This window comes from Cynocephalus volans, chromosome 12, assembly GCF_027409185.1.
Source record: "Cynocephalus volans isolate mCynVol1 chromosome 12, mCynVol1.pri, whole genome shotgun sequence".
Classification (NCBI taxonomy): domain Eukaryota; kingdom Metazoa; phylum Chordata; class Mammalia; order Dermoptera; family Cynocephalidae; genus Cynocephalus; species Cynocephalus volans.
This window is the reverse complement of record NC_084471.1, coordinates 106,069,624-106,140,497: the sequence shown is the minus strand read 5'-3', so window position 1 is coordinate 106,140,497 and position 70,874 is coordinate 106,069,624. Positions and strand designations below refer to the sequence as shown.

General features: G+C 40.0%; 3 protein-coding genes across 11 annotated transcripts; 2 read left to right on the top strand and 1 right to left on the bottom strand.

Moving 5' to 3' along the window:
* The first annotated feature begins 11,183 nt into the window (after nt 1-11,183).
* Nucleotides 11,184-30,484, top strand: PHC1 (polyhomeotic homolog 1). Of its 6 annotated transcripts, none has more exons than XM_063075293.1 (15): nt 11,184-11,318; nt 14,127-14,284; nt 15,331-15,492; nt 16,230-16,310; nt 16,835-16,984; nt 17,598-17,729; nt 22,333-22,825; nt 24,215-25,011; nt 25,527-25,674; nt 25,923-26,134; nt 26,706-26,820; nt 27,604-27,712; nt 27,928-28,078; nt 28,485-28,716; nt 29,485-30,484. In XM_063075293.1, exons 2-15 carry the CDS (start codon nt 14,171-14,173, stop codon nt 29,637-29,639), a joined length of 3,051 nt encoding a protein of 1,016 aa, XP_062931363.1. In that variant the 5' UTR covers nt 11,184-11,318; nt 14,127-14,170; the 3' UTR covers nt 29,640-30,484. The 6 variants fall into 6 exon arrangements, with proteins under 6 accessions (XP_062931363.1, XP_062931362.1, XP_062931367.1 ...); XM_063075292.1 differs by having other exon boundaries at nt 17,574-17,729; XM_063075296.1 differs by having other exon boundaries at nt 11,185-11,318; nt 15,331-15,441.
* A 189-nt stretch (nt 30,485-30,673) lies between these two features.
* Nucleotides 30,674-39,913, bottom strand: M6PR (mannose-6-phosphate receptor, cation dependent). 2 transcript variants are annotated; one of them, XM_063075361.1, is made up of 8 exons: nt 39,657-39,913; nt 38,994-39,167; nt 36,001-36,177; nt 35,024-35,190; nt 33,717-33,826; nt 33,322-33,452; nt 32,633-32,759; nt 30,674-32,168 (listed from the first exon to the last, which is right to left on the bottom strand). In XM_063075361.1, exons 3-8 carry the CDS (start codon nt 36,174-36,176, stop codon nt 32,046-32,048), a joined length of 834 nt encoding a protein of 277 aa, XP_062931431.1. In that variant the 5' UTR covers nt 36,177; nt 38,994-39,167; nt 39,657-39,913; the 3' UTR covers nt 30,674-32,045. The 2 variants fall into 2 exon arrangements, with proteins under 2 accessions (XP_062931431.1, XP_062931430.1); XM_063075360.1 differs by lacking the exon at nt 38,994-39,167.
* Nucleotides 39,914-40,246: 333 nt separating this feature from the next.
* KLRG1 (killer cell lectin like receptor G1) lies at nt 40,247-67,539 on the top strand. 3 transcript variants are annotated; one of them, XM_063076079.1, is made up of 5 exons: nt 40,247-40,357; nt 58,322-58,426; nt 60,194-60,363; nt 66,336-66,436; nt 66,809-67,539. In XM_063076079.1, exons 2-5 carry the CDS (start codon nt 58,390-58,392, stop codon nt 66,918-66,920), a joined length of 420 nt encoding a protein of 139 aa, XP_062932149.1. In that variant the 5' UTR covers nt 40,247-40,357; nt 58,322-58,389; the 3' UTR covers nt 66,921-67,539. The 3 variants fall into 3 exon arrangements, with proteins under 3 accessions (XP_062932149.1, XP_062932150.1, XP_062932148.1); XM_063076080.1 differs by lacking the exon at nt 40,247-40,357 and adding an exon at nt 53,882-53,955; XM_063076078.1 differs by lacking the exon at nt 40,247-40,357 and adding an exon at nt 55,726-55,807.
* Nucleotides 67,540-70,874: the final 3,335 nt, after the last annotated feature.

The window sequence follows — 70,874 nt, the reverse complement described above, 5'->3', positions numbered from 1 at the left end:
TTCACAAATTCTGAAGAACATACAATAGCAACAAACTAAAAAGATACATGGTCCACATGTGCACTAACTACACCCACACACAACTTGCTTACAAGGAATGTGCTGCACCACCCCCAACTGGACCTGAGGTGAGGGGGCCTGACTAAACTATTCTATTTTCCTCACAATGACTCAGGCTGGTGAAACAGCCCGGGTCTAGAACACTGCTGGCCATGACAGAGGAAAAGAAAGTCTGCTGAATTACACACTACCTCTCAAAACTTCTGCCCACCTTATAACCCCAAGTTAATGGGTTCAGATCCCTGCACTGGCCAGCCACAAAAAAAAGAAAGAAAAAAATTCTGCCCAGGAACAATCCATTTCATTGGTCAAAATGAGTCAAATGTCTACACTAAAAATGTGTAGGGAAGTACAATTTACCAGGTGCCTAGGAGAAATGGTAGAAAGTTTGTGAGCAGCCCTAACCTAAGAAGAACCCAAATCTATCTTTTTATCATTTTTGTCTATCTGATAAAATAAATATTATCTGATATCTATTTTGTCACTTTTATCTGTTTATAAGTATTCGTTTTCTTACTCTTCCTATATGTACAGTACGTTCCCTGCAAAGAGAGACAACCCCCAAATCCTATCCAGTTATGGAATCAAGGTCAAAGTCCAGAATGTCTGGGTGATATGTGATAGCTCCTATAGTAAGGAATGATGCACGATAGTGTTTATACTATGTCCGGACGTGGCTGCTTTTGATCTGGACTCTTACGAAACAAAAAGACAAGTTGTGTGTCCTCCCTCCCCCACCAACATACAGAGGTGGAATAGGAACAGGAAAACACTCCCATTAGAAAAGGGACTCAGTTGGTTACAGCACAGCCTCGTAACATGAAGGTCAAGGGTTTGGTGTCCTGTACTACCCAGCTGCCAAAAAAATAAAGAGAGAGAGAGAAATACGCAGTACTCTGTAGCAACTCTAGACAAATGATCAGAGGGGGTCTTAAACTGGGTCTAAGGAATTTCCTAACTAGGCCTCAATTTGTTCCCCAGGAAGGGCTCACCATTCATGTGCTCTGTGACTAGGGCTCCACCCTTGGGGAGAGCTTCCTTGGCCACATCTGAAGAGGGTTGTAGGGGAGGAAAACAAACCTTTTCCTTCTACCCCCCTAGGTTCTTCAGTTGGGTCCCTGAAAATCAGATTGACAAAAGATGACTTAATAAGCATGCAAATTGTATTTGTTGTTATTAAGTTTTATGTGGCATGGCGAGGGAGGTCTATACAAAAGAGAAAAATCCCCAAAGAAGCAGATGCGCTTGGATCAGAGGCTTTTATACTGTTTAGACAAAGGACAATGAATCTGTAGGGAAATGACAAGACAAAATAAAGGGTGTTCTGGAGTTTCTAGGAGGTGGTAAATTGTGGGAAGGTAAATATACAGGGAACACTAATGGCAGATAAGGACTAGTTAGTAAGGTTTGTTCATGTAGATTCTTCTTACGCCGTCTCCATCTCTGGTGATAAGGCTGTTCTTCTCTTTGTGGTATGGGAGGAGGGGGCACCTTCACAAGGAGAATACATGCTTTGTTTTCAGGTGGATTGGGGAGGAAAGGAAGCTTTTCCTATGCTTGCTTCTTCTCAATCGCCTTTAGCTCAAAATAATGCGTATGCCAGAGTGGCATATTTTGGGGTGGCATGCTGATTCTCTGCAGGGCATTGGACTACTGAGCAGCTTTTGCAACTTGCTCATTACCTGTAGAAGATTAAGAGCCCAAGGTCATTTTTCAGTCTCAGATAGTAACAGATTTCTTTCTTTCTTTTTTTTTTTTGATTGGAACATAATTGATTATATATATTTGCGGGATAGAGCATTGACCATTAGTATTTGTGTGCTATATGTGATGATCAAATCAGAATAGCTGGCATATTCATCATTATAAAATGTACTCATTCTTTGTGTTCATTAACCAGTTTTCCCTAATTCAGGTTCACAGTTTAATGAAAATTTAGTCAGCTTCTTATCCATTTTATTCTTGTCAGCTATGTGTCTATAGCTACACCTATAATTCTTTCTTTCAGGACTTACCTCTTTCCCAATTTAATTGTGGGTACTTTAAGCCTATTAAGCTTTGGTGGAAGAGCCACGCCATTTTATCTAACTGAAAAGATGGGCTGGGCAATACATTAATGCATTCTGAGGTTGTAACAAGTAGTGCAACTACCATAACTCGATTTGATCTCTGCCACAGAGCTGAGGTCTAATTAGACTTTATTACTCAAAAGCTTCTCCATGCAGTTGCCTCTTCCAATCCTACAAGTCTCCGAACTGCTGAACTCTCTCTATTCCCTTTTGCTCTGGATTAAAAACTGGCTAGTTTTTGCTGAGGTCATCTCTGTCTTGCAGTACCTTGTCAAATTCAGTCAAATGAAGTAGTCAATACATGCTATTGATATTGTATTTTCTAACTTTTTCTAGAGCTGTAAGATCACCAGGCACATTATCTGCCTTTCAAGTTATTATTTTTTCCAAGCCTTTTGGTCTCTGGTATGTTTTTTCATCACCTCTGACAGGTTTTTAAGCTAAAGCTCACTTCTTTCTCAGTTTAACTGTGGGTAGTTTAGGCCTCTTCAGCTTTGCTGGAAGAGCTATACCCTAAGCCGTTTTATGAAAGGATTTGCTGGGCATTTAATGAGAGTAGCACCAGATATGTAGTACCAATGAGTCAGGGCTGGTCAGTTCAAATTATTAAAATAACATCAAAGCTTAGTGCTTAAAGTAAAAACGTTGTGTTTTTCATTGTACATTTTCACTGAGGATTGGCTAGGGGCTTTGACCCATGTTGTCTTCATTCCAGGACCCGAGGTGGACTGAACGGCTGCTATAGGGAATATAGCTGTATGTTGTGGCAGAAGAAAAGAAAAAACAAGGAGCAGTATACGCCGGCTCCGGAGGCTTCTGCCCAGAAGTGATGCGTGCCACGTCCACTCACATTTCATTGGCCAGAACAAGTCACACGGCCACGCCTAACTTCAACTGGGTGGGAAAGTACACATCCACCATGTGCCCAGTAGAAGAGAGATCTGGAACACGTGTCACAAGCCTTAAAGACTGACTCAACATACTAAAAACAGTAAGAGATTTAGAATTTGATGATGAGAGTTTTAGTCCCGGTTCTAATATTTCTGTTACCGTGGATGAGATGGTAGCATATCTTTTTTGATAACCTCACCTGTAAAAATAAGGAAAACACTCTGTACTGGCTAGCTGCCAAAAAAAAAAAAAAATGAAAAAAATGAAAACGAGGAAAACAATCCTTCATTCGATGAATGCTTGAGAGGATTCAGTAAGACATCACATGTGAAATCACTTAGCCCACTGTCAGTTTCCTTCTTTTCCTCTGTTCACTACTCAGAGATAATGTATCGTGTGGCTTTAGTACTTCCAGTAAAGAAAAATTTGTCTGTGTTGGTTGGCTGCTGCAATTTACATTAGCACTTTTCTTTTACCCTGCCATATTATGATCTTTTCTGAGAACAGGGGCAATGTTTTATAGTCCTTCTGTATCTCTCACATTGCCTAGCAGTCTTGCAAACTCATTGTGTGCTAAAAATAAATGTTGATTATTTTCTTCTGAAAAGTGTCTTGTTCCTAAGGGACTGGGTTAATGCTCAACTGAAGTTTTTAATACATTTTAAGTTCTCCTGGAACCTCTAACTTTTGTTTTACAGCCTTTCCAAGTGATTATTGTATTTTCTTCTCAGAATTTCATGGTGACACAGGGTAGATATTACACTCATTTTAAAGTTAAAGAATAGAAATCAGGGGGGTGTTTTATGAGTTCAACCAACAGTGCACATGGCAGATACTGGTGAAATTTTTGCATAAACAATCTTAGGAGTTTAACCCAAGAAACCACTGCCATGATTTGGGCCGTGGGTACCAAGGGAGGAGAAGGGCCAGTAAGCTGGGAATGTGCTACTTATTCACGGTGGTTCCTGTCTGGATCTGGCTCATCTCTAAGGTCTTCCAGGAGCACAGATCGGAAGACAGACTTTGAGTATGCTCTCGATAGCAACCTCCAAATCTGGAGCACCCACTGTAATGATGACTTCTCAGGATCAATGTGAGGATTAAATGATAAAAATTAAAATTCACCTAGCATACTCAATTGATATAAATGACTGTTGAGGTTGTCATTTGACCAGTTTGATGTTAAGAGATATGATTCTTAAAGATGTTTCCTTTGATTCTTTCATATTCTGAGAAAACCTGTTCAGAGCATTATATATATATTTCTTTCGTAGGAAGGACAACTCTTTTGGAGACGAGAGGGAGACACTGAGATCCTTGAGTAGGTATAGCCTTCTTATAAAGTCCTTATCCTAATCTACCTTATGTTGTGGTGGTTTATTAATAATAACAATAATAATAATCATTATTTATTGAATGCTTACTAAGGAAAATCAATGGGCTAATAAATTCTGTACATTACTGACTGAATTCTCATGACAACTCTGAAAGGTATGTATCATCGCCCTCGTTTTACAAATAAGGAAAACGATACCCACAGATGTTGTGTTACATGCCCAAGACCACATAAGTGGCAGAACTAGTAAGCGGCAGAATCAGGATCCAAACCCAGATCTCAAAGTTCATGCTCTTTACCACTGCACCAGACTCAAACGATGCATATACCTGACTTTGTTTCCTACTCATATTAAATTCCTTGAGGGGAATGAGTATTTTCTTAGTATGTTCATAGTTCCTTGCACAATATTGTACCTTGAACAAAGTAAGTAATTAAATCATGGTAAATATTTTTTAACTCTCTCTAGGGTGTCGTGTTTGTGTAAAGAATTCTAGATTCAGGTATGTAAAGACGGCCTTCAATGTATTTTTGTTGACTATTGAATAAGTGAATGAATTAGCTATAGGGTATGATCTACAGACAGGAATCAAGGATGACTCCAAGGTTTTTTGCCTGGGTGACTGGGATTGCCATTGTCTATGACAGGGACGTCTGAGGGAGAAGCAGTCTTGCTGAAGGTGTTGATAATCTAGTGTAGTAAAAAAAGAACATTTAGGCAGAGTGCTCTAATGGGAAGGTCTATTCTCACTGACGTTGGCAACTCAAACAGTTTCTTCAGTAAAGATTTATAGTTGTCACAGAAATTATCTGAAAATTGGAAATAGAAAGTTACTAGGTGTTCTTTGAGTTCAGTACTGGGCTTTGCTGGAGCTCAGAAAATGATACTCCAAAATGTAACACTTTGGACTTCAAACTGCAGCACCTGGGGAACAGCACGTGCAGGGAAGGGCTTTCTCCGAGGTTCCCATGTCTGCTTTAAAGGGCGGATCCTCCAGGAGATGTTCAGTTGTTGTGAATCACTTCCCCTGGTATTTCTTCAACCCCAGGGGAGACTGAGGCATATCCCAGGAAAAAAGACTAGACTCGACACCACACCCAGAGTCCAGATGAACTTTGTTCCAGACTTTTGTCTGTTCTTTGGGCCCATTCATCTGACCCCCAAATCTCTTACTCCTCCTCTCAGTTGTCTCCACCCCGCACATCGCTCTCCCTTGTGAAGACAGTATGGAAGCCTCTGGTTTACACTGGGCTACTGGGCACTCACTTTTCCTTTGTGAGACCCCCCCCCACTGCATGAAATACATTTGCATGCCTTTGCTCCTGTTCGTCTGTCTACTGCCAGTTCATTTTCATAGATTCAAATGAATTAAACCTTTAGAAGGTGGAGAGAAAGTTGCCTTTGCACCCACAGCTTGCACCTGTGATTGATTTCCTATTGACTTGGTTATTTTGCATCTCTGAAGAGGCAGAGATGAGCTCATAGATGCAAACAGCTCCTGCATATGCATATGGTGGCAAAGATAATCCTGAAGGTTACAGTTCATGGTCTTGTAGGACATTAACCAATTTTGTATTCAACTTAGCAATCTTACTCTTAACATGTTATGATTCTACCTTTTGGAAGATTATACTGTAGGGGCTCAGAAAATGATACCACAAAGTATGGCCTTTGAACTCAAAAAATTATGCTGAGTACTTTGAAGTAAAGGAGACTGGAAGGCCTCAGAAGCTGCCTCAGAGGCAAAGTCTCTCACTGATTTCCTCCTGCCCTCCTGTCTCCTGTCCCTTTTCTCCCCTGAAGCAAGTCATAGAAAACAGAATTCCTCTTCCCCAAGGTGGGTCAATGAAACTAGAACCCCTCTCCCCCAAAGCAAGCCATAGAACCTAGAAATATTACTCTAACCTTTCCTTGCTTTTCTGTGTAGAAGCTGGCCATAAAGAAATTCTCCGACCTACCTTGTCTGATTATAGGTCATAAGGCCCTCATTTCAGAGGGGCCCTGCCCCACACCTGGGAGGAAGGAATGCTGCACAGAGAGGCCAAGAAGAATCTGAACAGACAGGCCTTGCTGGGTTCCCCCCTCAGTTTATTACCATTAGATCACATTTCTAAATGGCTGTTCATTCTTCACTGAATCTAAGCATAAAAATAGCTTTCCCTGGGTCGTTAGGTCTTCATTTCTAAAGAAGTCATGTGAAACTTTAATTAAATTTGTTATGCTTTTCTCTTGTTAACCTGTCTTTTGTTATGGGAGTGTCAGCCCCAAGCCCTTTGATGAGTGAGAAAAGGTGTCACACTTTTCTGCCCCTAGAAGACTCTAATTTTGTTTTACAGAACTCAAAGGCCACCACTCAAAATGATTCTTGAGCACTTACTCACTGATTAGACCAAGTTTGTGATACAACAGACTTCCCTGTTGCTAGCAAAGAAAGAACTAATGCGGTTTAGCTGCCGCTTTTTGAAATATTGGTAAATGAAGGGGTTCAGACACGCCAACCCAAAATATGCTGCATTGGCATATTTTAAGCTTAAGTCACTTAAGAAACAGCAGATGTGTAATAGGATGAACAGAAGTGACTCTATTTTGTTAAACTTCTAAATTAAAAAGTTTTATTTTTTATTACTCTTGTAACCTGAACTGCATAGCTTGCAGTGGGACATTAGAATACAATGATTCTTGTTCACATGATTGCTAGAACGCAATGAATTTTGCTTACACTGTACGCAGAATAATTATAGAAGAAATTATTAACCCAGGTGGCCATTCTTTACCAGCGTACTACCTAGATCCTTTTGAGGTTAACAGGAATTGAATCCCCGTGACTTGACTTCATGGGGGACGGTCACCATGAATCAGCTCCCACCCAAGAAGTTCTTTGATGTTTATCTGCAATTTTATGATTACGCCTGCACGTCCCTGCTTAGATCTCCACGAATCAGCCCCCTACCACCTGTCCCTATAAAACCCTTTGGCAAGTCTGGGAAAAGCAGAGACGGTCTTTGAGACATGAGTCCCCCATTTCCCCAGGCTGCCGGCTTCCTGATTAAAGGCTACCTTTCCTTATACCAACACTTGTCTCTCAATTGTTGGCTATGGAACGGCGAGCAAATGGACTTTTGGGGTTTCAGTAACAGATGCCGGTAGGGATCTCTGATTCCCCCTTTCTACCTAAATGTAGGTCATACATTTTCCCATTTGAAAGGTTGCCTTCCCTGTACCAGGAAGAGAAGAACATACTTATCACCAGAGAGTGGGAGTTGACACTGGAATAGACTTGTACAAATTTACAACAATAACCCTTATCTTCCATTATCTTCCATTAACACAGCATAGATTAGCCTCAACTCCCCCACATATTTCCTAGTCACTGTCCCACAATTTACTGCTCCTAGACCAAGCCCTTTTGTCCTGTCACATCCCTGCAATTTATCATTTTTGTGTAAAAAGGTACATCAGCTTTTGGGCCTAACTGCTTCTTTGGGTCTTCATTTTTTTCTGAAGACTCCCAGGTACATGTAAAAAAATTAAATTTGTATGGTTAGATCTTGGTGCTGATAACACCAAGGTCAGGGGTTCGGATCCCCTTACCAGCCAGAGGCCAAAAAGAAAAAAAAAAGGTGAGTTAAGTCTTGGATGATTTTAAAGTTCTTTTTTTGCCTTAGATATCTATAAATCAATTCTCTTAATCTTCATTTCATTTTCTTCCCACTAGAACTTAAACTGGCATATAGGATTGTGGCGAGATGGGGGTGGGATGTGTATGGTGGTTCACATCTGAAATTGGTGGTAGTTAGAGAAGGTTATAATTTTCTTTTTTTCCCTACTTCGTTGTACCCATATATGCATAGAAATATGCTTACACATTCTTACTTGATTATACTTATAGACAGACACATTCCAATGATACTAACACTTCTAGGGTAAGGACCATCTCTTCCTTTACAATTTATTTCACAATGCTGGGTTAGAGGAGAAGCTTGAAGAATGTTTATTCAACATTCAGTTGATGTGCAATATTATATTAGCTTACCTTCTATTCTATTTGCTTTATTTGCTGCCAAATAGCTGATTTCCTTTCAAGTTTGACAAGTTTGCAGGAGGGCTTCGATTTTTACACCAGATTGAATGCATTTCCTTTTCCCCTGTTTAGGCTAATGGCCTTCAGTGTTATGCAGAGTAAAGAAATTATCTAGCTTCCATTCAGAAGAACTATTTGTTTTGAAAAAGAAAAGACAACTTCCAGCAGAATCATTAAATAAAAATGAGAAAGTTTAGCAAAAATTCAAAAAAAGAAAAAAAAAAAAGTCAGTTGAGGATTCTCTAGGGAACACAGAATGTTTTGCTTTGTTTAGACTGAGATAAGCTTTTTAAATCAAGTTGATTTAGTGTACGAAAAATGATTTCCTATAAAGGTTTTCATATAACTTCACTCTGCTATTGATACATTTCTTTTTTATCCTATTTTTTGGGGAAGGGGGTAGCTGGCCAGTACAGGGATCGAACCCCGGACCTTTGTGTTTATTTTCTTTTATTTTTGGGAGGAAATTTTTTAAGACTTATGATCCTGGAAGACTGGTCTGTCTTGGAGAGAAAAAAACTTAAAAAGAATACTGTGAAGTATGAGGTACACACCTTCACATATGAAAATTAAACTACTGGCCCATAATCTATATGGCATGTTTGTGATAGATTATTCCCCAGGCTAAATTTATATCAAGCACTCCACAAAAATGATACATCACTATCTTCTCCCCTAACATCATCTAGTAGATGATGTAGGAGTTGGTGATCCAAGAAGTACAAAAAAATCTTTAGAGGTGGAATGTAAATTATATGCAATAGTAGTGATTCCCCTCCACGCTTTTTTTCTTTGTCGCTTTTAATTTTTTCTTGTTTCTTCTCTACTTCTGATGGGACTAAAATGAGAAATTCCTATGTACCTCTAGATTCTCAAGTTCTATACGTTATTGGAAAAACGAGTGTGTACCCTCTGGCACCTGGATTCCTTATTTTTGGAATTACAGGCCTTCTTTAGACAGTAATAATTCTCCCATGGAACCCGTGGAAGCACATAAGTAATGTTTCTTGGCCTGAATGTTGCATAATCTGAAAATTATCTATATTTGTTCACTGGTGCTAGGAAATTCAGCTTAGGTTCAATATGCATTTCTAAGCCTCTGCAAGAAAGCTTTAAACTTTGACATGCCAAAAATCTAGGTTTCAAGTGACTAATGCTTCACCTAGTTTTAACCACTGGTGCTCCTTGCCAGAATCTTTTCAGTTCATCCTCAGCCAATGCTTGTCATCTAGGGCCTGGCAACATACCGTTCTACCTCCCCACACCCCAGGTCTTTGCTCTTCTAGGCCTTTGGCTGCCCTCTGGCTTCTTTCCTCACATACTTGCCTGACTGGTTCCTAGAAGCCTGGCAGAGATTTTTGTGACATAAACCTGGCTACCACAAGTAAAGAGCTGGGAGTTCAAACAGTCCTCTCTCAATGCAAGTCTAAATGGATCTAATTTATAAACAAAGAGAACAACTTTTATGTCTTCTCTAAATACAACTCATGCGTGGTCCTGTAAAGGACAGGATGAAAAGTGAGATGACAAAAAATAACTGGCTAGAAGAGAGGTTAGGAAAAGACTATTATTATGGCAACAGAAAAAAACATCAGTCCTAGTTATTAGTCCACAAGGCGCCCCCGGCCCCTTTTGCAAAGGATGATGAAGACGTTATCTTTGTTTTGGGCACTGATATCATGCAAGCTTCCCACCAGTGGCTGGCACACAGCAGGAACTCTATAAATGTATATTTGTGGAACGTTGGAAGGCTGAATTAAAAACTGATAAACCGATATCATAAGTAAAATGCCCAAGGCTCCCCCAGCAGATGCTCAGGGTTCCCAGAACAGCCCTATTGTTCTACACCTCTTTATACCCCTGCCTTTCCCCTTGTTTCCGTCGTTCTTTTACACACGTATTTCAATCTAAGGAGAAAACACAAGACACAAAAATCCCAGAAGTTAGACTTAAATGCTATTCAAAGCAAGCTACGTTAGCTCGCTGCTTTTAAAAGGACGTCGGCTGCCCCTGGTCCCCGCGTCTGGGCAGCACTTTCCCGCCTTCCTGGAGCTGAGGTGCGGGACTAAACAACAGTCCGCCCTTTCCCTCGATCTTGTCTCTCCTCGCCCCTGCTCTACCCGCTTCCCAGTGTGTCGTTTCTCTAGGGTGGCTGCTCCTCTTCCTCCCGCTCTGCCTGTTGGTCCCTTTGATCCTTTCTTTCCATCCCTTATTCCCAGAAGCTCCAGAAAACACCTTCTTTCCCCTTTCACGTCACTTCCCTCCCTTGTCGCATCTGCCTCTCCTCTCCGAGAGGTGAGCTCCCCACTAGAGGACAGCACTCTCCTAGTGTCGTCGCTGCAACCGGCCAGCAGAGCTCGGAGAGAAGGAAGGGGAGAAAAAGAGGAGAAAGAGCGAGCGAGAGAGAGAAAAAACCCGGGCCCTGAAGCACGGAGGCCCGGCAGCGGCGTCGTCATGGCAACGGGCGCCGGCAGGAAGCGAGGGACGCGCGGAGGGAGGGCGGGGGAGGGACGGGGAGGGGTCCGGCTGCCCCGGAAGCACCTCCCCGCCGGCCCCCTCCTCCGGCCCGGCCCGCAGCCCCCGGCCCGAGGCCCCCACCCTCTCGGCCGGGCAGGAAGTGACAGGCCCGGAGCGAGCCCCGGAGGCCTGGCACAGGCGCGGCCGGGCCCGCACCCGGAGCGGCGGGAGGGGCGGGGAGCCGCGGCCGCGCCGGCGCCTCCCACCCCGCCCTCGGCGCCCCCGCCCCTCCAGGAAGGGGAGGAGGCGAGGGGAGCCCGCCGCGGAGGCCGAGCGACCCCCCGCCCAGCCCGGCGAGCGGGGACCCCGGCCCATGAGGCGGACGCCCCCCGGGAGGACGCGGGTGCAGAGCCGCGCGCGAAGGTAACCGGGCGGCCGCGGGCCGGGAGGGCGGCACCTCGGGGGGCTTGGCTGCGCGGGGATGTTTCTGCAGCCACCTCGCCTGTGGGACGCCCCAGGTACCTCCCCCGGCGGCTTCCCTGCCTGCCCCTAGCGCTTAGCTCTGCGGTCCTGCGGCTCTGCCCGTCCGAGTCTTCCTGCTGCTCATCGCGCTGTGCCCGGTGCCGTCTGTCCGTCACCCCGGTCGCTTCTGACTGCCCCTTTCTCACTCATTTTGGCTTCTCCGGCTTCGGTCCTCCCATCCGAGCATGCTGTCCGGTTACCTCCCCGCTCTTCACGGTCCGCTGGCTTCCCTAGCCTCCAGTTGCGTGACTTCTGCTGTCTCCCTGCCGTCACGGTGCACATTTCCCTGCTCACTTGGGTCACTTCGCTCCCGGCGCACCGCTGTATCTGTCCCCGTCCCCCGGTGTATTTCATTTCTCTTGGTAGCATCGTTTTCCTCAGGACTGCATGTAGAACAAGGACCCCTGGGCGCCTGCTACCCCTGTTCTCCAGATTCCTTCCATTTCTTTGGCACAGTCTTCCCTGAAACACCCCCCTCTCCCGCCCCCTGCTCCATGCCCCATCCTTTCTAGCAGACACAGTTTTCTGCAGGGAGATTGACTTCCTCCAACTCTTGATCCGGTAGGCCCAGTACCAGGTGCACATCGACGTCCTTTTCTAGCTCCCTTGCGTACCGCCTGTGCACCTCCCCAGTCCAACCCATACACACCCAGGTGCTACCGTTCAGGATGGCCATGGCTTAGCTACTCCGGAGGATCTCTATGGATCAGCTTTTCTTTCTCTTCCAGTTTAATTCCAAAAATGTCAATTTATTGTGCCTCCCTAACTGTTTGTCTTCATTTTCTTTATTTAATCTTGCAGTCACATCATCGATCGCAAATGAATAGATTTATGTACCTGGGATCCAGGAATCCTGGTTTTTATGATAATAGCCTGTGATTTTATTGAAAGACTTTAAGTTTGGTCTCTTTCTAGCTCTATCTCTGTTTCGCAGTCTGAAAAAAATATTGATAAGACTAACATTTTTGGGTATATGAGAGGTCATACAGTTTATGAGCATTTTCATGTATGAATGTATGAATTACTATTCCTTCATAGCTAGTAAAGAGATCTCATGTCTCTGAGTCCAGTGAACTTAAGTCCAGTAATTTATGCAACTATGCGTGCTGCCTCTAATCCTTACCCACTTTTTTTCTTCACATGCTGATAATGAGGATTCATGGGTCTGTATTTGTTTAGTGCTTTGATATTTTGGCAAAAGACTGGGGAGAAGGTAGACTAGGTTGAAGCTGATATGATTTCTCCTATGTACTTTTTGGGTAATATCCATGTTTGCAGTGACATTTGCTATGCCTGAATGAAACCGAAGAGATGGTTAGAGTTCTTGGGGGATAATGATGTGATCAGATGATGCTGGGAATAGAATAAGAAACCTCAACTTTATGTCCAAGACCAAAGAGTTTGATTTTACTTACCTTGCTTGCTTGCTTGTTTCCGGTGCAATTCCTAAGGTAAATCCATTCACCCTAATAAAACTGTCGACAGCCCTTAACAGAATTCTAGTTCAGTGTTTACATTCCTAAACCAAGTACTGCTTTGACCTGATATTTCTAGTGGCCCATTGCCTCAAACATAGAGAATATAGTATATAGGTTTAACAAAAGAGAAAAGAAAATAAGAATGAGCAAAAAGACTTTATTGTCAGTGTTGTTTTAGAGGAATATTTCTTCTTGACTCTCCTCTGTCTCTTTGCTTGGTTCTTGGCAAAGTTTTCATATGTGTCTTCTTGCAGATTTTAGTGTGGTCCCCAGAGGTTAAATTGTGACACGTTAGTAGACCAAAAAGTTGAATCTTTTTTTCTTGGAGATTTTTATTGTTTATTATGTTTCATACCTGAGAATCATTTGTTAAAATGATAATATTACGTTCAGTTTGAAGCCTTCTTTGCAAATGGGGAAACTGAGGTAATAGGATAGAAAGTGACATGCCTCAGGTGTTGTTTGTTATTAGTAGCCTGAGCTGGAACCACCCAGCTATTTGGGCTATCTGGGCTGTAGGCTAGCTCTTCTGCCTCCTGGTTTAATGACCTTCTATGACCCATTTAACATAAGATGCAGATAATGGGTACTCATACTGAATAACACTGCCTTAATCACAGATTTTTTAGTTTGAAGAAACATGTGTTAGTATAAAGATTTGATACTCATTAGAGCTACTTCTCTAACCTCAGAAAACCTTATTTCCACAATTGTAAAATGGGGATAATAATATTTACCTTATAGCACTGTGAGAGAGAATACAGGTGAAGTGCCTAGCCCAGTGAGAGGAGGCAACTAGTAGCTTCTCAGTGCATGGTGACCATTGTTGAGATGATAATGATGCAGATGGAGATAAAAGTAAGGTAACAGCAGATTTTAAATGGGAAGGTTTTAAACTGTTAAAAAGTACCATGGGACTGTAAAGTGGCCTTACTATTTATTGTAAGATACTGTCTTACATTTTATTTAATGACAGTCATGAGGGAATATGAAAAGGCTGTTTCTTTTGAGACACTGCTTAGCTTCAAAAGGGGGTGGTGTGGGGAAGATATGGTTGTAAGCATGTATTGGAGATTTGGGACTTCTAAGGTCAGAGAAAAATCATGGTTTATGGAAGAAGAGGAAGATTCTTAGATAATTTATAGACTTATTGTGGTCTTGGAAAATAAACAATGAAGTTAACAGTTTGGGATCAGGGTATCAATTTTAATCCTTTACTGCTTCCATCTAGGTCTTGAGTCAGAGCACCAGCCTTGGGGACCCTGGACCACTATCATGGAGACTGAGAGTGAGCAGAACTCCAATTCCACCAATGGGAGTTCCAGCTCAGGGGGCAGCTCTCGGCCCCAGATAGCTCAAATGTCACTGTATGAACGACAAGCAGTGCAGGTGAGGCTCACCTCTGAGGGGCTGTGATCTGTGAGTACAGGCTTGTAGTAGGTAACGATACTGGGAGATAATTGTCCTCAGTTCCTTTGCAGCAAATTGGGGAGAGTTGGATTAGGTGATAACTAAGGTCCCGTCCAGCTCTGAGAATCTTAGGAGTTTACAGAGGTTTGGGCAAGCAGAGAATGAAATTTAGTCTTTCAACTAGGGACTTTTTAATAGCAGTGTATTCCATCTAGCTAGATTCTAACTAACCATTTCTCGATAGATTGTTGGTTTTGAATCTTTGGCCTGTCTTGTAAATCATCTTGAGTAATGGAAGTAATGGACCTCTTCAGAGATTTATCTTTAGACGAATAGCAAATTCCATGTTTTTAAAATTCTGTGAGGGAATGAGGCCTTTTACTTAACAAAATATTTTGATTACTAGAATAACTGTGCCTAAGACCAGTTCTAATTACTAAAGAATAAGAATACAGTAAAATCCAGTTAACACTAAAACTGAACTACCAGTATAATTTTATAAATATCCGTTATGTTATACTGTAGATATTCAAAAATACCAATTAGTTGAAAATTTTACCCAGTAGAATCTTTCAGAAGTCACTATTCTTTTTTAAAAATAATTTCCCCTTAGGGCTCTATTGCCTTTACTATATACCTGAAATACAGTCTCATTTTCTTCTTTTCTTTACAACATCTAATCAATATCCCACTTATTTTCAACCTATCTAGTCCTTGCATTATCATGTATTTTCAGGTCCCACTTTGGGAAATAGAGTTCATGTGAACTACACTGCTTTACTTTTCTTTATATGTGATAGTAGACCAAGAGTTAATTGCTTCTCCAGTATTTAGAGGACTATATAGATTTACTGGTTCTAAGATGAAAATGGACAAGTCAGATGTTGATGATTTAGCCCAGTCTTCCATCTCCCTTGCTTTCTCTCCTTCCCATGGCTCCCTTTCACCAGATTACAGAGATTCATATAGAATAGGAGTTAGGAGTGGTGCATTCTAAATGTTTTGTCCTCTCTTTCTTCTCCCAGGCTCTGCAGGCACTGCAGCGGCAGCCCAATGCAGCTCAGTATTTCCACCAGTTCATGCTCCAGCAGCAGCTCAGTAATGCCCAGCTGCATAGCCTGGCTGCCGTCCAGCAGGTGAGAGGTCAGCAGCCAGCTGGCCCGAGAGGGAGGGGACAGGCACTACAGGTGGGTAGGGGACACTTTTGGGGCATATTGCATTCTGCACTAAGCCAGGCTGGGGACAGAGTCTCCTCTGCTTCCTGTTCTCCTGTAGGGGTTGCAATAAGAACTGTAGGAGAATCACCTTTTAGAGGTAGAATGGCCGTGTTCTAGACCTGTGCTGTCCAGTGTGGTAGTCTAGCCGCAGGTAGCTACTTAGTGCTTGAAATGTGGCTAGTCCAAATTTTTAGAGTTTGAAGACATGATGTGAAAAAAAGGATGTAAAATGTCTCGGTAATTTTTTTTATATTAATTACATGCTGAAACAATAATATTTTAGATATTTTGAGTTAAATAAATTATTAAGGCTAACTTCTGTTTCTTTTTAGTTTTCTTTAATGTGCATACTAGAAAATTGTATGTGTGGCTCACATTATATCTGTATTGGATAGCTCTGGACTAGACTTACCAGTGGATTATGATGTGACCTGACCAAAGATGCTTCTTCCATGTAAAAGAAAGTAGGAGCAGGAGGGTAGTTGCCTGTCTGTTCCAGGAGGGTTATGTGAGGGTTATTGGATTAACATATGTGGTAATGGGAGGTTTATTAGCATAGCGAATATACTTTTCCTCATTTAGAGCAGAATATCTGTGTTCGTACCTGAAATCCTTATATGTTTTGTGCCTGTGATTTATTACTGGAATATGGAGAGTCTTTTCCGTCATTGTCTCTGCTGTTTCTTGTTTCCATTCACCTTTAATAGGCCACAATTGCTGCCAGTCGGCAGGCCAGCTCTCCAAACACCAGCACTACACAGCAGCAGACTACCACCACCCAGGCCTCAGTGAGTATTGCCTCTCCCACGGAGACCCCTGGCTCTTCGTCTCTGGGTTAATCTACTTTGCGCAGCTGATCTGAGAGTGCTCACTGAACCATCAGTGGATATTTCTGTTCTTATGTAGAGAATGGTAGTGAAAGGGAAAGTAACCAACTTGGATCTACATAGGAGTCTTTAGTGAGGGTCTAAGAAACGAGGAAGAAATCCTTGAGAAGAAGAGGAGATAACAAAGGAAAGACTAATTTCTGGACCCTTCAATGAGAAGTAAAATCTGTTCCATTTCATTCTTTTGCCTTCTCAACTGTTAACGCCAGTGATTAGGGCCTGTTCACCCCCCCCCCCCCCCCCACATTGGTAATATCCCAAAGTAGCCAGGATGACAGTTTTGGATAGGAAGTTATGTATTTCCCCCTGACTCCGTGAAAGTGAGGTATTCCGTTCTGGACTGTGTCACTCTAAATTTGTCAGTCATGTACATTTCCTTTTACCTCTTCCAAATCCTTAGTCCTGGTTCCTTTCTTATCACACAGATCAATCTGGCCACCACGTCGGCTGCCCAGCTCATCAGCCGATCCCAGAGTGTGAGCTCTCCCAGTGCTACCACCTTGACGCAATCTGTGCTACTGGGCAACACCACCTCTCCACCCCTCAACCAGTCTCAGGCCCAGATGTATCTACGGGTAAGCCACACACACAGTCACCGTTGTCCCATGGGCATAATTGTTCTGTCCCTGGGAAGGACGTGAGTGGAAGCTATTTTATTTAACCATGGTTGCCCTGATATTTTGAGAGAAACTTATCTACTTCCTGTGCCTCACCCTAGAAGTTATGCTCAGTGTTCACAGGTAGCCTGCAGGTTACATTGAGATTTTAAGCTAGAAGATGTTGGCCATAACATTTGGCCAAAACAGTGTTGCATACAGTCTGACCTTTAAACCTATTGCTCAAGCACACAAATTCCAAGTGTCATCTCTCAGCCTGTCTACTTACTGTATATAGATACTTGTTCTAAAATTCTCATCTCAAGTTCTTTGATGTTCGACTATTTGTTATCAATCTGTAGTTGTCTACGCCTTCTAGGTTTTCTTCTGGATGATCCATTGCATATGGAGAGTAAGAGGCTCCTGGGTTGGTGTGGAAAGGGGCAGGCAGGGCTTAGCTGTTCAGTATCTTCTGTTTATTTTGTCTTGTGGTCCTTCCCTTCCATTTCTTCTGTCTCTTCTTTTCCTCTTGTCTTCTTGCTCTTCCTCTTTCTCCTCTCCTTGCCAGCCACAGCTGGGAAACCTGTTGCAGGTAAACCGGACCCTGGGCCGGAATGTGCCTCTCGCCTCCCAACTCATTCTGATGCCTAACGGGGCGGTGGCTGCAGTGCAGCAGGAGGTGCCATCTGCTCAGTCTCCTGGAGTTCATGCAGACACAGATCAGGTCAGTGGCGACCACTTTACCTGTGGATGGGCGCTGGGGAGGATGAAGGGACGACCGTGGACCAGGGCCGACCCTTCTGTCCCGTTACCATTTTTTAGAATTCTTATTTTTTGTGTATTTTGTTTTTCCTTCCCTTAATCACTAAGAATTTGAATCCATTACAACTTTTGAGTTTATTTGAGTTAGAAAGGGAAGTAGTTTTGCTTGAAAATAGCCCTGAGGATCTGGGAAGTCTTTTTTCTCAATACGGGGTAAATTTCCTGATCGTCCTTTTAGTCTTCTGTGGCTTAGTTTTATTCAGGGAGTCTTAATTCCCTGTCATAGTACTGTCTTTTGAGGATAAGGAATGATTGAAGGAATTCTGCTGTTAGATGTGCTACTGCTAGATGTGAAGCAGACCTGCTGAGTTTCTGGAGGAATGCTCATGAGTTACTGTAGTTTCCAACTTTTAGTCTCCTATTCTGGTTCACTGTTTTTTTCCCAGTAAAGGTCTTTCTCACCATAACTTCCCATGATTTATTCTCAAGATATATTTTTGAGCCTGAATTTTTAGCTTCTTATGGATGGGATGCAAACTAGGATCTTATTTAATTATCTCATCCTTCTAATTTATCAGTTAGAAAGTAGATATTCAACTTTTTTTTTTTTTTTTTTTTTGGTGGCTGGCTGGTATAGAGACCCAAATCTTTGACCTTGGTGTTACAGCTTCATGCTCTAACCAACCGAGCTATCTGGCCAGCCCAAGCTCTTTCTATTGGTGCGCTCAGATATGAACTAGAAATTTTGGAAAATTAAAATTTGAGTGGTCTTCAAAGAGCTTAGAGAACAAAAGTGCTACACTAAATGGTACTAACATTGAGTGACACTTGTTTAGAGAAGAGTTGGCTGCATTATTTTGCAACGGGTTTGTGGAATACTTGAACAGAGTCATGAAGGATGAGTAGGATTTGACTTGGAGTGAAGTAAACGAGAGAGAACAGCAAGTGTTAGGGCATAGTTTGTGTGTGTGTGCGTGTGCGTGTGCGTGCGCGTGCGTGTGTGCATGGAGGGGGAAGTACTCATCTCTTTCAGATGTAGTAGAGAGGGAAAGAAGGATGGATTTATATGGAGGGAGAGCTGTTTCAGTTGGGGGGTGGCTTGAATCCAAAGTAGTGTGAGTTTGAGGAATGAATGGATAGGGGGAATGAATACAGTGAATGAACAATTGTTAAAAGTTAGTTGTGACAGAAAAGGGGGGCAAAGCTGGGGGAGGGGAATTTGTGGTTCAGACATGGTGATGGGAGGGAGCCGATAGAGTAGGAGAAGCTGAAGAGACAGGAGACAGTGACTATTAGGAGCTTCTTGAGAAGACAGGAGGAGACAGGATCCAGAGCACAGAGAAGGATTGCCATTTGACAAGTAGAAGGGTAGAAAGGAGAGAAGGGGAAAGGGAAGGGTGTGTATGCAGGCAGGTGGTAGAACCGACTACGTAATGCTCGTAAAATGGTTTTTATTTTCTCTGCAGAGGTGAAGAGAGGAGAAAGAGAAGGTGGTTCTGAGTTATAAGAGAGTAGGAAAGTTTGAAATAGCCATTATGGAAAGGAAGCTGATTAGAAAAACTAATATCTGGTATAATTGCTGGATAATACGTGCCCCAGCACCCTGTCCTGATGATTCTTGTAAATATCTCTCAAAAGCTGTCCCCTCTTCTTTAATGCTGCTGCCTGAATTCAGGTTCTGATCATTTTCTTCTGGATTACTGTGCTAGTTTTTTAAATGGTCTTATTGAGTTCAATCTCATCTACTTATAATCCTCTTTCACCTTACAATCAGGATAATTTTTTTAAAGTAAGGAAATATATATTGTTACTGATTTTATTTTTGTTATTATTTTTTTTTTTTGGTGCTGGCTGGTATAGGGATTCAAACTCTTGACCTTGGTAATTTTATTTTTAATTGTACCTCTGGTATACGGAATTTGATAAATCATAATCCTTGGCTCATGACACTCTCATCACTGGTCCATTTATGGCCCACTTTTATTTATTTAGTGATATTTAATAATGTAATAAGCCATCCCCAGTTCTGTCGACTGTGTGCCCCACCCATGGTTGTGTTCATTCTGATTTCTGGGTTCATCCTTCCATTGGCTCCCTTTTCACACATTTTTATTGCTCCTTTGTGTGTGTGTGTGTGTGTGTGTGTGTATAATTTTTTTTTTTTTGGCATCTATGTGTATTTCTAAAAAGTACTTTTTATTATGGGAAATTTCAAACACATACAAAAACAGAGAAAGTATGTGAATCCCTATATACAGCCATCTGGCTTCGATAATTATCAATACATAGCCAGTCTATTCAGGCCCTTTCTTCTGTCTGTGGATTATTTGGAAGTAAATCCCAGACACCATATATATATCTTATTTATATTTATATTTATCAGGTGCTTGTGCTGGTATGTAATCTTTTTGAGAATGCTTGCTTAATAGCATATTTTCAAGATCTGTTTATTTTGTTGCAGTCATGGTAGTTTATTAATTTTAATTTTTGTATAATTGTATGCATATACTATCGTTTATTCATCTTCTCTTCTGTAGATGGAATAGGTTCCATTTAAGAAACCACTTTCCTGCCAGCCACCAAAAAAAAAAAAAAAAAGAAACCACTGCTTTCTTTGCTCATCTGTAAGAAGCAGCTCCTCATCTTTTAAAGTTTTCTCATGAGATTGTTGCAGTTCAGTCACATCCTCAGGCGCCACTTCTAATTGCAGTTCTCTTGCTTTTTCTACCCCATCTGCAGCTACTTTCTCCACTGAAGTCTAGAACCCCTCAAAGTCATCCTTGAGGGTTGGAATCAACTTTTTCCAAACTCCTGTTAATGTTGATATTTTGACTTCCTGCCATGAATCTTGAATGTTCTTAATAGCATCTAGAATGGTGAATACTTTTCTAGAAGGTTTTCAGTTTACTTTGCCCATATCCATCAGAGGAATCACTGTCTATGGCAGCTATAGCCTTATGAAATGTATTTCATATATAATAGGACTTGAAAATCGAGATTACTCCTTGATCTGTGGGCCCACAGAATGGATGTTGTGTTAGCAGGCATGAAAACAACACTAGCCTCCTTGTACATCGCTATCAGAGCTCTTGGTTGAGCAGGTGCATTGTCAAGGAGCAGTAATATTTTGAAAAGAATTTTTTTTTTCCAACCAGTAGGTCTCAACGGTGGGCTTAAAATATTCATAAAATATTCAGTAAACCATGCTGTAAACTGATGTGCTGTTATCTAGGCTTTGCTGTTCTATTTATAGAGCATAGGCAGAGTAGATTTAGCATCATTCTTAAGGGCCCTTGGATTTTCAGGACAGTAAATGAGCATTGTCTTTAACTTAAAGTCACCAGCTGCATTAGCCCCTAACAGTGCTGAGAGTCAGCCTGTCCTTGGAAGCTTTGAAGCCAGGCATTGACTTCTCACTAGCTCTGAAAGTCCTAGATGGGATTTTCTCCCAATATAAGTCTGTACTGTCTGCATTGAAAACATGTTGTGTGGCTACCTGCATCAGGGATCTTAGCTACACCTTCCGGATAACTTGCTGCAACTCCTACATCAGCACCTGCTGCTTCACCTGGCACTTGTATGTTATGGAGACAGCTTTTTTCCTTAAGCCTCATTAGCTAACCTCTGCCAGCTTCAATCTTTTCTTCTGCAGCTTTCTTACCTCTCTCAGCCTTTGTAGAATTGAAGATAGGGCCTTGCTCTGAATTAGGCTTTGGCTTAAGTGAATGTTGTCGCTGGCTTGATCTTCTATCTAGACCACTAAGACTTTCTCCATCTCAGCAATAAGGTGGTTTCACTTTCTTACCATTTGTGTGCTCAGTGGAGTAGCACTTTTAACTTTCTTCAGGAACTTCTCCTTTGCATTTACAACTTGGCTGACTGGTGCAAGAGGCCGAGTTTTCAGCCTATCTTAGCATTTGACATGCCTTCCATTTCTAGCTTTTGATTTAAAGAGAGAGACGTGTGACTCTTCCTTTCACTTGCACACTTGGAGGCCATTATTATGGTTATAATAGGGTTATTAATTGTCCTAATTTCAATACTGTTGTGTCTCAGGGAATAGGGAGGCCCAAGTAGAAGGAGAGAGATGGGAAATGGCCAGTCAGTGGAGCAGTCAGAACACACACATTTAAGTTTGCCATCTTATATGGGCATGGTTTCATGGCACCTCAAAACAGTTACAACAGTAACATCAAGTATCACTGATCACAGGTCACTATAACAGACATAATAATGAAAAAGTTTGAAATATTGTGAGAATTACCAAAATGTGACACAGACACAAAGTGAGCACATGCTGTTGGGAAAACGGCACCGATAGACTTGGTTGACACAGGGTTGCCAAAAACCTTCAATTTGTAAAAAAACACAATATCTGGAAAGTGCAGTAAAGCAAAGCACGGTAAAACTAGGTGTGCCTGTATATTGTCATAAAGGTGGTACAAGGTGAGGTGGGCTGTGGACTCTGACACTGGATACCTTTGTTGCTTTTGAATCAGTTACAGAAATCTCACTTTAATGGCTTCTGTCCTCCTTTTCTTAATCTATTTTTTCGTATCTTTCAGGTGCAGAACTTGGCAATGAGGAACCAACAGGCCCCAGCCCAAGGACCCCAAATGCAAGGCTCCACTCAGAAGGCCATTCCTCCTGGAGCCTCCCCTGTCTCTAGCCTCTCCCAGGCCTCTAGCCAGGCCCTAGCTATGGCACAGGCTTCCTCTGGGGCCTCAGGCCAGTCCCTCAACCTTAGTCAAGCTGGTGGAGGTAGTGGGAATAGCATCCCTGGGTCCATGGGTCCAGGTGGAGGTGGCCAGGCACCTGGAGGTTTGGGTCAATTGCCTTCCTCAGGAATGGGTGGTGGGAGCTGTCCCAGAAAGGGCACAGGTGTGGTGCAGCCCTTGCCTACAGCCCAGACAGTGACTGTGAGCCAGGGCAGCCAGACAGAGGCAGAAAGTGCAGCAGCCAAAAAGGCAGAAGCAGATGGGAGTGGACAGCAGAATGTGGGCATGAACTTGACACGGACAGCTACACCCGCCCCCAGTCAGACACTTATTAGCTCAGGTAAGTCGTCGTCATTGTCTCAGAACTTGTTTGAAATCTTTAGAGTACTTTTCTTTCTGCTTCTCTTGGCCCTGGAGTAGTGGAAGGAAAGAATCACATCAGCCTTGGACATATTACATTAGTTCAGGGACAGGAGGACAGGTAACAGATACAGATCCTGTCTGTTTCCACCAGGTAGTAGTCAGCTTACAAGTTGCTTTGTCTACTTTCTGAGGCCATGAGTTCTTGAGTTTACTCTCCCTATCCATCCGTTCACCCAGTTCTTACTGAATTGCCTCCCGTATCCTAGGAGGTGCTGGGAATATATTTTTGAAAAGCAGATTCGCTGTTCTTATGTAACTTACAATTTAGTATAAGGGATGAACTCTTTCGTCACTCTGTGTTTAATGTGGTTAGTTGGTCCAGTGGAGAGCACATACAGTATAAATGCCTTAGAGCACTTAAGACTAGCAAGTAGAGCCGTGGTTTAATATAGCCAATCTGTGATTATCTGTATCAGTGATGAGAATAAAAAAGAATAAATCATAATAACCTTAAAATAGCTTATACTTGCTTTCAGACTGTGGGTCAGATATAGTTAGCTGTGTGTACTTTACTTGGTAATGTTGATTTTTACCTTTGTTTATAGCACCCACCAGTCATTGATATACAGTATTTGGATAATTTACTCACAAAATAGTAAGAGTTAATTATCACTGTATTGTCAGTCTTTGATATTTACATACTGTAGCACTTCTGTTTCCAAAGTGCTCTCATACTGCATACTTTGTGTGTTCTCTGGACAATCTAGTAAAATATGGAGGGATAGACATTGTCAACCCCAGTTTACAGTGGAGGAAATGGAGCACAGTCAGAGCGCACAGCTGCAGACTCTTAAGACTTCTTAGAGGGTGACCTAAACTGATGATAGAAAATGTTGGTATCTTTAACTCTGGGTATTTATTGTCTCAGTGAATATTATGTGCTTCTCATGTGTCAGGCACTGGGCTGGGTTCTAGGGATGTGAATATGAATAAAACATGAAATCAGCCTTTGAGAAACTCAGTCTTATATGGAGGAGGGTTCAACCATTCTCCTTTGCTGAGTACAGAGTAAAAGGATATGATACTTAAGTATAGCAAAGAAAATAAAGAAATCACTGAGGATTGTTCAGTGATTAAGCAAGGGAGTTTGTTCTTTGAAATCTTTAAGACTAGAGGTAGTTAGTAATGTCTGACTCTGGAAACAGTCTGTATGAGGTGATATCCAAGTTCCATAAGGCTAGATTTCCATTCATTGTATGATTCCAGTACTAGGAACACCTTGGAAAGATTGTTTGACTTTTAATTTAGAATGATTATTATTTTCCGCTTTTTTTTCTCTTTGTTCCATTCTGGGCTTGTTCTGTAGCCACCTACACACAGATCCAGCCCCATTCACTGATTCAGCAACAGCAGCAGATCCATCTCCAGCAGAAGCAGGTGGTGATCCAGCAGCAGATTGCCATCCACCACCAGCAACAGTTCCAGCACCGTCAGTCCCAGCTGCTTCACACAGCCACACACCTCCAGCTGGCCCAGCAGCAGCAGCAGCAGCAGCAGCAGCAGCAGCAGCAGCAACAGCAGCAACAGCAGCAAGCCACAACCCTCACTGCCCCTCAGCCACCGCAGGTCCCACCTACTCAGCAGGTCCCACCTTCCCAGTCCCAGCAGCAAGCCCAAACCCTGGTTGTTCAACCCATGCTTCAGTCTTCACCTCTGTCCCTTCCACCTGACCCAACCCCCAAGCCACCCATCCCCATCCAATCCAAACCACCTGTAACGCCTATCAAGCCTCCTCAGTTAGGGGCTGCTAAGATGTCTGCTACCCAGCAACCACCACCCCATATCCCTGTGCAAGTTGTGGGCACCCGGCAGCCAGGTACAGCCCAGGCACAGGCTTTGGGGTTGGCACAGCTGGCAGCTGCTGTACCTACTTCCCGGGGGATGCCAGGTACAGTGCAGCCTGGTCAGACCCATTTGGCCTCCTCACCACCTTCATCCCAGGCTCCTGGTGCACTACAGGAGTGCCCTCCTACACTGGCCCCTGGGATGACCCTTGCTCCTGTGCAGGGGACAGCACATGTGGTCAAGGGTGGGGCTACCACCTCCTCACCTGTTGTAGCCCAGGTCCCTGCTGCCTTCTACATGCAGTCTGTGCACCTGCCGGTGAGTGATATCTGATGGTTTTTAAGCCACTATCACCCACGAGAGTGGACCTAGGGTTGAGAAGAAATAAAGCTTAATTTAATAAGGGAATAAAGAGTTCAGAAGGGTACAACTGATATTTATCTGCTGCTTTTTTATAAGAGAGACATTAATGTATGTAATATCTGAACTCATACTCCTAAATTTATTATTGAAATTATTCTGGATTTTTGGATATGTACTAAGTTAGATCAAGATAGCCTTAACCAAATCAGTCTTTGGAAAAAATAGTTCTTGTTTGGTCCGTAACAAATATAGGGTTTTAAGGTTTAAGTAAGGACTAAATAATGATGCATTTTCTTTTGTCCTGTTATGAAAATTATACTTCTTGGGAATAACCAGGAATTTTAATGTGGGAAGTATACAAATTGGGGAATTTGGAACTAAGAAAATTTGCTCTGAGTATGTGGGAGTAATTGTGGTTCTTTATCCTTCACTCCTAAACCTTGGTTTCTTTCCCGTTCTTCACTATGTAGGGTAAACCCCAGACATTGGCTGTCAAACGCAAGGCTGAGTCTGAGGAGGAGAGAGATGATGTCTCCACATTGGGGTCAATGCTTCCTGCCAAGGCCTCTCCAGTAGCAGAGAGCCCAAAGGTCATGGAGGAGAAGAGCAGTCTTGGAGGTGAGTAACTGGCTTCGAAAATGCTGTTGGAGTACACAGAGAATAGAGGAAAGCTCTGAGTGAGCTAAAAGATAAATCTGGTTCAGTCGAAAATGGGCCTGAACTTGGACAAATGAGTAGACTCAAAAACGGAATCCAGCGTGAATGATCAAGGGTGAACATGTATTGTGGAAGATCAGGCTGGTTAAGCTGATAGATGGATCAATTATGTCATCATATCTCTTCCTTAATCTGTGTTTGTTTTCCAGAGAAAGCTGAACCAGTGGTCAGTGTGAATGCTAATACCCCAAGCAGTGAATTAGTAGCCTTGACCCCTGCCCCATCAGCACCACCTCCTACGTTAGCCATGGTGTCCAGACAAATGGGTGATTCAAAACCCCCACAAGCCATTGTGAAGCCCCAGATTCTCACCCACATCATTGAAGGCTTTGTTATCCAGGAAGGAGCAGAACCTTTCCCGGTAAGGGCAGGGCCATAAGGTGGGACTTTCAAGTGGGGACTTGGTCTGATTGTTGTCTTTTCAAACTCCACTAAAAACAAAAGACACAGAACTAATTATTAGAGAATGGTTCGGTTGTCCTGTTTATTTAGTTGTAAAAAAGGGAACGAAGAGAAAAGGAAAGTGTGTGGACCAGAAGATGAAAATGTTGGGAAGAGGAGACAAAAAGGAAGAAAGTAACCTTTAAAGCTAAAATGTCCACTTTGGTTAACTATGTTGTTTAGAAGTGAAGGGACTTTCCTAGGTACCATCAGCTGCAAAATCAGGATTAGAACTCAGGTGTCTTGACTCCTCATGCATTCCCTAAAGCTTAGGAAGGAAAAGTACAAACTCGGGAGCCAGGGCAGGAACCTGTTCTCCAGTGGCTTATCTGGAAAAAGCCAGTTTGAGACTCTCAATTGCCATATTGAAAGTGATTCTCTCTGAACTGGACTTGGCCATTAACTTAGAGATCTAGGCAAAGACATCATGGTGGGAAATGCTGGGAAAGCAAAAAAGAGGCTAAATTCACTGTAAACTTTTTCTGGGACAGGTGGGTTGTTCTCAGTTGCTGAAGGAGTCTGAGAAGCCACTACAGACTGGCCTCCCAACAGTGCTGAATGAGAATCAGTCAGGTGGCCCTTTGGGAGGGGACAGCCCATCTGCTGGTGAGTATTTATTTAGAGGTCCTTCCGGGGGGAGGAGCCTCCTGGAGATATGTTTGAGGACTCAGTGTAAAATAGCAATTACCAATTTATTTAAAGTAGGAATTATATGAAGTCCATCTACCCACAGAAACCATATTATGTATCAGCGTATGTAGAATCAGGAGTTATAGGATTAGGGGAATTTTATCAAGCTAAAATAACCTGTTGAATTATTCTTAAAAGATATAAAAAAATTATTCAAAAGATATAAGACATTTATATTCTTACTTTTCAGTTCTCATTCTAGATTTTATGGTCTATATTAGGGACTCTTATTCAAAAGATATAAAATAAGACATTTATATTCTTTCTTTTCAGTTCTCCTTATTCTAGATTTTATAGTCTATATTAGGGACTCTTATTTACATTTTCCCTCTTGCTTTTGAAAATCTTTGTGGGAGAGGAATGTTATATATTTCTAAGCATTAGTAATTAGTTCCTCTTTCCTATTCAGAAATGGAATCATATCTGAAATCTGAGAGTATGAATTAGGATAAAATTAGTAAGACATCTAAAATGGAAATAGTCTGGTTTAAGGTTAGGAAGACTTTAAGACTTCATCATGTTCTGGAGGGACAAGTCTTTGTGGATTTAGATTTTGAACTTTGTGTTTTAGGGATTCTCAGATTATATAAATCTTTGTGGGCAAACCCTGAGAATAATTAGAATTCGGTTCCAGGCCTAATGATGGCCTTAGGGATGACAGAAGCCCATGGTGGCTCTCTGCAATGCCTTGTTTTTCAGAGTTGGATAAGAAGGCAAATCTCCTGAAGTGCGAGTACTGTGGGAAGTACGCCCCCGCAGAGCAGTTCCGTGGCTCTAAGAGGTTCTGCTCCATGACTTGTGCTAAGAGGTACGGTGGGCACCTGCTTCCTCATCCCTCAGCACTGATTTCTCTGTCTGTCACACTCCTTCTCCAGGATCATCTCACAGCTGTCATTTTATGTCTCCCTCTTTGCTTTCATTCTCTTCTCCAAATCAGCTCTTAACATACCAAATCACATTTAGGGCAGCATAGCAAGGTGGTCTATAGCACCTTTCAGGTCCTGTGTATTTCCTGTCCTGTAGGTACAACGTGAGCTGTAGCCACCAGTTCCGGCTGAAGAGGAAAAAAATGAAAGAGTTTCAAGAGGCCAACTATGCTCGAGTTCGCAGGCGTGGGCCCCGTCGCAGCTCCTCTGACATTGCCCGTGCCAAGATCCAGGGCAAGCGCCACCGGGTGAGCTTTTGTTGTAGAGCTGGCAGCCTTTAAAATGGTCCTTTTTCTTCCTCTACAGGGCAATTCCTTTGCCCAGGTAAAAGGGTGTGTGACCAGAACTCTGCTTTCACATTGATTCCAAGAGAACCTGACCTCCTTTGTCTCACCTGAGTACTGGTTCATGTGTCCATCAATCCTTGCGCTGTACTTGAGTAGAGAAAAATCTAGGCCAATTGTTAGTACAAAGTGAGAATCAAGGAGGTGTCACAGTTTATGCTTGAGAGGTACCCGATATTAGACTTTGGGCATTTGCAAATGAAATGCAGATTATTTCACATGTGGTGAGATCATGCCTAGGGTGGTCGGGGAGGGGAGAGGGAACTCTTGACACTGTTGTTCTTGACCTGTTTTGCTGTTTTCTCTGTAGGGTCAAGAGGACTCTAGCCGGGGTTCAGATAATTCCAGTTATGATGAAGCACTCTCCCCAACATCTCCTGGGCCTTTATCAGTAAGAGCTGGGCATGGAGAACGTGACCTGGGGAACCCCAATACAGCTCCACCTACACCAGAATTACATGGCATCAACCCTGTGTTCCTGTCCAGTAATCCTAACCGATGGAGCGTAGAGGAGGTGTATGAGTTTATTGCTTCTCTCCAAGGTACTGAGGGCCTCTCCAGCAGAACTCAGGTCTGCATATCCCTGGGTTATCCCATGTGGGCCTTTGTAAAAGGGAAAATAATTAACTTTTAAGCAGTAGGGGCTTGAGTATGGTAGTATAGAGGTCCTGCTATTGATATTTGCTTGCCTACAGCCTGATTTCCTAATTTCTGGGTTGACATCGTCTTCTACCTTGTCAGCAGTTTTGCAATGTTTGATTTCCATATCTGATTCAGCTGTATTTCTCACCAGTACTTTTTGTATAAAATTTATTTTTTATGTATGATTGACTGTGTTACCCCATGGATAAGACTTTTCATTGAGAAGGGAATTGGAAACTAAGGCACTATTGTTACTCTGCTCCCATCAAGGCAGGACTTTTCTTGACTCCAGAGAAGAAAATCACCCTATCCTTCCTACTTGTCTGAATTCTGAGCCCTTAACAAAATGTCATAAAGGCTCTTAACTTTGATCTTTTTGCCAGTGTAAAAGAAAACAGGTATTATGTTTTTGCGGTACCCCCCTTCCCCCCAAGTTATTTGAATGAAGTTGTTGAATGTGGTTGAAAAACTTACTCCTTTCTTGATCTTGGCTCCTTTTTTTAAAAATAGCCAGTTGCTCTAATTTCATTTTGCTTTCAAAGCATGTCATATCAGAACTCTGGGATTAACCATCGCTAGGCTGCAGTTTCTTCATCTTTAGTTTCCCCCTCCTATCTTCTGGTGCTTTCATGCAGTTTTTCATATGTGTTCTCACCATTTCCTTTTAGGCTGCCAAGAGATTGCAGAGGAGTTCCGCTCCCAGGAGATTGATGGACAGGCCCTTTTATTACTTAAGGAAGAACATCTTATGAGTGCCATGAATATCAAGTTGGGCCCTGCCCTCAAGATCTGCGCCAAGATAAATGTCCTCAAGGAGACCTAAGGTGGCCCTCTTGCACAAATCAGCCTAAGGCAGACACTCCCCACTGCCCAGGTTATACCCTGGTACCAGCAGAGACTGCAGGGAAGAGCTGTTCCAATTACGTAACTTTCTGTAGGGGGAATTACTGAGACAGGGAAGACAAGTGCAAGAATTGGTTGCTGGTGCTACATGGTGGCAGCTTTGACATTTTCTCTGGGTTCTACTTTATTTTTTTAAGTCTTTACAATTCTCACCATTCCCACCTACCCTAATACAATCTTTATAAAAGTGGCAGTCTAGAGAACTAGGACTGCTCAGCCTTATCCTGGACTGGACCGTCTAGCCAGGGTCTCAGTTCTCCAAGAGGAGGAATACATAGTATGGTAAGGCAATGAAATGGGTGGGATGTAGGTTTGCCTTCCCAGTGGGAGAGGTAGGGTTTTAGCAAAATCTGATACTCTCCCTCTTCCCTCTGGATTGTCCCACTGTAGCTGTGGCTCAGAGTTTTCTTTGTTGTCACTTACTCCCTTAGTATTGAATATTTTCTCCTGCACCCATGGCAGGGTCACCAGCCACTGTAGAGACTTGGTCTGCATCTTTCTGACTTGCTGCAGGGACTAAAAGTGTTTGACTGGCACACTTGTGGCTGTTGTCATTCTTTCTGCATCCCGCTGCTTCCTTCCAGTTTATCTGTTATCTTCTACCCTACCTTTCTTTCCAATTCCAACTCTGCTCTGTCCTATAGCTTTATAAAACAGGAGTGTGTGGGGCTGAGGTCAGGAGTATTAAGTACCTGCCTTAGCACTATTCCTTATACAACAAAAATATTAAATATTTTTTCTTCCTCAGTAAAAGGATGAAAATTGGTCTCAGTTGTCTGTTCCTCCATTCCAGCATCGCTACCCCACTTCTTTCACACAAATGACTAGACCACCAACATTTTTTTTTTTAATCTTTGTTTTTGTACAAAAAGAGGTGTAGTTTTTTTTTTTTCTCTCCCATTTTAAAACACCAGGGTGTGGGGGAGGGATGCAAACAAATAACAAAAAAGATGCTTTTATAACATTATTTTCCTTGTTTAGAAAGAAAAAAATTACAATAGTATTGAAAAGTCCAAATATGAAATAATTTCATTTTCTTCTCTAAGGCTTATAAAAGGCCCCCTGCCTATTGATTCCATCCCTCTTTTGTGTCCAGCGGAGCCATGTTACTCTTCAGTGGCCCAGGGGTTTCACTATTACAGAAAGACCAGCCCTAGGTTTCTGGGCACATGGCCTAAACAGAAAGATGGAAGCATCAGCGGATTAAAAACCTTTCCCCACAGAAACGTTGTGGGCAAGAAGACTCTTCCCTGAGCCAGCAGAAGGGACAGGTGCAGCAGCATTCCACACCCAGAGCAGAGGACGGCAGAGCCCTACATGTCCCAATTCTGCTTCCATTCCCTTTCCAGAAGATTGGAAAAAAAAAGTCAAAACCATATGCCTGTGAAGAAAGTGCAACATAGGTTTAGAAATACTGGTAGAGGGAAAGAGGAGTAAGAACAGCTCTGCCAGCTTATACTATAGATAGGAGAAGAAACCCATCAAGGACATCCCACCACCACAAGGTAAACGGGCTTTCCTTTCCTGGAACCCCTATAGCATAAGAGGTCAGTTTGAATTTTCCTGTCCAATGGACTGGATTTCTGGATGAGGCATTTTGGCTATATGTACGGACAGGCAACTATAGAACCGCAATCCAGGACCCAATTCCAGCTATAAAGTCACCCTAATACCAACAAACGATGGAATGGTACCTCATAATCCTGTAATTGGGAAATTTCACATTTTTCCTGTCCCAGTCGAGGTGGGAGAAGCAACTCTAGAACATCTCCAGGCTCAGACCAAATGGGAGTACTTGGATTACAACCAAGTAATCACTGCAAAGTTGTTCCAAACAGCAAGAAATTACATCCAAATTCTCATGGAGACTACTGTAGGGTATAGAGTAAAAGCATGAAAGCAATCAAACCTGTATAAATAATGTTTCTTTGCTTTTTTCCTTTTTTAACTAAAGAAATCCAGTGTCTGAAAAACTTGTGAAAATGTGTTTAAAAAAGAAAGGGCCAAGGAGCCTGCCACACCATTTTGCCCACGACAGCTATCCTACTTGTACCTTCTGATACCAAGAGATAGTGCAGTACCCTCTGTGTTCACAGGCACTCGTATTACCTGTCTTATAACTGTACCTCTCTAGAGCAAAAACAGAAAATAGGGAACAAAAGGAAGACAGTTCTGCTAGTGAGAAGAGGATGCAAATCAAAAGCAAACTGGAAAGCAAGAGCAATATTAAGGGTGCGATGAGAGACTGGAGGGGAGACTGCTTGAGAAATCTGGCTGAGTATGCTTTGGTTTGGGGGACTGAAGAGGATGGACATTTAAAGTGCGATCACATTGGTAATAAATGGTCATCCCTTTCTTCTGATTCCTCCCCTAGCTGGTCATCTCCCACACCACGATATGCTGCAGGCACATTTCGGGGTTTAGAACGGCACACAAAGTCACAACCATCCTGTAGGGGAAAAAAGCAAAGGAAGGAAATGATAATTTGGAATATCCAACTTTAGGGTAAGACAAAGTATATTTACGGTCTAAGAATGTAGCAAGAACTGGTTTTCTCCAGGGATAATGAAGAGAAAACCCAAATGATCCAAGGATTAACCTAAATTCAATTAGAGGGAAACAGGAGAAAAAGTTTTTTAATTAGGCCTCACCTCTCTATAGCTAAATCAGATTTAGAAGAGATCTAACAACAGTGTTGATTTTCCAGCCAGGTCTTAGCAAGGCCAGAAATTGACGCTGTGTCACTTACTGCTTTCTACTAGGGCAACCAACTTTCTTGGTTTGCTGGGACTTTTGTAGTTTTAGCACCCAAAGTCATGTCCCAGGAAACCACTCAGTCTGAGCAAACCAGGATGGTTGGTCACTCATCCTTGTACACAGGCTACAGACTCAGCCAGCTGCTCTGTTACTTACGGCTACCAGGTTGCCAAGATCCTGCCAGAAGGCTAAGTGAGGAAACTGCTCCATTCCCTTGGCTCCCACCACCAGGCGCTGATATAGGAACCCCCCGATGATATAGATAGCGATCAGTGAAGCAAACCTGTAGAGGAAGAAAGACAATTCACTTGAAATTGAGAAAGGGTAAAACAGATACCAAGGAAAACCTCTATATTCACTGTTAGCTTATTTCCTAAGCTAAATTCTATACAAAAGAAAAAAAAGGGTAGCAATAAATGAACCAGGGGGCTGGTAGGTTCCTTAGAAAATCAGAGTGCTGTCAGTCTGAGAAAAGCAACGGCTCAGAAAAAAATGTGACACTGTGTGTGATTCTTACTGACGGCCAAGAATAATCACCATTAGATGTATGATTACATTTCTCTGGAAGTTCTAATAATCTTAAGATAGTATTAAAAACTGTCCAGCCCTCCAGTAGGGAAAACAACTTCTCCAAATACACATATTTATTGGGGACTAAACATTAAATCTCATTTTTTTTAACTTGCATAGTTACTTTATAGTCAGATTTTCACACAGTCATCTCCCCCCATTACAGCATAACATACATAATGCACACGCAATTTGTACCCATGTACTACAAAGTAGTTATTGACCTCAAAAAAAGAAAGGAAGGCTTGCTCTGATAGGGGAAAAAGAGTACTCACGTCACAAGTAAGATAGAACCCACACTGAGGTGCGAGATCTCTGGGGAACAGGCCAGGCTGCTATCCATCTCAAACAGGTAGAAACAGTCTTGGACTTTGCCTCGCTCCTCAGACACAGGGTTAAAATTGTCCTGATGATGAAAGGACAGAACACATTCATATGGTAAAGTGTTTTGACTCCTATCCATCAAAAGAAAAAAACCTAAAAAACATCTGCTTTCCCCTGGTTCAGAAGCCTATTTTCCATGGAAGATGAGTGTCTGAAACAAGGGAAAAACTGAACTAGTTTTCTCATGTCCATTCCAATGTATTTTGTCCCCTCTGGATGTTCTCTCCCACCTCAGGTCAGTCCTTTCTGTCTCCTCTCTAGACCTGTATACCCCAGAGTGCCTCACCGCTAGGGTGTGTCGATTGCAGGAGATCATCACCAGTGCACGACGCTGCTCCTTGCCACAGTGGTTGTCATATTCATCACCCCCTTTATAGATCAGCATGATCCAATTACCTGAGGAGGGACAAGGAAAATGGAGCTATGGGGAGGAGGAAAAGCACAGGCAGATCTGGATGGTATGGCACAGTGGAATTGAGGAATTCAGTGGAATTAGTTTTAATTAAAATAACCCTCACCAGTATGAGTTCTGTATACCAGAAATGCCAAGCCTAAAACCTGCTTCTTTACAAAGCTTTGTGTTCCCTTGTTTAAGACAACTGAGACTCAGATATTTATTTAAGAATAATCTTAATTTTCCACGTTAAAGGCAGGCAAATGATAGTGAAAAAACAATTATGGTCCATACCTTAACACTGATTGGCATTTTCTGAATACCTGCTAACAGCAAAAGAAGAGGTTCCATACAATTGCTGGGCAGCAGGGAGAAGCCTGTCTAAGATTTAAACTTAGCCACAGATAAATTCAATTTGGGTGATTGTTAAGATTAGAATGAATTCCTCTTCTTTAGTATTCACTGTGTTCAAAGTTCTTTTGCAAAACATCATTGATTAAACAATCATGTGAGGTGAATTAAGATTCCACACTTCCAATTTCGCATATGAGAAAACAAGATCAAAAAGGTGAAATAATTTTTTAAAGTTACAGGACTAGTAAATATGATGAGCTGGGTCAAGAACCTAGTTATCTGACTGTATCCCCAAAATATGTTTTTATTTTTTATTTTTTTTTATTAGTTACAGGAGTAAACATCTGCACTGGAAAATTTAGTTATTTATCTGCTTGGAGGGAAGTGGACCATAGGAGCTCACGTAGTCCTTTTCAGCAATATGGTTTTATGACTTTTGTGGTGTGTAGCACAAGGCAGTACAGAAATTTCTGTAGGCTGACTAGTTTGTAAAAAAGCTTGATCTCTTAAAATTGAACTGGTAAAGTGATTAATTTGATGGGAAATGGTGGTGGTTGGTGTTTTCAAGCCTAGTTTAAAACTCATGAAGTATTTGGGTGAATAAAAGGACTCCAGGCTATAGAATTCTGGACAGATTTTTTTTTTTGCACACATTTTTCACTAACTTTGATCACATAAATGTCCTAACCCGTGGCTCCAGAGAAGCTGTGGAACTAGGAATCCTGTGGTTTATACAGACCACACGTAACATGATATACTGAAGTGACTGGGAAAGGCTAAGATATAAAGGATTGTCAGAGGGATTGACTTGAGGTCAATTAATAGATCAACAGGGAGGGTCTTACTTCCATTGAAGACATGAGTCTCATTTAGTCTCCCTACGACTGTCTCCTTCCCGTTACTTTTGTTGATCTGTACCAGGCCTGCACCGGAGGTGTGGTTGCCAGCTTCCCGGCACACCCTGAATATGTAGATATATGTGTCTGAGCCCTGGCCCACAGTGCTCTCAAAGCTGTGAAAAAAGGTGGGGAGAAAGAGGAGAGTTACTGGCTATCAGCCTCAAAAAGAACAGCCTTATCTTTCTTTAAAACACACACACACACACACACACACACACACACACACACACACACACACACACACTGACACACACACACACTGCTCAATTTACTTATCTGATGTCATGGCTAAGTGTTGTAATGGTGAATAATATTTGTTGAACTATGAGATATCCACGATATTGGCAGACCATTCTAATTGTTGATGATGAATGATTAAAATACAACACCCAAGACAGCTAGATATTCTAGATATTTCTAGAATGCCTATTCTAGGCTATGTTAAGTGTCAGTTACTATTTCCTCCTGAATAAGAGTCCATGTTTGTGGGATGCTCCCTTCTTAAGGATCAGTTTCAGATTTATATATCTTAAGGTTCCTATCACTTTTGATGTCAAATATAGGTCTAAACACGTTTATCTGATACTTCTAAAGTCCTACTATACAGAGGTATCAAATAATGCTTGAATCTGTACAAGCTGGTCTCTTGGTCCCAGTCTTGGGAACAGCTACTTTTCTGTGAAAGGTAAGAACTGTACATTGCTCCTAAAATGTGGGCTGAGAATTTCCTCTGCATCATGAAAGAGAGCAAGGTATCATGGCCAAATAAGACCAATACTGCTAAAGTTTAGATTAGAACTGTCTCCCAGGGGGGATTATTACACATGTATTACCTCTGTAGTAATACTGAAATAAAATCAGTAAAAAGAGGAAAAGACTACTAAAGGTATTTTCTCAAGCCCTTTAAGGTTCTTCTCATTTACCTTTTGTTAAACAGTGGTTTTAGCTTCTTGAGTAGCGCCAACTCTCTCTCTGACTCTTTACCCTTTTCTCCTACCAGGTCGCAGGTTTTTTCTGCCGTCTGCCAGGATTCTCTCACTGTCACAGCCAGGAGTAGCAGGAGCAGTTCAGTCCTCCAACAGCTGTACAAGGGGAACATCCTTTTGGGAGGGAGTGTGTGTTGGGGAGGATGGGCAGTATCAGGAGAGAAGGGAAAGAGATAAAGCATGTGAATGTGTAATAAATAAATGGTATTCTGATTATGCAGAAAGCATAGATTCTCTGGCACATGCAACAAACAGTACATTTTAATATCTCTGTGACAAGAGCACTGGTAGCAGGAAACTAATTTATATAAATTTTGGCATAATTTTCAGAAGAAACTATGGCAGTAAGAAAAGGGAAAGGGGGAAAGAACAAAAAATAACTACTTAATTATGATAGCCTGGGTGGAGCCACCCTTGCCCTCTTTCCTGTTTGGTGAAAAGTTAGATTAAGATAGCTCATCATTCAAAATTTAAGACTAGCTCACAAACAGCTTAAACCAGAGGTCCTCCCTCAGAAAAACTTCAAATCACAATTTAAAAAGACACTTGATAAGGTCTAGATGGAAGTTACTAACAAAAACATAAAATAGGGAACGAAACTTGGATAGTTTGGACCCTAACTTCTCATATCAGGAGTATCTAACAATCTTTGTTCATATTCACCATTACAATGCTGAACAGAGGTAAACATAGCCACAACACCTAAAACCTGGCATTTACCTACTTTAATGTTTCATCTTCCCTGAAAAATTATTCAGTCATTTCAGTTATAGGAAGAAAATTCACTAGGTCAAACTGAGTGGTTTGAAGAAGTCTTTCAAAATCCACCTCAGTCTCTACAAGTCACAAATCTCAACATTTCTAGATTTCCACTGCTGTCTTCCTGTACTCCAAATTGATGATAACCCTTGGGAATCCTCCAGCTACTTAATTTAGTAAACCCAACAGACCTGCTTCTTGTACTACTCCAGGAAAGGAAACACATGGTTCCATTTTCCAAAACTCCTTTTCTCCAATATATCTTCATACCCAGGACACACTAATTTACCCTTGCAAGAGACTTCACTCTAATCTCCAGTAATAATCCCTTAGGCCACTGCTATTTTTTAAAATTACATAACAGTATCACTAAATTTCCTGATACAGAGATCTAACTTTTCAAACTTTTCTCACTTATGATTAAATGCTACAAGCCTGGAATTTGAAGTCCTTTAGTTCTTTTTCATGTGGGTCAGCTGACTCCATTACATTTTCAGAACATAAAACATAAAACATGAAACAGGTAGAATTTAATGGGTATTGATGAATTTAAAGATGGAAAAATGGAAGCTCCAACCCTGAGCCCTGAATGTATTTTCCCCACTGCCCTAAACAAACTTACATTTGACCCTCTTCTATTTCCCACAATCCACTAGGGCAACAAATGCTTGCCAAGTTGTTTACCTGTACTCCAAATGTCAATTCACTACACTAATATTAATAAAGTGTTTCCACAGAATAATCATAGCTAGCCAATTTAAAGCACCGACGGCAAAACAAAACAAACAAAAAACCCACCAAAACCGCAAAATAGGAAACATTTTATAAAGTACATGCCTTTGTCCAGGCACTGTTCGAAGCATTTAGCATACGTTAACTAATTAATCCTCACAACAACTCTATGCAGTAAATACAATTATTGTCCCTATTTTACAGGTAAAAAACCTGAGATACAGCTAGCGGAGTGAGCCAGACTGTCCGGCTCCAGAGCTCATGGTCTACTCTTAACTGCTATGCACTTATCTCCTTTCACAGTGGTCTTTTGGGGATAAGAGTAGGCAGTCAAAGCAGTGGGTTTTTTTTTTTTCTTTCTTTCTGATAAAGTAAGAAGTAAAGGGGAAGTGACTTCTCACATTGTTGACGGAATAGGAGGTGGAATAAAAAACTCAGGCCTCAAACTCCCACCATCCCTAAGTTACCCATTGCTCAACACACAACCAGCAGATTCACCAAAAAGAAATAGGAGATTCCTTTTGTTTCACTGATTTGGCATGCCATTTTCCTTATATTCTCTCAGGACCTAATTAAAAATGTCAACATTCTGGGCCCTCAATATATTCTTCCCCTGCAGAGCAGTTTTCTGGAGGGATGCTCACACGGAATGCTTGGTCCTTTGGCCTCAAAGTTAGTTCCTAATCAGTTAACTGTTGATGATTTCTTTTTCAAAATTAGAACAAAGAATCTCACCAAATTGGGAAGGGATGAAGGACTAAACACCCTGCAGCCAGCATTATCTTAGTTGAACTATTTTTCATTTGCTTATTGGTTCAAAGAGTTAGGATAAAAATAAATTTATATTCTCTCTTTCCTGCTTAAGGTTTGGTTATAAATTTAAGCTACTTGTCTTTGATTCAGTGGCATATGCTCTAAGTGCTCTACTTAGATTATGTTCATTATGTGTGTTCATTAATCCAGAAAAGTAGGTATATATTTTTCCCATTTTAAAGATGAGAAAACTGATGCTTACAAAGTTATTTGTTAAGTTACTTGCCCTAGATTATATGACTATCAAACGTGTGAAATTACTGGGGAAACTTGGACGATTCATAGCATAAACGTATTTGCTGGAAAACTTCTGATAAAGAGGGGCACAATAGTTAGGAAGAGTATGAAATGCGAGGGCTGGGTAATCCCTTTTTAATATGCTACAATTAGAGTCTCAAGATGCAAGAATTTGACTAAATACTTTCGAAACAAGGGGTACGATTTTAAGATCTTACAAAATCCCTTCCGATTTTCTTCTTCTATAAGGACAGGTCTATTTGGCAATGCTAAAAATTCTCCTTTATTGGGGTGGCCAATAACTAAGCCAGGAATCGGGAAGCTGCCTACATCACTAGGCCCCTGTCTTTCGTAGCACTCACGCCCCCACCCTCCCATCCAAAACTTGCCATGGCCATTCCCATTTTTCAAGGGAATTTCTACTTTTTTCCCGCTGGCTCTTTTCTGATGTAGCAGCCCTTAGCCCTTTTCTTCAGCAGCCTTAATTGTCTAGAAGGCCCCAAATCGAGAGAACTTGAAAGAGCATCAGAGAAGTAGCTCTATGTCCCAAGAGCGGAAGCTCCCTACAAAGAGGAACACAAGATAATCCCTCGATTAGCCACTCTTCTCCATGCCATACTCACGTCCCCCTCAAAGCACTACCAGGTCCTAGCAATTCTCGCTCCGTCTCGTGTCCTGACCTTCCACCTGCTTAGAGCCATACCTTCTCCAAATGATGCCACGTTCCTCCCTCCATGATGCAGGCCCAAACTCCTTCTGCAAGTATCCAGTACCACCTCGGACGGACTCCACACCCGGGCACCTTCCTTTCCCTGCCTTCCAAACACCATAAATTCCCTCTAGGGTCCTGCAAGTCCTTTCTCCCTCAGTCCTTCCGGGGGTACGGGGCTTCCCGCCCTCACGCCTTCGCCTCCATTCTGCCCTCGGGCTCCTCAGCCGGATCTCAGGGAAGAACCACAGCCAAGCGAGACTTAGCGACCCGGGCTCCCGTCACAGCCGCCGAGGCGCGAGCGCACCCAGCCCGCCTCCTCCTCCACGCCCCCCACACTCACGTGTCACGAGCACAGGGAGCAGCCGAAGCTCAGAGTCCCCCGGTGGATATCTGCCTGCGGCTGGGAGACAGGGCCCGCGAGCGGCCAGCCGCAGACCCCGGTCCCAGAGCCCGTGTCACAGGCCAGCGTCCTCCCGCGCGCCTCGCTGTGCCCTACTCTGGGAACCGGAAACAGGAAGAGCCAAGAGACTGCTGGGCAACCGCCCTCCCACTAGAGCCCGCGGCATGTGACCACAGAACCATGTCGCCCCTTTCCCTTTCCCAGTCTCCCTGACGGTCCTAAGCGCTGACTGGCTAGTGGCCTAAGGAGCTTAGCTCCGCCCTTGTCCTCTCAACTCCAATCACTACTGACAATGTCAAGTTTAGTGTCACCTTTTCAGGCCGCCTCTCTGCCAATGGACTCGCAGAGTCCCGCCTCTCGGGCCTCTCGGCTCGCGGGCTCCGGTCACGCGTGGTGGCGCGCCAGGCCCCTCCCCGGTAGGTCAGGTTGAAGAGGGCACGTGAGGGAGGGAGGCGGAAGCGGAAATGACGGAAGCGGCCTGGGGCTCGATGGGAGTAGTAGTTCTCACGCCGGGTCGCCTCCTCACGGCCCTTTCCCGATCGCTCGCCGCCTGCGAGAGGCGCTGTCCCGCCGTCTGCCGGCTCGGAGCCTCGTCTCCAACGGTGGCACCTAGAGGACAGTGGAGCGATGGGGTCGTGAGCGTCCGTTCTTAACGACGCCTTTGTTCTTTATTTCCTTTTTCCAGCTTAGTACCTTGCGGTGTATTCTTGTTGTTATTGTTATCTTTGTCAGTCCGTGTCGTCTCGTGCCGTTTTGCTTGATAAACACGCTCTGCAGTCACCTGTGTTCGCTAGAAGTTTCTTCAGCATCCTCTGCTCGCTCCATCCCGTCCGCATTTCTGGAGTCCTGGGGAACGAGCAACGCAGCTTTGGGCTTTGATCCTTGCCAAGATCCTTCGCGCTTTCCTTGTGTCCTCTTGGGCACCTGCTGGGGGTCCTACTTGTTCTTAGAACTCGGTTCCAGTACCACTGCTCTGATAACTTCCTGGCTTCTCTTTCTTCAGAATGAATCATTTCTCCCACTGGACGCCCGCTCGTCGCTTGTACCTGACTTCAGCTTCTTTGCACTTTGCTGTGACTCGCAGGTTGCTTTTGTGTGCGCCTCCCTCTGCGCGGATAGGGACTGGAATTTGACTCATGTTTCTTTTCTCATTAGAGCTAAGACAGTGTTTTGAATCTAGTAATAGTGAAAGCTAACAGTTGCACAGCTCCGTGGTGCCCGGCACCTTTTGTAAATGTTTTAGACGAGTATTCACTTAATCCTCACATGAACCTTAGGAGGAAACATCTTACTCTAACTTCACACATGAATAAATTAAAACAGGTAGAGGCTAAGTAGCTTACCCTGGGTTCGACAGCTATCAAGTGATGGAGCCAGTATTCAGACTTAGGCATGTCTCCAGAATCCATGCTCTCAAGCACCACGTTATATGGCTGTATGTCATTCTGCATTTGTTTATTAATTGATGCATTCAGTTCAGGCTAGGTAGTGATCATATTTGGGCTGGGTCTTGGATGTTTCCTCAAGAAGAAAGTAAGTAAAACAAAAGATTTTCTTTCTAATAATGAAAGTAATTTGCGATCAGAAAACAGCGAATAGTAAAACAAAAATACATAAACTCATGAAGAGATTGTGTATTTCCTTCATAAATAAGAGTTTCCTTTTTAAAAAATTAATATATCAAATATTTCTCCATATCATTAACTTTACAAGTAAGCTTTTAATAGTTGCATAATACTCAGTTTTATGGATTGCTACTTAACAGCCTGGGCTGGTGGGGACTGGGTCAGAAATAAAGTAGGTTGAAAAACTTGTCTTCTGTGGCAGTGGAAGCAGTGGTGGGCTTCTTTCTTAGGCCTCAGCGTCTAGTCTGGGTGCTTTCTGTATTAGAGCTCCCACCTCAGAGAACTCAGCTCTAGGTTGTTGCCTGAGGCAAAAACTGAAATTAGCAGTTCTTTTTGAATTTCTGGTCTGCCTCTTTCTAGCCTCAGCATTAACAAGCACACCCCCGACACTATGTCCATACCCACACGCTCTTTCCTCATACAAGGTAATTTGTTCACTTTGTTTAGAAAAGAGTTCTAGGAGTGGCATCCTGAAATTAAATGCTAAGAATGTTTCCTGTTTAGTACAATCAAAAGAGGGGAAGGTGCCTGAGAGATCTAGGTATTCTGAAGGCTTCCTTCAATTCGTTGCTTTAATAAGATCTGCTCTTGGTTTGTGTTCTTTAACCTCTCCAGATCTTTCCTCTGTATGACCTGTGTGTTAACAGATTTTGCTCTGGTTTCACTGTCAAACACATCCTACCTGCCCATTTCTGGTCTGCTCAGGTAAAAGAGGACTCTTATACAGAAGTAGCAACTACAAAAAGGAACTACTATCTGTAAGGTTAAAGAAGAGTTAATAAGGAGGTTTTACGTTTACCTTAAAAACTTCAAGGTAATGTTGCTCTCCCCAACCATGAAAGTTAGAGGTTCAGACCTCTGAGGAGAGGGTGTGGTTCCTGCCACAGAAACCTGCAGCCCACTGATGGAGGCAGAGAAATTGCTGGAGGGTGTGGGCCACTGTTTAACAGCAAATAAGAGCCTCTTTATGGTGCTTCCCTTATCCTTTTGACATGTACACATCATTTTTTGAGGAAGTCTATACTTTCAGGCACATAAGAGGTTTCATGTTTATCTTGTAGGTTTTTTTTCTGGGCGACTGGTTGGTACCTGAACCTTTGACCTTGATGTTACAAGGCCATGCTCTAACCAACTGTACTAACCGCTAACCCCTGTCTTGTACTTTTCAACATGGATGAACCTAGAGGACATTATGCTAAGTGAAATAAGCCAGGCACAGTAAGAAAAATACTGCATGATCTCGCTTGCATATGGAATCTTAAAAAAAAAAATCTTGAAAAAAAAAAATCAAATACATAGAAAACAGAGTAGAAAGGTAGTTGAGGGGGAATGGAAGATGTAGGTCAAAGGGTATAAAGTTGCAATTATGTAGAATGAGTAAGGCTTGATTTTAACGTACAACATGAGGACTGTGGTAAATAATGTTGTATACTGGTAATTTGCCAAGAGAGTGGATTTTAGGTACTCTTACCATCAAAAAATAAATACAAGAAAGGTAACTGCATGAAATGATGGACATGTTAATATGCTTGACTGGAGTAATCAATTTACTATGTATATCAAAAAATATCATGTTGTATATCTCAAATATATACAATAATTTTTTTTAATTTCGCACTTTTCTTATAAGAAAAGCCATTTCTCCAAGGGTTCTGGTTCTTTTAGTGGAGAATCATATTTAGAAACCAAGATCTGATTACAAGTTGTGTTTATTGCTACTCGTGTGTCATTGCTTTAGGACTTCCAAGTAGACAGAGCTAGGGAATCTATAATTTTCAAGAGTGAAGCAGGTTCCCATTGTATTCAGTACACAGGGGTCTTCAAAAAGTTAGTGGAAAGATTTGTATTATCTTTGAATTCTGTTTTTCTACAAACTTTTTAAAGTACCCTTATACATTTGTTCACGCATAAGAAAAGACAGGAAGTAGTTATTTAACTGATAAAACATACAATTGTGTAAAGCAAGCCTACTAATTAGAGTTCAATATATGTTTAAAGTTTTATTTTTTATTTTTGAGGTAAAATTTATAATCATGAAATATACAACTCTGAAGTATACAACTCATTGAATATTGACAAATGCGTCATAACAGGTACCACTCTGTAACCAAGATTTAGAAGATTTTTATTACCCAAGAAAATTTTCTCAAGTTCCTTTTTAGTCATTTATTCCAGCCCTAGAGGCAACTATTGCTCTGAACTTTTCACCACAGATAAGTTTTGCTTATTCTAGAACTTCATATAGATTGAATCATGTACTATGTACTTTTGCCTCTGTTCGGTATTTTTCACTCAACATAATATCTGTGAAATTCTGTTCTTGCATGTGTCAGTATCAGGTTTTTGTTTTTGTTTTGATTTTTGGTTGAGTGGTATTGTATGAATATTCCTCAACTTGTTTATCCATTCTTCCTTTAATGGGCCTTTGTGTTGTATCTGTGTTTTCTTCTGAGAAGCCATATACAGTAGTCCCTCCATATCTGCAATTTCAGTTACCCGTTGTTTAACTGCAGTTCAAACATATTAAATGGAAAATTCCAGAAATAAACAATTTGTAAGTTTTAAATTGCTAGCCATTCTGAGTGCTGTGATGAAATCTCTCACCATCCTACTCAGTGCCATTCAGAATGTGAGTCATTCCTTTGTCCAGTGTACCCACGCTGCATATGCTCCTAGTCACTTAATAGTAATCTAGGTTATCAGATCAACTGTTGTGGTATTGCAAAGTATTGTGGTATTGTTCAAAGTAACACTTATTTTACTTAATAATCACCCCAAAGCACAAGAGCATTTATGCTGGCAATTTGGATATGCCAAAGAGAAGCTTAAAGTGCTTAAGTGTAAGAGTGAACATTCTGAACTTAATAAAGAAAAAAGTTGTATGCTGAGGTTGCTAAGATCTGCAGTAAGAACGAGTTTTCTGTTAAGTTGTGAAGAAGGAAGAAGAAATTCACGCTAGTTTTGCTGTTGCATCTCAAACTACAAAAGTTCCGGCCACAGTGTGTGATAATAAGTGCTTAGTTAAATTAAATTGGGGTGGAGGATGTGAACAGAAAAGTGCTCCGATTGACGGCAATCGAATTCAGTACTGTCTGTGGTTTCAGGCATCAGCTGGGGGTCTGCGGAAGTCTCCCCTGCTGGTAAGGGGGAACCACTGTAGTTTTATTGCTTATGATTATGTCTATAATCTATTTTGAGTTAACTTTTGTGTATGGTTGAGGTAGGGTTTAGGCTTGGCTTTTTTCCCACGTGTATACAGTTCTTTCAGTAACATTTGCTGATTTTTTCTTTCTTAATTGCTGTGGAGCTTTGTTGGAAATCAGTTGTATCGAGGTAGTTCTATTTCTGGACCTAATTCTGTTCCATTGATGTCTTTGTTAATTATTATGCTAGTGAATCCTAATCCCTGAACAGGGTTCAACTCTATTTCTTTAGGTCTTATTTAATTTCTTTCAGCAACGTTTTATAGTTTTTTAGTGTAGAGGTCTTACATGTGTTTTGTTATGTTTATTCCCAAGTGCTTTATTTTCTGATGCTTTTTAAATGAAATTATTGTGAAAAAATTAATATTATACATGTTTGCTGGTACTATATAGAAATAAAATTGATTTTTGTGTTTTTAAAAATCCTTGTGATAGTATCCTGTAACCTTGCTAAATTTACTTATTTTGGTAGTTGCTTTGTAGATTCATCTGAATTTTATATATAGACAATAAGGTCTGCAAGTTTAATTTCCTTCTTTCACACTTCTGCCTCTGGTCATGAAGGTATAACTGGTACTAGGTTTATTCTATCATCTTAAACAAGTAAAAACCTGGGAGAATATAAGAAGCAATGGTTTTCTGATATTGGGTAACAGGCAGCACAGGACAGTGATTCCTTAGAGAAGGAACATAAATAAGGTGAGCCCCACAGTTCCTCCTGCTTACTCCATGGAGAGAATATCCAGGGTGTGGTAAAGAAGGGAGGAACCAAAACAGAGCCTGGCAGTTTCACTGGGCTTAGGAGAGAGAGTTTGGAGTTTGAGAAGACTGGCAGCTAAAATTTGTGGGGCAGAGTACTGCAGAGAAGAGAGATGCACAGAGAGTCAGCTTTAGATAACTATAGAGAAACCAGCTCAAGCCTTTGGTTGAGTACTGAGTTGAACCACTGCAAAGGAGAAGGCAGGACAACCCCTACATTTCACACAGGCCTGGGAATTGTCGGTGTTTTCACCTGCCAAAGTGGAAAGATCTCCCAGTATACAGGATTTTAGGTAACGTTCTAAGATTTTTGCCTCAGCAGTGGGTCCAAATTAGCCCTAAGCTTATATAAAGCCCTAATATGCAGACACACTGGTTACACAGCATCCATCTATCCCTTACCATGCTGCTCCTGTGAGAGTCGGGAGGCAAGAAAAACCAATGCCAAGATGACTCTTATGTTGCTTGTTGTGCTGTGAATAATAATGCCCTTTGCTTTTGACCCAGGAATTTTGTGTCTTCAGCTAATAGCCACGAAACTTGGCAGATTAGTGTGTTAGCTCGGAAGTAGCATAAAATCTCTGACTCTTCACAATTCCAGAAAAAAAAAAGAGCCTCAAAAGGATCAAACTGATACCAAGTAACTTCACTATGTTCTATACAAAAGCCAAACATTTTTAAAAGAACACAGCAAAATCTGGCATCCAACAGCATACAATTTACGATGTCTGGCATCTAATAAAAAAATTGCTGGGCATGCAGAGAAGGAGAAAATATGACATATAACCAGGAAAAATATCCATTAGTAATGACAAACATAATACCATTATGAGAAAGGATGTTAAACAGCTGTTATAAATGCACTTTATATGTTCAGAAGATATAGGAAAGTTGAACATGATGAAAAGTAAAATGGAATATATTTAAAAAATAACCCAAATCACATTTTCGAAATGAGAAATACAGTATCTAAAGTGATGAAATGAGTATATACTTGATGGAATCAACAATAGATTAGAAGCTGCAGAAGGAAAGATTAATTAACTTGGAAACATATCATTAGAAAATATCCAAAATAAACACATGGAGAAAGAAGGCCCTTCCCCTCTAAGGAAGACCAGAGCTTCAGTGACCCATGGTACAATAATTATCAATCTAACAAGTATAATTAATATTTCAGAAAGAAGACAGAAAATACATCAGCCAAAATTTTCCAAATTTGGTGAAAACTATGAGTTCACAAATCAAAGATGCTAAATGGAAATTAAGCAGAAGAAACAAGAAAAAAAGCACACCAAGCTACAATTATCATCAAGCTGCTGGAAAACAGTGATAAAGAGAACATCTCAAAAAAAAAAAAAAAAAAAAAAAAGAAAGGAAACATCTTAAAAGCTGCCAGAGAAAAATTGCACAATGAAATACTTCACATCAAAAACTATGCAAGCCAGAAGAAATTAGACATCTTTAAAGTACTGGAGTGGGTGTAGGGAACTCTGTCAGCTTAGAGATGTATGCACACAAAAATGTCTTTCAAAATTGAAAGCAAACTAAATTTTTTTCACATGAACAAAAGTGGAGAGAATTCATTGCAAGCAGACCACTAAAAGATGTATTAAAGGAAGTTCTTCTGCAAGAGGGAAAATGATACCAAGTGTAAATTTAGATTTATATGAGGGAATGAAGAACATTAAAAATGGTAAATATGTGTATAAATATGAAAGACATTTGTTTTAATTTTTAAAGATATATCTAAAAGGGTAATGACTGAGTAAAGGAAAAATAATCTATTGTGGAATTTATGGCATATGTAGAAGTAAGATATATGACAATGGCCAGGGAAAGGGAGAGGAAGCATACTAGTGTAAAGTTCACTTGAAATACGTGAAGTGGTATAGTACTATCTGAAAGCAGAATGTGATTAGAGATGTATAATGGAGACCCTAGAGCAATCACAACAAAAAGAAGAGAAAGAAAGAGAAAGGTATAACTAATAAGCAATAGAGGAGATAAAGTGAAATTGTAAAAGATATTCAGTTAGAAAAAAGGGCAGGAAAAGAAGGAAAAATGAACAAAGAATAAATGGAATATACAGAGGATAAATAGCAAAGTAGTAAATATAAACTCACCTAAAATGAGAACCAAATTATCTAAATGGCCTAAATGCTCCAATTAAAAGGCAGAGCTTATCAGATTAAGTTAAAAAAAAATGAAGGCCCAATTATATGCTGTCCATGAAAACAAAAAATAAAAGGATGGGGAAAATTTATACTATGCAGAGATAGCTGGAGTGCCTCTATTAATCAGGCAAAGTAGATTTCAGAACAAGGAATATTACTAAGGATAAAGAAACAATTTCATGAGGGAAAAAGGGTCAAATCATCAAGAGGACATGTGTTTACACCTCAGAATAGAGCTTCAAAATACATGAAGCAAAATGTAAGAGAACTTGAGAGGAAAAAAAAATCCTAATTATAGTTGGAGATTTAAACACCCCCCCATAATTAACATGGTCAGAAAATATGCAATGATATAGGAGATTTGAACAACACTATCAATCAAGTTGTCCAATTGACATTAATGTAACACTTCAAACAACAAATGCATAATGTACATTCTTTTAAAGTGCACACAGACCTTTACCAAGGTAGAACATATCTGGGCTATAAAACAAGTTTGAATATATTTAAAAGGATTAAAATTCTGCAAAGTATATCCTCTAACCAAAACAGACTAGACATCATTAGTAAAAAGATATCTGGAAAATCCCCAAATACTTGAAAATTAGCAATTTCTCGATAACCTGTGGGTCGAAGAAAAAAATCAAGTAAATTACAAAATATTTTGAGCTGAACAAAAATGGAAACATCAACATTGAGGGATGTAGCTAAAGAAGTCCTTAGAGGGAAACTTATAGTGTTAAAATGCTTGTTTTAGAAAAAAAGAGAAAAAAGAAATGCTACTGATTTTTGTGTGTTGATTTTGTATCCTGCTACTGTGCTGAAATCATTTATCAATTCCAACAGTTTTTTTTGTAGAGGTTTTAGGCTGTTCGATATATAGGATCATGTCATCTGCAAACAGGGACAGTTTGACTTCATCTTTTCCAATCTGGATGCCCTTTATTTCCTTCTCTTCTCTGATTGCTCTGGCTAGTACTTCCAACACTATGTTAAATAGGAGTGGTGAGAGTGGGCATCCTTGTGTAGTTCCTGTTCTTAAAGGAAAAGCTTTCAGCTTTTCCTCATTCAGGATGATATTGGCAGTGGGTTTGGCATATATGGCTTTAATTATGTTGAGATACTTTCCCTCTATACCTAACTTATAGAGGGTCTTTGTCATGAATGAGTGCTGAACTTTATCAAATGCTTTTTCAGCATCTATAGAGATGATCATATGGTCCTTGTGTTTGAGTTTATTAATATGGTGTATCACATTTATTGATTTGCGTATGTTGAACCAACCTTGCATCCCTGGGATGAATCCCACTTGATCGTGATGAATAATTTTTCGTATGTGTTGCTGTATTCTGTTTGCTAGTATTTTAGTGAACATGCAGAACGAGAAATCAAGAAAGCCTAGCCATTTACAATAGCCACCAAAAAAAAAAAAAATACTTAGGAAGTGAGTTAACCAAGGAGGTGAAAAATCTCTATAATGCGAACTACAAACCACTGCTGAGAGAAATTAGAGAGGATACAAGAAGATGGAAAGATATCCCATGCTCTTGGATTGGAAGAATCAACATAGTGAAAATGTCCATACTACCCAAAGTGATATACAAATTCAATGCAATCCCCATCAAAATTCCAAAGACATTTTTCTCAGAAATGGAAAAAACTCTCCAGTCATTTATATGGAACAATAAAAGACCACGCATAGCCAAAGCAATGCTGAGCAAAAAAAATAAAGCTGGAGGCATAACACTACCTGACTTTAAGCTATACTACAAAGCTATAATAACCAAAACAGTATGGTACTGGCATAAAAACAGACACACTGACCAATGGAATAGAATAGAGAATCCAGAAATCAACCCACACACTTACTGCCATCTGATCTTTGACAAAGGCACCAAGCCTATTCACTGGGGAAGGGACTGCCTCTTCAGCAAATGGTGCTGGGAGAACTGGATATCCATATGCAGGAGAATGAAACTAGATCCATACCTCTCACCATATACTAAAATCAAGTCAAAATGGATTAAGGATTTAAATATACACCCTGAAACAATAAAACTTCTTAAAGAAAACATAGGAGAAACACTTCAGGAAATAGGACTGGGCACAGACTTCATGAATACGACCCCAAAAGCACGGGCAACCAAAGGAAAAATAAACAAATGGGATTCTATCAAACTAAAAAGCTTCTGCACAGCAAAAGAAACAGTTAACAGAGTTAAAAGACAACCAACAGAGTGGGAGAAAATATTTGCAAAATATACATCTGACAAAGGATTAATATCCAGAATATACAAGGAACTCAAACAACTTTACAAGAAGAAAACAAGCAACCCAATTAAAAAATGGGCAAAAGAGCTAAGTAGGCATTTCTCTAAGGAAGATATACAAATGGCCAACAGACATATGAAAAAATGCTCCACATCACTCAGCATCCGGGAAATGCAAATCAAAACCACACTGAGATACCATCTAACCCCAGTTAGGATGGCTAAAATCCAAAAGACTCTGAACGATAAATGCTGGCGAGGTTGCGGAGAAAAAGGAACTCTCATACATTGTTGGTGGGACTGCAAAATGGTGCAGCCTCTATGGAAAATGGTATGGAGGTTCCTCAAACAATTGCAGATAGATCTACCATACGACCCAGCTATCCCACTGTTGGGAATATACCCAGAGGAATGGAAATCATCAAGTCGAAGGTATACCTGTTCCCCAATGTTCATCGCAGCACTCTTTACAATAGCCAAGAGCTGGAACCAGCCCAAATGTCCATCATCAGATGAGTGGATACGGAAAATGTGGTACATCTACACAATGGAATACTACTCAGGTATAAAAACGAATGAAATACTGCCATTTGCAACAACATGGATGGACCTCGAGAGAATTATATTAAGTGAAACAAGTCAGGCACAGAAAGAGAAATACCACATGTTCTCACTTATTGGTGGGAGCTAAAAATTAATATATAAATTCACACACACACACACAAACACACACACACACACACACACAAAACCGGGGGGGGGGAGAAGATATAACAACCACAATTACTTGAAGTTGATACGACAAGCAAACAGAAAGGACGTTGTTGGGGGGGAGGGGGGAGGGAGAAGGGAGGGAGGTTTTGGTGATGGGGAGCAATAATCAGCCACAATGTATATCGACAAAATAAAATTTAAAAAAAAAAAAACTAAAAAAAAAAAAAAAAGAAAAAATAGAAAGATCAAATCATTGATCTAAGCTTTCACACTGAGAAACTAGAAGAAAAGCAAATTAGACCCAAAGTAAGGAAAAGGAAAGATCTAATAAAGATGCACAATGGAATAGGAAATAGAGAAGCAGCAGAGAAAATGAAGGCAATAAATTTTTTTTTCAGAAATGCAGGTAGCCTTTAGAAGAGTCAGGGAAATGCATTCTCCTCTGAATCCTCTAGAATAAAAGCAGTCCTGTCAACACGTTGATTTTACACTTTGACCTCCAGAACTTTAAGAAAATAAATGTATGTCATTTTAAGCCACTAAATTTGTAGCAGGTAATTTGTTACAGCAGTGATAGGGAACTAATACACAACTCCAGGTTTCTCTTGCTTATTGTTTGCATAATACATCTTTTTCATACTTTTCTTTCAATATGTCTTTGTCATTATATTTAAAGTGCTTGTCTTACAGACAGCACAGAGTTGACTATTAATTTTTCTTCTAGTATTACAATCTCTACCATTTATTTGGTGTGTTAGTCCATTTATGATGTATTCAATTATTGACATGATTGGCTTTTTGTTACTTTGCTGTTTGTTTTTGTTTTATGTTTTACTTTCCATAAGAAATTAAGAGAAAAGAAAAATAATGTTTTTAATGTACTTACATATTTACCATTTCTGTTGCTCTTCAATCTTTCTGTAGATCTAAGTTTTCATTTAGTGACATTTCTAAGAACTTCCTCTAGCATTTCCTGTAGCACTAGACTGCTCATGACAAATTCTCTGTTTTCTTTGCTCTGAAGATGTTTTTATTTCCCTTTCCTTTTTACTGGATATTTTTGCTGGATATAGAATTGTGGAATAGCAGTCTTACCATTTTATTTATTTTTTTTATTAAAAATATTTTCACATTTACTTGTACATTTTTGTGGGTACAGTTTTACCATTTTAAAAGATGGCATTCCACTGTCTTTCCTCTTTTGGTTTCTGATGAGAATTCAGCTGTCTTTCATGTCGTTGTTCCCCATTATTGTGTTACTTTTTTCTGGCTGCTTTTCAGTGTTTTCTCTTTACTATGGTTCTCAGCAGTTTTATATGTGTTCTTATATGTGATTTTCTTTATGTTTATCTTGGTTGGGGTTCATTGACTTTCTTGTACCTTTAAGTTCTATGCCAAATTTGGGAAATATTTGACCGTTACTTCTTACAAAATTTTTTCTACTCTATTACAATTCCCCTTTATTTCTGGGACTTTAATTTCACTTATGTTGTACTATTTGATATTGCAGTACAGGTTACTGAGGTTCTGTTGATTTTTTTTCTTCCAATTTTTTCCTCTATTCTTCATATTCAGTAATTTTTAGCAATGTTTTCATCTTCACCGATCTTTTCTTCTGCCCTCTCCTATTTGCTGTAAATCCCATTAAGTTATTTTTTAAAAATTATTAATATTGTTCTTTTCTGTTCTAGAATATTCACTTGATTCTTTTTAATAGTTTATATTTTTCTGCTAAGATTCTTAAGCTCTTGTTCATTATTATTTTTATTTATTATGCTTATATTTTCTTTTGAGTCTTTGAACATATTTATGTAGCTATTGAAGTCCTTGTTTGCTAATTCCAACATCTACATCACATAACTTTCTTTTCTACTTACTGATTTTTCTCTGACCCATGGCCCACATTTTCTTATTTCTTTGCATTCTAATAAATTTTTATTGTATGCTGAAAATTAAAAATGATACATTATAGCTAGTCTGCATTATGTTATCTTCTGTTTTGAAGTTAAATTTTTATTTGGGAATAATTTCAGATTTACGAAAAAGTTTCAAACATAGTATAAAGCATTCCTTTATATCCCTATACCTCATATCTGTTAACATCTTAAATAACTATGGCATATTTGTCAAAACTAAGAAATTGACCTTGCTACGTTATTATTAAATAAACTCCAGACTTTATTTGAATTTTAGCAGTTTTCCATTAATGTCCTTTTTCTGTTCCAGGATCTAATCCAGGATACTACATTGTATTTAATTATCTTATTTATTTAGGTTTATGACAGTTGCTTAGTGTTTCCTTGTTTTTTATGATTTTGATATGTTTGACGATTACTGGTCAGATGATTAGTAGAACCCCCTCAGTTTAGAGTTATCTAATTTTTTTTCTCATGTTTAGAGTGGGGTTATGAATTTTGAGGAAAATACCTTAGTGGGTAGGTGCGCTTCTCACTGCATCATATTAGGGATACATGATATCGTCAAGAATCATCACTGGTGGTTCATACAATTAATGCTGTTCATGTAGTTGATGTGGTGCTTACCAGGTCTTTAAATTTAATTTAATTTGGGGGGGGTGGGCTGACCAGTATGGGGATCTAAACCCTTGACCTCGGTGTTACAAGGCTACACACTAACCAACCAAGCTAACTGGTCAGCTCTACTGTAAAGTTACTATTTCCCCCTACCCATACTTTGTACTTTGGAAGTGAGTCTCTAAGTCTTGAACACTCTCAAAGGGAGGAGAATTAAAAATAATGACAATAAAAAAGGGGAGTATGTATTTTTTTGGATCTCTGTAATAAAGTTTTGTCACTTCACCATTTATTTACTTATTCATTTATTTATTTAAATCAGTATGGATTTATAGATATTTTTCCTTAGGTTATAATCCAATACTGTTATTTATTTTGTTGCTCAAATTGTTCTACTGGAGCTTTTTCAGGTTGGTTCCTGAGTCCTAATATAACCTCATCTTTTTATTTTTTTCCTTAATTTGATTACTTTCTTACACTTTTACTTAAGGATGTTGTATGCTCATTTTGTATTTTCCCTGCCTTAACCCTAGAATTAGCCATTTCTTCAAGTAGCCCCTGGGTCCTATGTTGTTTTCTTGTGTTTTTTTTTTTTTTTTTTTTTTTTTTTAACTATCTTAACCATTTTTAAGCATACAGTTTAGTAATGTTAAGTATTGTTATGAATTGAATATTTGTCTCCCTCCCAGATTTGTATGTTGAAGTCCTAACCCCTAGTGTGACTGTATTTGAAGATAGTACCTCTAAGGTTAAATGAGGTCACGAGGGTGGGGCCCTGATCTGATAGGGTTAGTGTCCTTATAAGAAGAGACACTCATTCTCTTTCTTTCCTCTTGTGCACACTTTGAGGAAAGGCCATTTGAGGACATAACAAGAAGTCTGAAACCCAGAGGGAGAGCTGTCACCAGACACCAGCCCTACTGGCACCTTGACCTTGGACTTTCAGTCTTCAGAACTGTGAGATAATAAACTTCTCTGGTTTAAGTCACCCAGTCTATGGTATTTTGTTATGGCAGCCCAAGCAAACTAATATAAATATATTTGCATTGTTGTGCAACAGATCTTCAGAACTTTTTCACCTTGCAAACAACTCCACTTTTCTCCTCCCTCCTGGCCTTTGTCAACCACCATTCTGCTTTCTGTTTCTGTAAATTTGACTACATTAGATACCTCATATAAGCAGAATCATATAGTATTTGTCTTTTAGTGATTGTCTCATTTCACTTAGCAAAATATCCTCAAGGTTTATCAATATTATAGCGTGTGATAGGATTTCCTTCTTTTTTTAGGACTGAATAATATTCCATTATATGCATAGACCACATTTTCCTCATGTTGCCTTTTTTTTAAGGATGTCAAAATTTGTTCTTATGGGCAGCAAAATTACTGGTGGGTCTTTCTGGTGCTGTCAAGCTCTGTTTGATTTTTGTTAGTGCTACTGAGCAATGCATCTTTTCTCACTGTTCAGTTCTTGGCCCTGCAGGAGGCCATCTCAGCTAGATTTACAGAGTTTGTCCTATGCCTGTGCAGCCTAGCTCTCAGCCACAGACCGGTGGTGAATTCTTACAGTCTTCTAAGCGCTGCTCTGTGTGTAGCTCTCTCTTGTCAGTTATCCTGCCCTGCAAATTCCAGGCACTTAAGCAGCTCAAAACTCCAATCTCTGCCTCCTCAGCTTAGTGGGCCTGCTGTATGTTTAGGATTCATTTTCCTGCTCTCTGTCAGGAAGGGGCCCCAAGTAGAAAGTCTGAATGATCATAGTGCTAACCTATGTGTGTTTCTGTTCTCTCAAGGATCACATTGCTGCCTGTGTGTGCCTGAAAATAGTAACCTCATGTATTTTGTCATGTATCATCTTTTGATTGAATGGCCAGTTCATTACCACTCTGTCATGCCTGGAAGCAGACTGTATTAGTTTTTATTGCTATGCACTCCCTGCTTCTCTTCTCTTTCTCTCTTCTGTCTTTATACGCTCTATCTTGGTGACCTTATCTATTCTTTAACGTTCATTTCACCTACTAGAAATACATTACTAACATTTTAGTATGTATTTGTTTAATTTGTTCCCTTTTATAGTTGTCTTTGCATATAAAAATAAGATAACAAGGAGAGAAAATTTAATGGAATTTCTGACACTGTGAAGGGTAAAGATTAGAGGACAAGTGGGAGAGTGTTTTTAGGAGGACAGGGATGTGTCATATTCAGAAACCATATCTGGGCAATAGTCTATATCTGCCATGATTCCAGTCAGATGCAGCCAACAGTGCATTTTCCTATTTATTAATCAGTACCCATGAGGTCCAAGTAATGATGAAATCAGTGCCATTTGGCATACATCTATTTTCTCAAAAGGAAAGAAAGCAGAGACAAAATCTGAGATGAATTCATAGGTAGGAATCACTCTCATTTTTATTCTAGTTTTCATAATCAAAATTGCTTAACTTGAGAGCAACTTTTTCTTGCTCAATCAAATTAGATGATATGGCGAATCAATTTAATATGTATTTAATGAGAATCTACAGAGTGTGGTGGGAAAAAAAATTAATAAGTTAGAATGTTAATTTCTATAGGCAGCCCCAGAATTTGAATCATTTCCTGAAAAATTACTTCCGCTTTTGTCAAGTTTCCTGCTAGCACTTTAGAGACTGGGCTGTTTCCTCACTGATAAATGTCTCCCCACACTTCTATAATTGTGCTCTCTCAACTGAACGTGAAAGATATTAGATGGAGATGGCTGGCAGTGATATTTATTCCATGTTAGAATTGCCTACTGCAACCCAAGTCCAGAATGACTGCAGACCACAGCAAAAAAGTGAGTTAACCAAGTTAGTATAGAAAATTATGCATAGTGACCATAGGCTAAGGATGAGTGGAGGGACGGGGAGTTGGGCGGGTAGAATAAGTTTGGAGTAGAGGGTGCAGAAAAATAAAGGATAATTTGAGGAAATACTTTTGGAACTTTAGCTTGAAGCCCATCGTTGAAATGTGAAAATTTGGTATATGGTACAGGATCTGATCTTAGGTCTCAGGTAAATTCTTTTTAAGTTCTATGATCCTGTCTAAGAAACCCAAGCTAGGGCAATGCCATTATTCTTTAGTTCTTAACTAAAGCAAAAACTTTGTTGGGAGAACTTTATCCCTTAATCATCTTTGGTGTAACCTTGGACCAGCTGTTTGAATTCTGGATATCTCCGTTGCTCTGACTACAAAGTGAGGAAGATACCACTAATTTTGCTATTGGGTAATAGTAAGATTTTGTCAGAAAAGAAACTGGTTTGCACCTCTAGGCTCTTATCCCACAGTGCTGCACTAGAGTGGTGATGGGGAAACGGGAGATAGCCAGACACTACAGATAAGTAGTCCTGGGATTCTGTGGGGATTTAAGGATAAAAAAATCATTTTACATAAATACCTGAGAGAACACCATCTGAGACAGATAATAAAGTACATGCTAAAATTAATATTTGATTTTATATCTTAGGCAGTAAACTCCCAGAAGGTATATTCTTTAGAGTAACGTCATAAGCTTCCTCTCCTTTTGCTATATAGTCTTATTATTATAGTTTTTAATGTTGTCCTTAGAGAGCATTGCCAAAATTTGCTAAGTCATTCCAGTATACTTGGGAGTTTAGATTTATTTCTATTACTAGAAATTATACAGCATTTCACATCTTTATTTGCATAATTTTTTCTTCTTTTGGATCATATTTGTGCTAATTTCCAAGGAATAGAAATAATTAAGACAAAAGGAAAGTATAACTTAAAGTATAAGTTCAAGGTCACACAGCTGGTGATAAGTCGGAACTTAACAATTGATACTGTTAAGAAATTTCTCATATATATTTTTAAAGTAAATTAAAAAAATTATTTACTTTCTTGAATTGGATGGTGTTTATACAAATATAGTTATATTTTGATACCATTTTTTTTCATTTACCATAAGTTCTAAAATGAAAATTTATCTATTTCATTAAAGGTTCTTCTATGGTGCAAATGTATTTTTTTTAATGCCACTAGAAATCTGGTGTTTTTGGATAAATCCACCTGTTTATCATGCAGAATTTTCTCTTTATAAAGGCATCCCTATGAATTTCTTTTTTTTTTTTAAAGAAGTTCAGAATACTTCTTGGACACAAATATATACAGAATAATTTATCTAAAATTTAAATAGGAGAAAATGAGGCTCAAATAGGCAAAATTTTCTAAACGAAGGATTCAAGACTAGAACTTAAATATCTTACTTTACAGATTTTGCTCTTTACACCATATAATTCCTACGCTATCAGACTGTAAGACACGTACAATTTTAAAATAAAAGTTTGGGCAAAATACTTCCATTTTTTAAATTTAAGAACTGGCATTCTTAGATTTAGGTTGTATGCAACACAGTATATTCATAATATGGAATAGTTTCCCATTCTTAAACATGACATCAACCTAAACTCATTACTCTTCTAGTAATGATAGTTCACAGGGAACTTCTGAGATGTAGGTTATTTTATTTTCATTTAAGTCTTATTTATTTAAATTTTGCATAGATAATACATTCAAGTGGTTCAAAAATTCAAAAGATACAAAAGAAAATAAGGTAAAAAGTTTGTCTCCTGTCTTTGTCCCCAGTGACCCATTCTCCTCTCCAGAGGCGAAACGACATTATCAGAGTCTTGGTTGTGCTTAACAGAGATGTTAGTATATCTTGTTCTGCAGAATGTTTCTTTCCCTTAACTATATAGCTTGGAAATCATTCCGTATCAGAAAACAAGAAGCATTTCTTTATTCATTTGTTAGAAGCTGCATATTTACTTCATGGATATGTCAAAATGTATTTGACTCGTCTTTATTAATGGACATTTAGGTTGTATTCAATTTTTTTTCTCCTACAAATATTGCTGCCATGAATAGCCTTATAAATGTGACATTTTGCATGTGTGCATATCTGCAAGAAAAATTTCTCAAGGAGAGATTGCTGGGTTGGAGGGTAAATGCCTTTGCAATTTTGGTAGATGGTGCCAAATTGTCCTCCAAAGAGGTTATACCAATTTACATTCTCACCACCAAAGTATGAGACCGTGTAAACTACAATTTCAAAGGAAAAGAGAATTCTTTAACTTGGTATATATAGTATGTTTCTTGATACAGGTGGTGGTGGTTACCTTAGATTTTAGAGCAAGTCCCTAACAGATCCAAGAAAGGAATCTTTATCGCCTGGGTCTCAGTTCCCACAAGGCCAAATTGCTTTAAGATCCCGAATACACTTCCCTGACCTTCTCTTTTCCTTCAGCTTTACTTCTGACTCAGGAGTTTGTTTTGGATTCTGTTGTTGCAGCTTCTTCTTCCAGGCCTTCTCCTTCGTACTTTGTAGCAATAGCTTTGGGGCTCCTGACTGTAATTCTCATGATTTTGCTGCTATACCGCTGGATTCCGTACCAGGGTAAGTCCTAACTTAGACCAAAATTAATCTTTCATTTTATCCATCTTATATTATGAAAGCAATGGAACAAATCAGAAAGTGTGAAAAATGAAAAATAATCCAAACAAAATAAAGCACCACCTGTGCACAACTGTGATCTGGGTACAGCCTCCATATTGACCACGTTCACGTGCCTAAGTATTAATTTTCTTAACAGAATTGAATTAAGTCCTCTGAAAATCTCTCCCACCTTTTTTTTTTTTTTCCCCAAAGCAAGGCTGAAAGTAGTTCTGATCACTACTTACTACCATATTTATTGTGATAATTAAATTATAATACTAATGGTGTTTATCTTTTCACAGATATATCATAATTTAATTAAACATATTCCTTTTTTTTGTTTGTTTTCATATTTTCTAAACCCAACTTTTCTAGGTTTAGTTCTTCTAGGTCCTTAAATCTGGTGATCCAGAGGGTTCTCAGTTTATTGTTTCACAATCTAGAGTCCTTACTTAGGTTTATGTGATCAGGGGATGATTATTAGTGACAGATAATACAGCATAGATTCATTAGAATTCTAAAGGTTCAGCCCCGGGATCTCTACTCCTGACCCAAGTTCTAACTATGACAGAAGGAGAATCCTAGGAAAGTTGGGAACTTCTAATACAGGCTGAATAATGTCCAGTTGTATGGAAAAAGCACAAATGTATTAGATGCCAATTTAGTAGCTCGATCTCCAGAACCCTATTTCAGTCTCATGTTAGGCCTTCCCACAGAAAAGTTACCTAATCTTTACATAAAAAGGACTACTGTCCCCACTTTTTAACTCCCAAGTCGAGAATAAGTATATAATCTATTCTGCAATTATATATCTACATATGTGCTCACGTGGTTTAATGGCTCATTCTTGCTCACTGTAGAACTGTGCTTATGGTGAGTTTATGCAAATATACTTCATTGAAATTGAAAATCAGTAGAATCATGGAATCTTGGTTGGAATTACCTTGAAAGCTGCATATTCAGTTCCTTTTCATTTTGACAGAACTGTAATCCAATGATTTTAAAGGAATGAGGATTTTCTGTATTTAAAAGAGTTCAGTGAGGAAAATTCTGTCACTTTTTACTTTAGCATCTGATATGCTTCTCTCTCAGAAAATCTTTTTTTTTAATATGGAAAGTAAATTCTTTTTGCTGAAATATAAGTATTTTGTTCAATTTCCAATGGTGATAGACAATCATATCTGTGATAATAGAAAGGTAAAACCTTTCAGTTTAGTTAAATTTGCTCTTTCTAGTTTCTTTCCTTATGTACCATTATGAGGATGTCAGGTTGAGCATTCTGAGTGATTCTGACTAATTTAAGCAATGTACATTATGTAGTTACACAATGTATGCCACTGGGCATTTACAGGCAGTACGTGGATAAGTATCATGCAAATGCACAGTTATTTTATTCGGTATGTACATATCACATGTGCATAGAGATCTCTAGCACAAGAAACGTAGTCTCTCCGCAGTGCTCAGGCAGATTGTACCACATTTTCTGCCTTGCTCCTTTGGTCATAGTCATATCCTCGCTTAGTGGAATGTACACTAGTAGTGATGGAGTTGAACACTGTGAAGTATTCAATTTGAGACAATGCACTGTTATGCATTTCTCTAAACACTAATCTGAAAGTTGGTATGGCAGGGAAGGCACTGGGACTGCCATAATACATTTTATCTCCCATTTTATTTCCGAGACCAAGTTGTCCATAAAGATGTGAACCATGTCCTCTTCCTTTCTAGGTTCCAACTCCTCCACCTGTGCCAGCTGTCCTAGTTGCCCAGACTTCTGGACGAGATATGGTAACCATTGTTATTATTTCTCGGTGGAGAAAAAGGACTGGAATTCTAGTCTGGAATTCTGCTTAGCCAAAGGCTCCCATCTCCTTGTGTTTATAGATGACCAGGAAATGGTAAGTGCAAATTTTAAGAAAACGTAGGGGTTTTTTGGTGAATGCTGTTCTAATGTATCATATATCCTCTTTTGAGGAACAAAAGAAATCTGTGATTTGGGGAAGGCTGTATTCTTCCTTTTTTCTCTTCTTCTCTCTTTTCTTTCTTTCCTCCTCCTCTACCCCTGCCGTCTTCCCTTTCCTGCCCCACTCCTTATCCTTTCGCTGCCTGACCTAACTACCCTCACTTACAGCAACCCAGATGCCTGCATCGGCATGTGTATGTGTATGTGTGTGTGTTGGAGATGGGAAGCTGGTGAGTATTGTAGAGAGGAATTAGGACTAATTTAAAAAGCCTTAGATCCAGAAACATACAGGTCCAGCAAGGAGGTTGCAGATTCCTGTATAGAGTCAGTGGAATTTGGGAGGGAGGGGGAGAGAGAGATCACAAGGACAGAGTGGACAAGGGCAAGGGCTTAAATGCTTTTTGAAAACAATGTTTTTCCTTCATTTATTGGAATCCAATAAGTTTCAGACTGTGAAACAATGTCCAGAAAGTTGGGATAGAAGGAGGGAACTCTGTGTGCACGTACTGCGTGCGCACGTGTGTGTGTTTGCACACATGCATGTATGTGATCTTAAACACCTTGCAGAGCTCAGCTGGTGGGTGGGGCTCCACTTCCTAAAGCCCTTTTAGATCCTTCTGTGCACTCCGCAGTGTCTGGAAGGAGAACTCCATGGGTCCTAGAGCATCTCAAGGCAATACAAGGAACTGACATCCTGAGGTAACCTGGTAAAAAAAGTCAATGAAATTCTAATTTGTCAACATAAATAACTCATACACATATATAAAGAAGACAAGAAATCCTAGTTTGGTTTTCAGTGCTAATTTCATGCTGATTTTTGTGTTTCAGTATTGCTTTCTGTTTTCTTTTTTGGGTAGAATCAAGTCACAGAGAATAGTTTATTAAAAATTCAACTATATTAACGTCCCTTGGGGAAATCCAGAGACGTAATTACTCTAAAGCAGTTGGGAAGAACATATGGCTCCTAAATTTTATAAATTCCTATTTTATGAAAACATTAAAGCATCTAGATTCTTATTTTCTGACACAGGGACAGTCATTCCTTTGAAATTCTGGATAGAATCTGAACTGCAAATCATTCCACCTCTGTGACTTAACGTTTCTTTCATGCCTTCTCTAGGCTAGGTGGCAGAATGTATTGGAGTCTTTTCATTAGACATGAAATCTTAGTTTTATGGCCTCTGGTAATAACAGCCTTGCTTTCTGGACATTGTTGCAGCAACTGCCTTTCTCATTCTGATATAGCTGCTTCTGAGGACTTGTGCTGACTGAAGACAATAGCAGAAGTTAGCAACGAGCTTAAAACATTGCTGGGCAAACACCCATAAACAGGAGTAGTGAGTCATAATGCAAGACAGTGCCACAGAAAATTGTGGTGTAGTAGCTACTATAGATTACATGGTGTGACAGCGAGATGAGGATGGAAAAGACCAAGGCACAGAATATCTGGGAGGTGGGGATATTTCTGTTTCTCTGAGGTACCCAGAGATGGGGAGGGATTTTGTCCTTTCTTTCCTTACGTTCTCTGGATCCTGTGTCTACTATTGAGTAACTGAAGAGTTAGACTGACTGCATTTCCAAAATGGGTTTATTTTCTCTTAAGGCCCCTTGGTTCAAGTCAGTAATGAAGAGGATAAAATATCCCTGCTAGATTTAATAGCAACCCCAGATAAGTTTTACTTCTGATGTTCCTGTGGAATCTTGCTTGATTCTCTGGCTTAATTTTTTTTCTCACTCCAGCTTTTGTCAGATTCTGTAGAACCAAATTGACTCTGATCTGCTGAGTCTCTTGTACTGGTATTGTTATTCTTTTGTTCTCAAGGCAAGATTCGCATACTGTTTTGAGGCATGCGTAATGTATCTTACTTGGGTCTGAACAGTTACCAAAAGAGCATATGAAAAAAATGAAGAGCTATATGGGACTATTAGAAGTGAAGTTTTTCAAACTTTCATTCCATTGGTGGAGAATACTGCTAGAGAATAAGGTTGCTGTGTGCTAGAGCCTATAGACTATAAAAAATATTCATCTCATGCTGTTAAATAGTCATCCTTTAGCAAGATACGTAAGTATAGTCCACGTCCTGTCTTAGATCAGTTATAGCAAAGTGTACAACAATAATAGAGGCCCATGTATTAAGCATCTGCTATGTGCAGGTGTTTTATGTATGTTATTCTTAATCTTCACAGCAATCTACAAAGTAGAATTTGACATCCCCATTTTATTGATGAGTGAATAAAATCAGAGAAATTAATGAACAAGTCCAAGGCTATATAAATCTGGCAGAGCCAAATTTTAAACTGCCCATCAGCTCACCTCCTAAATCACTTATAGAAATATTGTATTTGACAATACAGCTCTAACCAGTTGAGCTAACCCACTAGTCTCAAGATTATTCTTTTTTTCGTTTTTGTTTTTTCTTTTTGGTGGATGGCCCGTATGAAGATCTGAACCCTTGACCTTGGTGTTATAACACCGCACTCTAACCAAGTGAGCTAACCGGCCCGCCCTCGAGATTATTCTTGACAGAGAAAATAAAAACAAAATTGAAATTGATTTGCTCTGCTATTTCCTGTTTTCTGTTAACATTATGGCATCTGCCCTTTGTAATTCTTCTTGCTCTTTGAATAGATCTTTAGGTCTTTAGATATTCTCGAATTTTCTTGCCACTTTTTCCCAATTTGGTTTTTTTGTTGTCTGGCTGGTACAGGGAGCTGAACCCTTTGCCTTGATGTTACAACTGAACAACCAGCTCTAACCAACTGAACTAACCGATCAGCCTGAAAGTTGTTTAACGTCCACCCTCCCCAGTGAGAAGTAGTAAAAAGAACGGATCAAGTGACTTAGAATTGTATGGGTCTTGAGAGTAGTAAGCATGCACACGATTGGGTTTATAAGTGGGCATTGTCTACGCCCAGCTTTTCAGACTCTAATTGAAGTTTTTGAGCAAATCTTTACCTATTTCTGTGCTTTATTAGCTGCCATTCCTCCTCTTAAAATAAAGAGAAAAATAAATGGACTGTTTTTCATGTAATTCCAGTGGAAAAATGAGGAAGCACTCATTTTTTCCTAATTCAAATAATCCTTTAAGCAAGTTGGTTAAAAAATGCATGAACAGTTTCAAGGTCTCTTGAACATTAGAATGTTATTTTATCTGTCTTACTCTTTCTTTTCTCTTCAGTTTACCCATCTACCCCCAGCATGCACAATTAAATACCTCATTAGAGTAAAGTAAAACATGCAGTGTTTAGAAGGTTTTAGCCTCTTGCACATAATACTTGACTCTACATTCTTTAGTTCTATAAATGTTTATTGAACCAGAGTTTCATATATTTTTCTAGGTACTAGGGATACAGTAGAAGCAAAAGTTCTTGCTGCTTCAGTACTTATACTTTAGTCAGAAGAGACAGGCAACAGGATCTGGTTGGTTAGCTCAGCTGGTTAGAGCAGGGTGTTGTAACACCAAGGTCAGAGGTTCGGATCCCCATACAGGCCAGCTACTACCAAAAAAAAAAAAAAAAAAGAAGAAGAGACAATGACAGAAAAGTAAAGAAATAAATATGGTAATATGTGCTTTGAAGAAAATGCAGCAGTATAACAGTGAGTGTGGGTATTACTTTAGATTGGCTTATTAAGTAAGGTTTCTCTGGCCTATTAAGGAAGGTTTCTCTGACTGGCCTACTAAGGAGGTAACATTTGAGTTGAGACCTAGAACTGAATGTTAGCCATGTGAAAATCTAGAGTAAGGATATGCAAAGACACTAAAGCAAGAATGACCCTGGCATCTTGAAGGAACAGAAAGAAGGCTCAGGTGGCTGGAACCTGCTAAGTGAGTAAATGGTTAGCAGGGGCTAGATCATGGAAGGCCTTGTATACATGTGTGAAAGGTGAAACCACTGGAGGGCATTAATCAGGTCACAGAGTGATTTTGTTTCTTACTAGAAAGGAAGAGCCTGATATAATGCAAAAGTTTAACACTGGCAGAGAAAACTTGGATGCTTATTTGATAAGGAGACTTGGGTAAACCCCTTCACCCATATGAACTTGTTTTCTCATTTCTAAAGATGAGGATAATAATATTTGCTTACATTTCAAGGTTGTCACGAATTTTGTAATTGGAAAAAATTCTAGATAATAGCTAAGATAAATTCTCATCAGGGTACTGAAGCACAGACAGATTTGTTCATCTTCAGATAGCAGGGACAGAACCAGTGGCAGACTCCAGTATTTTTTGTTTTGTTTGCCTAAATAAACTTTCAATCCAGTGTTTTGTTTTTGTTTTGTTTTCTTAAATGCCATACTGCATATCCAATATCTCAAATGAAATTAGGAATGGATACAAAAGGATTTTGTAAACTTTATAGTTTGAATGTAAAGCATAATTGTTTTCAGGATACTCCACTCTGGGAGAACGTAGCTATCATGGGAGATAGATTATTTGGGAAGGAAGTATTGATAAACAAGTTGTACTGATTTTTCAAGTGCTTCACCCAGAAGCCACTACGACCACATGTCCAGAATGGAAACTAGGACGATAACCCAATTACGAGAAAAGAGAGGTTATTCTGACCATGGGATATAGCACAAAAGACTTGTTTTACTTTCTGTAGTGTCTTTACTGAGACTGAGAAGAGGCTTCATGCCTCTCTTAACTTTAGAAGAGAAAATCTTTATTCATGCTGGTGAAAGGTCCAAGTAAGTAAAGGGAGACAGTTGAGAAGAGAGCCCATGAATCCTTACTCTTCAACAGCAATCTTTCAGGAGTGGAATAAAAACGATATCAAAATGGGACATCTGGTATTATCATAATTGCCATGGAGGGTTCAAATTTTATTGCTTTCATTATAGTTTCTGGATAAAAAAGAATATTTCTTTCGAAGATGTTCGACTAATTAAGCTGTCATTAGAAAATATTGAAAGTGTAATTATTCATTGCACTACCACCAAATCCTACAACAAAATTAATCTTCTTGGATTTATCCTTTATTTTATTGACTTATAGTCAATTCCCATAGGACATAAGCTTCTTCATTTGAATGTCAGACTCTAGGTGTAGCCAATTTAACATTAAGTTATCCCCTTAAGTACTGATTTTTTTTCTTGTCATATAAAAGATTGATGAGAACTTGAAAAATGAGAGTTTAGTGGGGGAAAGAACCAAGTATATTGCTACAGGCTTAATCATAATTTATGTATTCAGTGATGATGAGAAAGATGACTGTTTCTGCAGCAGTGTTTAGCTTCTTTCCTTTCAAATTATTTGAATACCTATCAGGTGCTCCATCTAATCAAGGAGGAAGTTGCAATGGACGGTAGAAATGTAATATTATCTTATTTGTTACATTAGAAGAATGCAATTATAGACGTCAAGGTCTATTCTAGGAAGCTGCTCTTCTCTGCAATCAACAAATTAGAAATTGAAGAGGGGTTAGTTAGTTTGCTTGGGCTGCTATAACAAAATACCATAGACTGGGTGGCTTAAACAACAGACATCTATCTCCAAATTCTGGAGGCTGGGAAGTCCAAGATCAAGGTGCTGGCAGATTTGGTTGGTTCCTGGTAGGGATCCTCTTCCTGTTTGTGGACAGCTGCCTTTCTTTTGTGTCCTCACTTGGTAGACAGAGATCTCTGGTCTTTCTCTTCTTATAAGGACACTAATCCCATCATGGGGCTCCACCCCCATGACCTCATCTAAACCCCATTACCTCCTAAAGGCTTCACCTCCGGACACTATCACATTGGTGGCTAGGGCTTCAACATATGAATTTAGGGGGAACACAAACATTCAGTCCTAACAGTGGTGATGAGAGAGGGTTTAAGGAGTAATTGTTTGACCAGGACACTGAATCTCTTCCTTGGTTTTCTGCATCTTGCTTACCTTTTTTCATCATCTTCAATCTCTCCTTCAGAACCAGTTCAAATGTTTTCTCAATGACGACTTTCGCTGGATTGGTCTGAGGGACAATTCTGGCTGGAGGTGGGAAGATGGATCAGCTCTAAACTCATCAAGGTAAAGGGCTTCAAAACAAACAAACAAAAAAGAGTAAGGGTCAGAAAAAAAAAATAGAAAAGGGGAGAAAAATTATTTGGCTTGGGAAATAGATCAAGGATAACAGAGAGCAGAGGAGGAGAAACAGTGAAAAGGAGAGGAAACAGTGAGCAGGAAGGGAATGAACAGTGGGTAAGAGCCAAAAAACAAAAACAAGATTAAAAAAGGATGACATTTTAAATGAGGCCAGCGAACAATTTTTATTCTTCTGTTTTGGGAGCTGAGGGGCCTGAATAGGGAGAAAGAATGTGTTCACTTTTTATCCTTTCATGCCTTTTAACTTCTTTACCGTGCATGTTGCCTTAAGTGATTGACTTTTCTCATTTCTTACAGGATTACTTCTAATAGCTTCGTACAGAAGTGTGGTACCATCAACAGAATTGGTCTCCAAGCCTCCAGCTGTGAAGTTCTTTTACAGTGGGTGTGTAAGAAGGTCAGACTTTGATGGACGGTCACTCTGACCTGATCTTCAGCTCTGTCCTTGTAAGGGGAGAGAAGGCCACTGGCTGTAGGGATCGCCACGAGTGTGTATTTAGTGAATGCTGAACCTTCTAAGGTACGGCGTTAGATCTAAGATCAATGCAGCCTCCTCAGGATTGATGCTTTACTTCTGCATTCTCTTTGAGACTATTTTGATATAGTGTTAACAATCTAAAGATCAGATCTAAGCCAATTTGTGAAATAGATGCAGTTTGTTTTTAGTATTTCTCACTCTAGCAACTCATCTTGCCTCCTTCATTCCCACCCCCACCCCCTCTGTCAAAAATATACCTTTTCTATATTATATTCTGAGCTAATATGATGAAATCTGTACAAATATATACTATTGCTAACGTACTGGTTAGGTTTTATGTGTGCTGATGAGTTAGCATGTTACTTCTCCCCGATCATGTATTTTTATCCTAACAGTGGCTCTTTGCAGATAAAGCTTTTCTCTAAAGAATAATGCTAATGGTGAGAGTATAAAATGTGGAAAGTAGGCGAGGGCAGGGTGGCACTTCCTGTTTCTCAGCTCTTCACACTTACGTAACGACCTGGACTTGACTGATTTTGTTTCTTTCTGAGTATGCATAGATGTGGTTGAATAAACCATTGTGTGACTCTATCTTTTCCATGCTGTGAATGTGTGATGGCGTCTTAATTTCGTGATAGTGGTCAATCTGATAAAACATTTTCATAGAAGAAAATTTACAAATGCAGTTTACTTGGTTGGGTCTCCAAATTATTTTAGGCACGAATGCCTCAAAAATGTGAACAACTTTGTTATTTCTCCTTAGTACAGTTTGAACATAGATGAGAAGAGATGGTGCTGTTTAAAGATGTGAGACGGTAATGAAGGAAAACAATTCTGTAGTGGTGATGACACTGGATTGTAATCCATCTGTCGTTATCTTTCATAGCTTTTAAAAAACATGGACTATATCTTATCCACCACTGTATCCAAACACTTAAGATTGTGCTTATCTTCAGTGAATATTAAATAAATACATGGACATATAAAGACTAAGAATTAAACATTTTTATTCTAGTTATTTCTGTTAGCCCATAAATTAGTAAGAGGGATTAAAGGCAAGAAAAGTAGTATATCCTCATCCTCTCTAACCCACTCATATGAACATTTAATAGCTGACTCTAAAAAGGCAAGGGGCCATTTTAATATGGATGTAATACTCATAGGAAGAGGTGGTGTAAATAAGCTCTATCCCCTTATGATCTCTTACCTTTGGTCCTGGGGCAGGGGCTATTCCTTAGTTATGGATGTGATGGCAGTGACCACCACTTCATTAAGGATGTAATGCTAGTGATCCCATTTGGGCCATGGCTTGGCTGCTACACGGTGCACAACTTTATTTACTCATTTAAAGATAAATGAGGGGATATGGTAGGCTCTTAGATTCTCACGTGAGCAGGCAGGATGTGGGCAGCTCTCCTCTGTGAATAGGGTTCAGTCCTCTCATAAGAATTTTTCCACCTATCCTCAGAATTGGGTCTAGTTCTTCATTGCTTTGTCTTCCTTAAGGATGTTACAATAGAAATAGCAGCTTTTTTCCTAGTCCTTTATTTATTCCTTAGAATTATTAGGGGCTAGGGTGAGTTATTGACTCAATTATTTTACCTTGCTTAATGAAATAAAATTTGGTAAAACTAGAAACTAAAATTTTTCTATTAGCACTTACATTTCACAGCTGATTCCTTTGATGAACATTATATAATATACTTATCTAGGGCATGCAGTGTTTGGAATAAGACATTTATTGAAGATAATAACAGGGCAGTAACAAAATGAAAATGAAGAGAATCCAGAGAGTGAAAAATGTCTGTAGAGGCCACAGCTATATGGTATCTGAGGGCTCAGCAGGAAAAATAAAAATAACAAGATTGTATAATCCTTGCAACTTAGCAAAAACTTAGAATCTTGTCCATTTCATTTTTTTGTTATTTTATTATATTTTAATGAATATTTTTTGAACCTCAGATACAATAATTAAAGTTAACAAGCTCCACAGAAACATGCTTTGATATTTGCTATATTCCTTGAGCATGTTTGCATCCTTATAAAATGTATAGTTTTCTGCATTTGTTTCTTATTTAAATAAATGATTTTTAAAATCTGTCTTATGGTTTTACTTTTTTTTCTTGGTGTTATGTTGTTGAGCTCTAGCTATTGCTCTACGTGCATGTGATTCATCTTTTAGCTGCTGCATCGTCTGTTTTATGTCTCCATTCTCTAAATGATGGACGCTAGTTCTCTGATTCCTCACTATCACGAACAATCCTGGCATGAATACTCTCTTACATATCCCAGTTCCCAAGTCTTTCCCACCTTAGGTAATGGCCTTACCATCTCTACAGTTGTTTTGATTCCAAACCAAAGAGCTTTCTGATTTTTTCTTTTTTCCCCATTCACTGCATCAGCAAATTTTCTCATCTCTGTCACCAAAGTATATTGTAATTCTCACCACTTCCCTCCATCTCTGCTTTTAACTCTAGTCTAAGCCACTGTTGTTGTTCATCCAGATTACTGAGACAGCTTCTTAATCACTCCCTCCTTTTAAAAACAGCTTTATTGAGGTATTCATACACAATAAATGAAACATATTTAAAGAGTAACATTTGATAAATTTTGATATATGTATTGAAACCATTACCATAATCAAGATAATGAATATTTCAATTACCTACAAAATGTTCATCATGACTTTTTATAATTCCCCCATCTCTTTTCTCCTTGTCCCCCAAAACTCCCCCTACCCCAGGAAACCCCAGGTCTACTTTCTGTCACTAGAGATTAGATTGCATCTTCTAGAGTTTTACAATATGTAGAGTTTTACAGAATCATACTGCGTGTACTCTTTTTTTCCTGGCTTTAAAAAACTCAGCATAATTATTTTGAGATTCATCCACTTTGTTGTGTGTATTAATACTTTGCTCCTTTCTATTGATAATATTCCATCGTATGGATTGAGCACAATTTGTTTAGTCATTCACTTGAAGGACGTTTAGGTTGTTTCCTGTTTGCGGCTATTAAAATTAAAGCTGTTATGAACATTTGGTTATAAATCCTTGTATGGGGGCTGAGCCCGTGGCGCACTTGGTAGAGTGCTGCGCTAGCAGCGCGGCGACACTCCCGCCGCGGGTTCGGATCCTATATAGGAATGACCGGTGCACTCCCTGGCTGAGCGCCGGTCACGAAAAAAAAAAAAAGTGAAAAAAAAAATAAATCCTGGTATGGACATAGGCCTTCTCTCCTCTTAGGTAAACACTTAGAAGGTGGACTGGCTGGATCATATGGCAAGTGTATATTTAACTTTTTAAGACACTGCTAAACTCTTTTCCAAAGTGGTTGTACCGTTTTATATTCCAACCATCAGTGTATGGACGTCTGTTTCCTCCACATCCTGCACACCGCTTGGTGCATGTAGTAGATTGAATGGCTCCGCAAAGTCATCGGAGCTTGATCCCCACTGTGACTGTTAAGAGGGTGGGAAATCCTATTATCATAATTGAAATGTGGGGCCTTGAAGAGGTGATTAGATTGTAGGGCTATGCCCTGGTGAATGGTTTAATGGTGGTAAGGGGTGTGGTTCTGAGGGCTTTAAAGGAGAGCACATAAAATTCTCTCCCTCTGCTCTGCCATTTTCTGCCATGTGAGACACCTGCATTGTGGTACAGCCACCGCCAAAGAAGACCCTCAACAGCTGTGTTCCCTGGACTTTGGGCTTGCCAGCCTCTGAAACTGTAAACAATAAATTTCATTTTCTTACAAATTATCCCGTTCCGTGTATTTTGTTATATGCAACAGAAACAGACTAATATAGTACAGTCAGTCTTTTTAATTTTAGCCATTCTGATAAGTATGTGGTATTATCTCATTGTGGTTTTAATTACCATTTCCTTA

Excerpts from the sequence above, each read along its gene's own strand:
- PHC1 (XM_063075292.1), top strand. The coding sequence starts at position 14,171 with ATGGAGACTGAGAGTGAGCAGAACTCCAATTCCACCAATGGGAGTTCC. Across the intron at positions 14,285-15,330 it reads ATGAACGACAAGCAGTGCAG|GCTCTGCAGGCACTGCAGCG; the intron begins GTGAGGCTCACC and ends TTCTTCTCCCAG. Across the intron at positions 22,826-24,214 it reads TCAGACACTTATTAGCTCAG|CCACCTACACACAGATCCAG; the intron begins GTAAGTCGTCGT and ends CTTGTTCTGTAG.
- M6PR (XM_063075361.1), bottom strand. The coding sequence starts at position 36,176 with ATGTTCCCCTTGTACAGCTGTTGGAGGACTGAACTGCTCCTGCTACTC. Across the intron at positions 33,453-33,716 it reads GCAATCGACACACCCTAGCG|GACAATTTTAACCCTGTGTC; the intron begins GTGAGGCACTCT and ends TTTCATCATCAG. Across the intron at positions 32,169-32,632 it reads ATCTTGGCAACCTGGTAGCC|GATGGTTGTGACTTTGTGTG; the intron begins GTAAGTAACAGA and ends TTTCCCCTACAG.
- KLRG1 (XM_063076078.1), top strand. The coding sequence starts at position 55,726 with ATGGCTGGCAGTGATATTTATTCCATGTTAGAATTGCCTACTGCAACC. Across the intron at positions 60,364-66,335 it reads TTATAGATGACCAGGAAATG|AACCAGTTCAAATGTTTTCT; the intron begins GTAAGTGCAAAT and ends TCTCTCCTTCAG. Across the intron at positions 66,437-66,808 it reads TCAGCTCTAAACTCATCAAG|GATTACTTCTAATAGCTTCG; the intron begins GTAAAGGGCTTC and ends CATTTCTTACAG.